This window comes from Monodon monoceros, unplaced genomic scaffold (genome assembly GCF_005190385.1).
Source record: "Monodon monoceros isolate NGI ecotype Baffin Bay Population unplaced genomic scaffold, NGI_Narwhal_1 Super_Scaffold_13, whole genome shotgun sequence".
In the NCBI taxonomy this organism is placed as follows: domain Eukaryota; kingdom Metazoa; phylum Chordata; class Mammalia; order Artiodactyla; family Monodontidae; genus Monodon; species Monodon monoceros.
In genome coordinates this window covers 29,307,744-29,377,169 of record NW_021703769.1, presented here as the reverse complement: position 1 = coordinate 29,377,169, position 69,426 = coordinate 29,307,744, and the positions used below count along the sequence as shown (strand labels likewise).

The 69,426-nt window shown below is 47.9% G+C and overlaps 4 protein-coding genes across 7 annotated transcripts in view; all 4 read left to right on the top strand.

The window, feature by feature from the left end:
* Positions 1-9,177, top strand: part of DDRGK1 (DDRGK domain containing 1) — an 11,046-nt gene extending 1,869 nt beyond the window's left edge. The window contains exons 3-9 of the mRNA XM_029222006.1: positions 1,092-1,204; positions 1,433-1,534; positions 4,659-4,781; positions 5,113-5,151; positions 7,758-7,814; positions 8,344-8,392; positions 8,723-9,177. Of these exons, the coding sequence (XP_029077839.1) occupies positions 1,092-1,204; positions 1,433-1,534; positions 4,659-4,781; positions 5,113-5,151; positions 7,758-7,814; positions 8,344-8,392; positions 8,723-8,889 (650 nt within the window). The 3' untranslated portion in view covers positions 8,890-9,177. The remainder of the gene's footprint in view (positions 1-1,091; positions 1,205-1,432; positions 1,535-4,658; positions 4,782-5,112; positions 5,152-7,757; positions 7,815-8,343; positions 8,393-8,722) is intronic.
* A 12,104-nt stretch (positions 9,178-21,281) lies between these two features.
* On the top strand, positions 21,282-31,991 carry LZTS3 (leucine zipper tumor suppressor family member 3). Its single transcript, XM_029221409.1, is given in 6 exon segments — positions 21,282-21,400; positions 26,712-26,931; positions 27,528-27,998; positions 28,336-28,413; positions 28,415-29,203; positions 29,544-31,991. Coding segments are annotated over 5 exon segments (2,172 nt in total). The 5' UTR covers positions 21,282-21,400; positions 26,712-26,796; the 3' UTR covers positions 30,243-31,991.
* Positions 31,992-33,912: 1,921 nt separating this feature from the next.
* On the top strand, positions 33,913-66,796 carry UBOX5 (U-box domain containing 5). 4 transcript variants are annotated; one of them, XM_029220769.1, is made up of 6 exons: positions 33,913-34,019; positions 35,544-35,651; positions 57,809-57,903; positions 59,120-60,308; positions 63,252-63,413; positions 66,069-66,796. In XM_029220769.1, exons 3-6 carry the CDS (start codon positions 57,850-57,852, stop codon positions 66,188-66,190), a joined length of 1,527 nt encoding a protein of 508 aa, XP_029076602.1. In that variant the 5' UTR covers positions 33,913-34,019; positions 35,544-35,651; positions 57,809-57,849; the 3' UTR covers positions 66,191-66,796. The 4 variants fall into 4 exon arrangements, with proteins under 4 accessions (XP_029076602.1, XP_029076599.1, XP_029076600.1 ...); XM_029220766.1 differs by having other exon boundaries at positions 66,064-66,796; XM_029220767.1 differs by lacking the exon at positions 35,544-35,651 and having other exon boundaries at positions 33,920-34,019; positions 66,064-66,796.
* On the top strand, positions 33,919-46,070 carry FASTKD5 (FAST kinase domains 5). The gene is made up of 3 exons (XM_029220765.1): positions 33,919-34,019; positions 35,544-35,651; positions 42,787-46,070. Exon 3 carries the CDS (start codon positions 42,824-42,826, stop codon positions 45,266-45,268), a length of 2,445 nt encoding a protein of 814 aa, XP_029076598.1. The 5' UTR covers positions 33,919-34,019; positions 35,544-35,651; positions 42,787-42,823; the 3' UTR covers positions 45,269-46,070.
* Positions 66,797-69,426: the final 2,630 nt, after the last annotated feature.

Genomic DNA, 69,426 nt, shown 5'->3' with positions numbered 1-69,426 from the left:
CATAGGATATAGTTAGGGGAGACTTAGGATCCAGCCTTTGCTCCCGGGGACTAGCAGCTCTGGACCCCGATCCCTATTCCATTGAGCCAACCCCCTCTTCCTTCATTTTGGCTCTCAGTGTCCAAACAGGAGGGCAGGAGTCTTTTATTTATTTATTTATTATTTTTGTCTGCACTGGGTCTTCGTTGCTGCGTGCGGGCTTTCTGTAGTTGTGGCGAGCGGGGGCTACTCTTCGTTGTGGTGCTCGGGCTCATTGCGGTGGCTTCTCTTGTTGCAGAACAAGGGCTCTAGGCACATGGGCTTCAGTAGTGGCGGCACGTGGACTCAGTAGTTGTGACTCATGGGCTCTAGAGTGCAGGCTCAGTAGTTGCGGCACACGGGCGTAGTTGCTCTGGATGTGTGGGATCTTCCCAGACTAGGGATCTAACCTGTGTTCCCTGCATTGGCAGACGGATTCTTAACCACTGCACCACCAGGGAAGTCCAAGGGCAGGAGTCTTTAGATTGACCTAGAGAGTTTTTCAGTCCACTCCTTTTTTTATTATTATTATTTTTTTGCGGTACGCGGGCCTCTCACTGTTGTGGCCTCTCCCGTTGCGGAGCACAGGCTCCGGACGCGCAGGCTCAGCGGCCATGGCTCACGGGCCCAGCCGCTCCGGGGCATGTGGGATCTTCCCGGACCGGGGCACGAACCCGTGTCCCCTGCATCGGCAGGCGGACTCTCAACCACTGCACCACCAGGGAAGCCCAGTCCACTCCTTCTATTCCAGCACTCTCCTTGTGTGGGTACACTCATTTCCTGAGGGCTTAACCCTTGGGTTAGAGTGCTTTCTTTATGGCTATGCAGATCTAAAGTTATCATCTGTTTTCTTGCCCCATGGTTCCCTCCCTTCTCCCCCACACCTAACACACGCCCCCCCCAGATGAATATCTGCGTGGCAGAGGCCTCTAGAGGGCAGAGCTGGGCTAGTGGTATTTGCAAGTGAGTGGAAGGAGACCCCCCATAAGGAGAGGTACAAGGGGTAGGGTGGATCCATCATCATCAGTCCTCCGTGGCCAGGACCTGAAGTGTCCTTCTCTGACCATACTCAGCCCAAGAGGAAGAAGACATCGAGAAGCCAGTGGAAACTCACCTGTTAGGGAAAATTGGAGCTAAGAAACTGCGGAAGCTGGAGGAGAAACAAGCACGAAAAGCCCAGCGTGAGGCAAGCAGGAGGGATGGGGTGCAGCTCTGAGAAGTGGGAAAGAGTCTTCTAAATGGCAGACCCTCCCCTCGAGGCTCTTTGCATGCTGGGCTGGTATTTGATGCTCGCCTGTCTCTGTCTCCTGCAACGTTGGTCTGTGGCCAGGCCTTGCCTGGCCTGGCCTGTTTGGGAGGTGGGCAAACTCTAGCTGGGGGTGGAGATGTGCCCCCCATGAAGGCCTTTCTCCAGGCAGAGGAGGCTGAGCGTGAGGAGAGGAAACGCCTTGAGTCGCAGCGTGAGGCAGAGTGGAAAAAGGAGGAGGAGCGGCTTCGCTTGGAGGAAGAACAGAAGGTGAGCCAGGCCCCCGATGCTGACTTCTGACAGCTGCCCAGGCAGCCTTGATACCCATGCCGCTTCCCAACACCTCCAGCCTAGAAGAGGGGCCTTGAGCCAGGTGCAGGCCCTGGTTTATTTGGTCCCTGAGCTCTAGGCACAGCCTCTGTAAAGCTGCTGCTGAAAAGTGAGCCTGAGACTGAAATTTGTGCATGTGATTTAATGGACACACCTAAAGCATTTGAAGAACATTGAGGCAGAGTGGCTAAAGCAGGGTAAGGAAGAAGGAAAGGGGTCAGAGAGGTAAGGTGGCAGAGGGGGGGTTCTGGATCCTAAGGATCTTGAGGCTGTTAAAGGGCATTGTAAGAGATGGTGGATTGTATCTGTACCAGGTTCTGTTTGGGGCCTGGCATAGAGAAGATGCTCAGGGAATGGAGGCCACTGCAGTAAGGGTGGTGAATCAACCTTTGTTTGCCAGGTGCTTCCTTCCTTCTGAGAATCAGATGCTGAAGAAAGGCAACATCACAAAGATGTGGGGTATATAGGGTGAGAGCCAGGGCTGCCCAGCTGGGAAGACCCCATAGCGTGGTGCCTTTGGCCTCTACTGGCCCTATTGTCCAGGGACACTGGATGGCAGGAAGCCTGGCTATGGGTGCTATAGCAGATGGGCTGGAACACAGCAGAGGGGAGGCATTAGTTGAGAGAGTTTTTTAGCTTTCTGAATATTGAACTTAATAATGCACCTTAAATATTCTGGGACTCTTCTCCCCTGCACCCCAGATTCCCTTATTATTAACATCATACCTTACTGTGGTATATTTCTCACAACTAATATTAATACATTATTATTAAGTGAATTTGGCACATTATTGGGATTTCATTAGCTTTTCCCAAATATCCTTTTTCTTTCCCAGGGTTCCATCCAGGATACCACATTACACTTAGTTGTCATATCTCCTTAGGTTCCTCTGGCTTGTGACAGTTTCTCAGACTTTCTTTGCTTTTGATGATCTTGACAGTTCTGTGACCTGTTGGGCAAGTATTTTGTAAAATGTCTCTCTATTTGCGTTTGGCTTATGTTATTGTCACGGTTAGACTGGGGGTTATAGATTTCTGGGAGGAAGACCGGAGGTGAAGTGTCATCCTCACCACAACATAGCAAGGGTACATGTTATCAACTTGACTTATCACTAGTATGTTAACCTTGATCACCTGGCTAAGGTTATATTTGCCAGATTTCTCCATTTCCCATGCTTCTTTGGAAACAAGTCACTGCACAGCCCACACTTAATGGGTAGGGAGCTATGCTCCACCTTCTTAAGAGGAGAGTATTTACATAAAGTATTTGGAATTCTTTTGTACAGATTTATCTTTTCTTCTTTATTTATTCAGTTGTTTTATTTTTTTAAAGCAATTTAAAATTTTTTTTTCTTTTTTTAATTAATTTATTTTTTGGCTGCATTGGGTCTTCATTGCAGTGCACAGGCTTCTCATTGCGGTGGCTTCTCTTGTTGTGGAGCACAGGCCCTAGAGCGCACAGGCTTCAGTAGTTGCGGCACATGGGCTCAGTAGTTGTGGCTTGTGGGCTGTAGAACACAGGCTCGGTAGTTGTGGCGCATGGGCTTAGTTGCTCCACGGCATGTGGCATCTTCCCGGACCAGGGCTCGAACCCATGTCCCCTGCATTGGCAGGCGGATTCTTAACCACTATGCCACCAGGGAAGTCCCCAATTGTTTATTTGTATCCACATGGACTTATGGATATTTATTTGAACTTTGTATTATAATCCAAATGCTATCAGTTTTTTTTTTCCCGCCACGCCACGTGGCTTGTGGGATCTTAGTGCCCCAACCAGGGATTGAACCTGGGCCCTCAGCAGTGAAAGTGCGAAGTCCTCACCACTGGGCCGCCAGGGAAGTCCCATCCAGTGCTATCTTATTTACTTTTTTGCTTAGATTGTTCCAGCTTTGGCCACTGGGAGCTCTTTTAGTTGGCTCCTGTGTACCTTTGACATACCCTTATTGTTTAGTTTTTTTTAAGTACTTTCTTACTTTTGACACTGCAGAGTGCTCCAGGCTCATCTTGTATATTCCGTGTCCCAGCTTTAGCTTCATGTTTAAAATAGATCGTTCTGAGAATTCTGGAAAATTGGTTGATTTGGGGCGAGACTGTTGCAGTACGTTGTGCTGGTGATAGAATGACATGGGTGGATCAAGTTTTCCAGAAGTTAAAGAAAGAAGTGGTAGATGGGGCCTCATTTCTGACCAGGGCATCTGGCCAGATGGTTGTGTGATTCACTGAGCCAGGGGCCCAGGAGGAGTACCAGATGTGTGGGGAGTAGATCACAGGGTCTTTCTGGGACATAATCAATTTGAGGTGCCTGTGAGACAGCCCAGTGGGTGCGCCACTTGGGCAGTCGTGCGTTTGCAAGGAGAGATTTGGGTGGGGATACAACTGTGGCAGCCACTGACAAGGACAGCATATTGATGCTGTGGGCATGGTGAGGTGGCCCAGAGAGTGAAGGAGAAAGAAGGGACAGGGCTGAGTGATGGAGGAGGCGGGAAGAATGTCCCAAGGAACAGGAGGAAATCCAGGAGAGGGTAGGGTCTGGATGCCAAGGGAGGGAAGAAAGGATGGTTGCCTCTGCCCCAGGCCACTGAGAAGACAGGGGTATGAGGCCTGATGGTTGTCCTTTGGCTTTTGTGGTTGGAGGACATGGGTGAGACCATAGCAGGACTTGTTTTGGTAGAGCTGAGTATGCAGAAGCCAGATTGGAGTGGGCTGGAGGGATGGCTGATTGGTGGGAAAGGGAAACTGGGTGTTTGTTCACGAAGTTTGGACGTGACAGGACAGGAAGTGGGAGGGGAGGTGACTGGAGGATATTATGGGGGGGTTCATGGCAGGATTTTCAGGAAAAGGGGAGCTGAGCAGCATTCATCGGGGAGGTGATGGAACTGATTGAGAAGAGGGATCCTGCTGTTCAGCTTAGGGGCCAGAGGGATCAAGGTCTTAAAGGAGCTCTGTCCCTGAGAAAGGGCTGGTCTGGATGCTCTGCTGCCCTGTGGGGGCAGCAGAGACCAGAACAGGATAGGGTGGGCACTCACCCCAAAATATCTGACTCTCGCCTCTTCTGTGTCCACAGGAGGAGGAGGAGAGGAAAGCCCGGGAGGAGCAGGCCCAGCGGGAGCATGAAGAGTATCTGAAACTGAAGGAGGCCTTCGTGGTGGAGGAAGAGGGTGTGGGCGAGACCATGACTGAGGAGCAGGTGGGCCCACTGCCCCTAGGAAACCCCTCCCTGTGCCCAAAAAGACGAGACACCCTGTCCCAGACACCCCGCTGCTCCTCACCTGCCTCCCCAGTCAGACAGTGAGTGGCGGGTGGGCATCAGGATCAGCAGGCTCTAGCGGCTGAGACCTTGTCTTTGGGAGAAGTGGCGCCTCGATCCCCACACCACAGGAGGCTCTACTGCTTACGCAGGTGGTTGGACAGGCACACAGGCAGGGCAGGCAGGTGGCACTCAGATGGGCAGGTGTGTAGGCATAGACCCTGTGGCCCCTGCCAGGGGGATACTCACCTTGATTTCTCTGCTCCTCTAGTCCCACAGCTTCCTGGCCGAGTTCATCAACTACATTAAGGTAAGAAGCCACAGAGCATAACCTGGGTGTCAGCTGCCTGCTTCTTGTGTGCATGTTGGATGCATCTTCAGGGCCTGGAGGGAGTAGGCCTGAGCGGGGGCTGCAGGCGTTTCACTCAAGCTCGTGCAGGAGTGGGCAGGTGGAAAAAGAGAGGCTGAGCTGCTGGGCTCCTGGCCAGGAGAGTCCCTTCTCCTCTGACCCCAAAGGTGGAGAAGGACCTGGTCTGTGTGGGAGGTGTGAGTCTATGATCGCTTCCTCACGCTTAGGGTTTGACAGTTTCCCTGCTCTTTAGACCCCATGCTCAGTGAGTCTCTGTGTTTTCAAGTTTCTTCATGCGTGTTTTCTGCCAGTTCTGTCATACTGAGGCTCTACTGAGGTGAAACAAGCATCCCCTGCCATGTGTTCCCAGCCAGTAACTTGGGTCTTCCGGGGGATATAGGATGATGTTTCCTTTGGAACCTGGGACAGGGCAGCAGGTGTGCCCCCTTCTGTCTACAGCTGTAGCGCAGGCCTCCCGGATACTGCTCCGGGTTGCGTTGCATAAGCACGTCCTGCTCTGCTTTGCTGCTAAGCAACTTCTCCTCTCCCACAAAGGATGCGATGAGGGGAGAGGTTTTCAAGTGCAGCTCAGGGGTGCAGAGGCGGCTGAGGGAAGGAATGCAGAGGGAGCAGAGGCGGTGGTGGGAGTGGTAACCAGGGGTGCCAAGGAGCCGGGGGCTTGCTAACCCTCCCCCACCTCTCCCAGAAGAGAGCAGGGCTTAGACACCTCCCAGCCGGCGAGGGGCTAGGCTCACAGCTGGGGGCCAGGGCTCCCGAGAGGGAGAAGGCTCCCTCAGACTGCCGCCATTCCCCTCTCATGGAGCCCATTCTCCACCCTGGCACACTTGATTGAGGGCTGCAACCCTGGGAAGGGTATCTCACACTTTCCTGCTGCTGTTTGGAGCTCACTGTCCCCACCTACCCAGTGGGCAGCAATGTAGTCTGAGTCTCTCCTCCAGGAAGCCCTCCTTCATCAGCTTCAGGTCCCCCTCTCCAAGGCAGAGGCCTGAGAAAAGGTACCCAGGGCAGTGCCAGCCCTCGCTCTCAGCACCTCTCTGGAGGGGCCATTTTCTGGGGGTTCTCCAAACTGTTTTGGAGTTTAGAAGTCTCTCCAGCCTGTGCTAGCTGATTCTCCCAGAGCTGCTGTCTGCAGGGAGAAGGAGAACTTCCAAAATTCAGCCTGCCCGCCTTCCTCTTGGCTCCAAGGGGATGGGCCCTTTCGTCTTAGGGTTTCAGAACTGGAGGGACATTTCTGTGAGCAGCAGTTATGTGCACAGGCATAGCTTGCTCTTGTTACTCCACTCTTCTTTCTGATTGAGGCTGGGTTGGTTGGTTTGTTTTTCCAAACACACTTTTGGCCCCAGCAGCCCCTCAGGCCAGGTTTTCAGGGACCACCTGGGGTGACTCCATATTCTCACTCTGAGCTGTCGCTTGGAGCCCAGCACCCACTCTCTGCTTTGTAGGTAAAGGCCGGCTGGCCAGGTCACCTTGTGCTTGCCCACACTCTGGCCCAACTGCCACTCACTTGCCTCCCTGCTTACATATTCGGTTTGGCATTTCAAACAGTCACATGCCATCTGCAGCTGGGGCGGTATCACCGTGTCACTCCTACCCCAGCTCATTTGCTATGGAAGACTCACAGAAACGCAAAAGACCGCCTTCTCTCAAGTCATATGCCGTCTGTTTGCGGGGGAGGCAGGGGCAGGTGCATGCGTAGGATCCAGCAGTGGACCCTCAGCTGCATCCCTGGGAACTAACCTTTCTCCTGAGGATGTGAGGGAGGCACGTGGCACATGGCTATGTGTGGAAAGCACTGAGCAGTGTTATCAATAGTTATGTTAAGGGGGGGCTCATACAGTGTGAAGAGGATGGGTAAAAAGAAGTATGGGCGTGTCAGGGTTGTGGTACTCTCCAGGCCAGGGGGGCATTGAGCAAAGGCGAGGCAAGAATGAGCTTCTACCGAGGCCCTGGCTTACTGGGGCCTTTTATCTGCTCTGTTCTTCTCCATGTTCTTACACTCCTCCTGGCGGGGCTGTGAGCTATGTCTTTTTCAACATTGCTTCCCCAGCACCTTCTCAGTACCTTGTCCTGGCAGGTTCTCAGCAAATACAAGTTCTAGAAAAAGTTTTTTTAAATAGCTTTTGGTGACTGTCACCCCTCCCCTTCATCTCTATGGTGCTTCCCCTTCCAACCTGCCCAAGATGTTAGAAAGATACGTCTGATTGCAGAGGAGAAGGTGGCAGCTGTGCTTGGTTCTCCACTTGTGAGTCTTTCTCAGGGTGGTCTTCAGTCCAGGAGCCTGGGGGGCAGGTGGTAGTTTTGGGCAGATCTCTGCCCACAAGCAAGGGAATGAGAGAGGTTATGAATGTGTGTGTCTCTCCATATGGGTAGTTGGGAGAGTGCGTGAGTAGTGTGTGAAGGGAGCAAGGCTCTCCCATAGGAATCTGCACAGTGTTTATCCAGCCACCCAGAGCAGATCGGATCAGAATGCCAACTTCAGAGGGTTCCAGTGCTGAGAAGGATTTGCCCAAGCTCAGCCTCACTCCCTTTCCTCCTTTTGTTTGTAGCAGTCCAAGGTCGTGCTCTTGGAAGACCTGGCTTCCCAGGTGGGCCTGCGGACTCAGGTAAGCCCTACAAGGTAGCCTGTTACATGGAGTGTGGCCGTGGGGTCTGTGTGGCTGTAAGAGAGGGCCTGCCCTAAAGATGGAAAGTCTTGATGCCCCTTCCACCCTGCCCGCAACCAAGAATGAGTAGAGTGTAGTAATCTCTTGGCACCCCAGGAATCCTGCCTTTCTAACTAGTTGGAAAACAGGCAGGGAGAAAAAAGAAAAATGTCTAAACCCCATCACTCTTAGCAGCCCAAATCCAGTTACCTTGACAGCTGTCTTACAACAGTCTATACCAGCCTTCTCGGCCAAATGTCACCAACGGTTCTCCCCTGGTTGGAAGAGAGACTCTCTCAGGGGTCCTGCAGGGTCCCAGGACCAGAGCCGTTTCTCTCTGGGTCCCTCCAAAGGAGAAACATGGAGTCACATTGCAGGGTGGCCATGAGAAGGAGAGGAGGAGATTTGGCTATGGTGGGAGGGAGGTTGCGAGTGCCTTTTCTGGGGATGGCAGCACCCATCTCTGCTCTGAGAACTGTTCTCCTCATAGGACACCATAAACCGCATCCAGGACCTGCTGACTGAGGGAACTCTTACAGGTGAGAGGATAAGAATCAGTCATTACGGGCCCTGGCCTTGGGGAGTATCTAGCCATGTGGGGCTGCAGGGACTTATTGCAGAGGTAGGATGACCACCCCGGGTTGGGGGAGCAGTGTACTGAGGAGGGGGATGCAGTTACAAGGAGGACGTGCTAAGGCCTGGGGATGGCTTTGAGTGATGAGGACAGGCAAGGAAGCCTGATTTGACTCACCTAGTCAAGATTGGATACAGCCAGGAAAGGCCAAGTAGACAGGCAGGAGGGGTGGGTGGGTGGGCATCCTCAGGTCAGGTGGGGAGGGCTCAGCCCCACAACCTGCATGTCCCCACAGGTGTGATTGACGACCGGGGCAAGTTCATCTACATAACCCCAGAGGAACTGGCTGCCATGGCTAACTTCATCCGACAGCGGGGCCGGGTATCCATCACCGAGCTTGCCCAGGCCAGCAACTCCCTCATCGCCTGGGGCCGGGAGCCCCCTGCCCAGGTCCCAGCCTGACCTAGCCCTTCCCTCTTGGACTCAGAGCTGGCATGGTCTAGCTGGCTATACATCTTTATCCCCCCCTTCCATCCTGGGGCAGTGATGGAGTGTGGCCAGGCAGTTATAGATTAAAGGTCTATGAGCACTGGTGAGCTTGGTGTGGCTTGGTGTGGCAGAAGGGGTGCTAGGTGAGCAGATGAAAATCTCAGCCTCAGAATATATCTTGGGAGTGGGGGTGGGGTCCTTTGGAGGCAGATACAAGTTCTGTTCTTATCAAGCATGCATTCATCCATTCATTCAATAAAAAGCGTTTACTCTGTTCCTTTGTGTCCTGCAAGCCCAGCCCCCAAGGCCTGGATGAGGTCTTACTCCTCCTCCCCTACTTTACCAGAGCCAAAGTGGGAATCCTCTTGGGCCACATCTCCCTGAACTGAGGAAGGAGTTCTCACCATGAGAGCCCTTAGGAAGAAGAGTTAATGAGAAGTGCCAAGGATAGAGTCCTAGGGAACATCAGCCTTAAGAGGGACGGAAGGGAGGTCAGGGAGGAGAGAGGCTGGGCCAGCTGCTTGTGGGACAGGGAGAAGAAAGGGGAAGACCTGTGTGAGCTGGATAGAATTGTGCAGTGGAGGGACATTGCTTCATATAGTACCTCACATGAATTCAGCTCTACATCCTTGACAAAAAGTTTGAATGGTGTGGGTGATTCCACCCACTGGTGGATGTGAGGACCATATGCTCGAGAGTGGGTTGAGATGGGATATGTGTGTCTCCTGTAGGGTCAGCACTCTGGTTCCTGTGAGCTGTTCATGGCATGAACTTCCTGCTGTGCTGAGGGTGAGGCATCTGTTCAAATGTGTATTTTTTATGCAAGATGGCCCCTAAACACAACCACCTACTTCCTCTAGTGCCTGGTGGAGGAGGGCAGCTTTCTGTTCTGGTCTAGGAGGAAACGGTCTGTGTAGATGGTCATGGGGAGACAGGACATCAGGCTCCCAGAACAGAGCCTTCCTGAGGGATTGTCAAGGGTGATTTTGACTCATTTGATGCCATAAGCATAGACTATAGAACCTAAATTCCAAATAAGGCATAACTCTGCTACTTCTATCAGCGATAGACACTTGAAGTCACCTGGAGCTGGGAAGGGCCACATGCATTGTTTGGAAGGCCATTTGGGAGCCCACAGCCTAGTAAGAAGGAAGAAGTAGACATAGATAACCACAGTAAGAGATAGAAAGATAAAATTCCAAAGAGAAAAGAAGAGCTTACAGTTAGAGCAGTGGTTCTCAGCCCTGGTTGCTCGTTAGAATCACCTGGGGAGTTCACCGCAGTCTCGTGCCAGGCTGCACCCTGGACCAGTTCAATCAGAATCTCTGGGGTTGGGGTCCAGGGAACATAAGTAAGAGATTACAATGTGTAGCCGAGGTTGAGAGCCAGCGAAGGAAGTGAGGGTGGGGTGGAAAGGCAGGCTGTAAAGTTGCAAGTAATTAAAATCCCCAGTGGAAGGAGCTTCTCTGGAAGAGCAAGACAGTAGCTCCAGGTCTCTTCCATCCTTTCCCTCAACCATCCTCAGCCACTGCCATCCACGTAGCAAGATGACTATGGCGGCCCAAGCCGCCACATTCTACCTTCAGGACACTGCCCACAGGCCTGGAGTAAGAAAAGGGCACAACCCTTCCTCATATCCCAGAAGGCTTCTAAGACTCTGGGATATGAGGACTTCCTGGCAGTCCAGGACTTAGAAGGCTTCTAAGTCCCAGGGGCTTAGTGTAGAGGGGGAAAACCTATAACCCTCTGTGCATTATTTAGTAATCAATCTACTAGTCTAATAAAAGTATCAAATGAATAGTTCTTCAGATAGTAAGCGATTAACATTTTTCTAAATATGTACAAACTGTTTTAACAACTAATAAATGAAAACTTTCAGGTTTAACCACTTAGACAAATTTTCAAGTGTTTAAGCATTAATTATTACTTAAATATTTCTAAGCATTTAAACTCCCCAAATTAGTACAGTTGACCCTTGAACAACACAGTGGGTTGGGAGCACTGGCCCTCTGCACAGGCAAATATCTGCGTATAAGTTATGGCTGGCTTTCTATACGGAAGTTCCTCCCTATCTGTGATTCTGCACCTGCGGATTCAACCAACCACAGATTGTGCTGTACTGTAGTATTTACTGCTGAAAAAAATCTGCGTGTAAGTGGATCCAAGCAGTTCAAACCCATGTTGCTCAAGGGTCAGCTGTATATGAAATTATTTTAAATACTTTTATACCTTAAAAAGTTGACCAGACACACATGGTATCATAGCGATTACATTACTGATCTGTACATGTAATGCTAAAACTGATTATAAACATTTAAATACCATGGATTTCCATTTGCTTATTCACTAACTCCATTTTTATTTTTATTTTTTCCTGAGGGTACAGTTTTTACTTATCCTGGAGCACCAGGGTGGTTATTTCAGGTGGCTGAGAATATAAATGACTGAAGGATGGTGATTCAGAACCAGGGACCTATCTGAGTCCTCAGCCTGTTGTGTGGCTCCTCTTTCACAGATTTCCCCCTTCCATCAGGAACTCTAGACTGATGGCTTCAACCAATCAGATAAGTTTTGATTTTTGTAACCCCTAAATTACACAGTACTTGCTGTGCTAGTTCTAGGTGCCTTATCCTCACAGCCCAGCCCAACAGGTCTATTTTGAAAGCACTTTGCTCCCAATAGAGTCCAGTGTGGTTCAGTTAGTTTCTATCACTACTTTTTTTTTTTTTTTGGCCGCACCGCACAGCATGCAGGATCTTAGTTCCCCGACCACGGATTGAACCCATGTACCCCTGCAGTGGAAGCACAGATTCTTAACCGCTGGACTGCCAGGAAGTCCTACAACTTTTCTTTTTAAGGCACCTTCAAGGTATATTGACAAGCAGAGGTTGGAGAGCCATATAATAAACTTGTCTTATCAAAATGGTTGTTTACAAAATTGGTCAAGAGTTGGAAAATTATTAAATACTAAGTATGAGTCAGGATGCTAAGCACCCCAGGGAATCACAGTAAACAAAACATGTCCCCATCCACAAGTGGGGGCAGGGCAATGCTATTAATATAGCAGGGATACCACCCATCATTCAGCCAACAGGTGCACGGCCTGTAATTACAAGGTGAGGCCTTTTGGGCTGAGGAGAAGCCAGGTGTGCAGAATGTAAAGGTTTGTGGTTCACTGAGGGGCATGGAGTGTTGGGTGGAGGAAAGGAAAAGGTGGGGGCAAAGGTGAGACAGGGTGGAAAGGGAGCTTGGGACTCAGCTGGGAAGGGTGGTAAATACTGAGCCCAGAGATTTGGGCTGTATTTAGTGAAGTGTCAGGGGGATGCTTAATTAGTGTTTTAAATCACTAACTCATTTCTTAAGCCTTCTTCGCAATCTCCATATCCCACAAATCTTTATTACTCTATCACCTCCTCCCTCCACGCCCCCGTTGTACTGTTGGAGGGCACTGCAGCAAGCCTTCACAAGTGCATGCCCCAGACACCTCCAGTCCTAAGCCCTGGCCCCAAGATTGGAGACAACTATTCTACCAATGCTGTGTTTTTCAAAATTTTTTGACAGTATCTCTTACTAAGAAATCCATTTTACATCATGTGTGTGTGCATATATAGAGATAATGAACAGGCTAAAGTTTCACAGTAATCCTTTGCTTATCATGGTTTGATGCATGTTGATATTTGTTTCTCTATTCTTTTTTTTTGGCTGCCCCGAGCAGCCTGCGGGGTCTCAGTTCCCCAACCAGGGACCGAACCCGGGCCATGGCAGTGAAAGCGCAGAATCCCAACCACTAGACCACCAGGGAACTCCCTGTTTCTCTAACCCACTCACAGATCTCGACCTACAGTTTGAAAAACAGGGTTCTAAGGAGCCTGTTCCTTTTGTATTGACAGGGCAGTATGAGTGAAGAGTTGTGTATCATACATAACTTTTAGTAGTCACAGAATTGTACCAAAAGCAATGTAGACTATAGTGGGGACATTGAAAAGAATTTTTTTGCTTGGTTTATTCTGACACCATATATAATTTTTGACTGGTTAATGCAGCATTTGATTACTCGTTACAGGTAAGTGTGTAAAGGAACCTCATAAGAGAACCTACCAAATACTGATACTGTAACACTAAACTTGTTTAAATATATCCCTTTATATAACCTGCTAGATTTACTCTGACCAATTTTAGTCACTTTAACTTTCTTATATGATTTTACAATTTGACTTAAATTTCTAACATGATACAAAAAACGCATCCATAATAATAATAATTACACCAAAACTAAAACCAGTAATGTTATGACTGTATCGTAACTGAGTAACTGAGATAAGTACTTCTGTTGTTTTATTTTCCTTTATTCCTCATCAATGAGGTAAGTCAAGTCACTTTTTTGTTGAGCTAAACCTCATAGTAGCTGTGTAGACACACGCTTGATGTCTAGTTTGACAGTTGTCTTGATGCCTTTTTAGTTTGTGTGTATTGGACACATGGGAAATGTGGGCCCCCAAGGCAGGTTATAAAAGTTTCATTTAACCACCAGTGTACCTATCTGTAATGATAATGTACAGAGTTTACAGAAAAGACTTTCTGCTGGACAAATTTACCCCAGATTTTATAAAAATTAAATCTGGTAACATTTTTGGAGTTTGCAAGTTTCCATAAGATTGATTAGAGGTTTGGGCATGACCATAATTTCCATGATGCAATAATAATTTAAAATATTATTTTGCTTGGGGCTTTAAGAAGGACCAACATGCTTCACAAATAGAGGTGAGTGCATAAAACTCACCTGAGATGGCAGATGGGGTGGTGACTTGTATTCCTTTTTACCTTGTTTCTAAATATCTTGCAGTGAGGTTTATATAATATAGGTACAGATAAGTCTGTTTGTATTATATAAACAAAGCATCAATTATGTAAAAACAGAAAAGAAAAATGTTACAGAAAAGAAAAATTCCTGGGGAACATAAAGCCATCTCTGTCTTAGGTAAAATGTGCCATTAGTAAAGAATAGTGGTAAAAAAGAGAATATAGTCTAATAATGTTTTTGTATTTTTCCTTTAAAATTTTTTTCATGGGCCGTGTGTGTGTGTGTGTGTGTGTGAACATCAGCAGTTTGTAAAACACCCCAGCATGCTTGGGTCATCAACATTTCACTTATAGTTTTATATTGGTCTAGATAACCCCCAAGACTTTTACTGGTCATTCCTAAGAATTTTTGTCCCAATTAGGGAGGTTTTTATTTCCTTTATTTATAAAACAAGCTGGAAGAAGCTTTAGTACAAACATCCAAACTTTAGCATGGATTTAAGTGCCTGCTCCTCAATTTGGCATCTGGAGATAACTGCCCAGTCATCCCAGAGAAGAAGCCCCTAATTCCCTTCTGGATAACTTGGTGGGTAGGACGCCCAAAGGATCACAACAGCCTGCTAATTTGATAGGTTTTCATTTGCATCTCTTCAATATCAGCTGAAGATGTTTACAACTGCTTATTAGCCATTTGTATTCTGTGAATGATATATTTCTATCTTTTACCCATTTATCTATAGACCCAGGGTTTTTGTGGTTTCATTCATCATTCAGCAAATGAATGTTGAGTGTCTGTTATGTGCTTGCATTAGTTTTCTAGTGATGCTGTAACAAATTACCACAAACTTAGTGTTGTAAAACAACACAAATTTATTATCTTGTAGTTATGTAGAAGTCCAACACAGGTCTTACTGGGCTAAAATCAAGGTGGGCTATGTTTCTTTCTGGAGGCTCTTCTCCATCTTCAAGAGACCACCCATATTTCCATGGCCCCCATCCTCCATCTGCAAAGCAAGCTACGTTGTATCTCTTTAACCATACTTCCATAATCACATCTCCCTCCCCGCCCCCCCGCAATCCACCACCGACTTCCTCTTCCATTTTTTAAAAAAAATATTTATTTATTTGGATGTGCTGTGTCTTAGTTATGGCATGCAGGATATTCACTGCCGTGTGCAGGATCCTTAGTTGGGGCATGTGGGATCTAGTTCCCTGACCAGGGTTCGAACCCAGGCTTCCTGCATTGAGAGTGTTGAGTCTTAGCCACTGGACCACCAGGAAAATCCCCCTCTTCCATTTGTAAGTACCCTTGTGATTACATGGAGCCCACTTGGATAATCTCCCAATTTTAAAGTTATTAGAAAACTTAATTCTATCTACATCTTAATTCTCCTTTGCCATGTAACCTAACATAGTCACGGGTCCTGGGAATTAGGACTTGGACATCTTTGGAAGACCATTATTCTGTTTACCAGAGTATTAAGATGGAAATATGGAATTTTAAAAAAGGATCCTGTCTACATAGGTGCTACAAGCTAGTGGGGAAGACAGGTGATTAATCAATCACACAATTTTCTTCTTTTGTCTCATTTGTCAGATTTTGGCATTAAGATTATTCTACCTTTATAAATTAGAGAGCTTTCCTTTATTTTTAATTTTATTGAAGTATAAAAAAGTTTATTTAATTTTATTAAAGTATAAAAAAGTTGATTTAAAAAAGTGTTAATTTCTGCTGTACAAAGTGACTCAGTTATACATACATATTTTCTTTTTCATATACTTTTCCATGATGGTTTATCACAGGATATTGAATATAGTTCCCTGTGCTGCACAGCAGGACCTTGTTTATTATTCCTATATATAATACTTTGCATCTGCTAATCACAAATTCCCAATCCTTCTCCTCCTCAACCCCCCTTCCCCTTGGCAACCACAAGTCTGTTCTCTATGTCTGTGAGTCTGTTTTTGTTTCGTAGATATGTCCATGTGTGTCGTATTTTAGATTCCATATAAAAATATCATATGGTATTTGTCTTTCTCTTTCTGATTTACTGAGCTTAGTATGATAATCTCTAGGTCCATAGAGCTTTTCCTATGATTTAGAATGACCTGTTTATAGATAGGTAGAACTCAGCCATAAAACAATCTAGGGCCAGTGCCATTTAAAAGGGTAGACCTTTGGGACTTCCCTGGTGGTCCAGTGGTTAAGACTCTACACTTCCACTGCAGAGGGCACAGGTTCGATCCCTGGTTGGGGAACCAGATCCCACATGCCACGTGGTGTGGCCAAAAAAAAAAAAAGATTTTTTTTTTTTTTTTTTTTTTTTTTTTTGTGGTACGCGGGCCTCTCACTGCTGTGGCCTTTCCCGCTGCGGAGCACAGGCTCCAGACGCGCGGGCCCAGTGGCCATGGCTCACGGGCCCAGCCGCTCCGCGGCATGTGGGATCCTCCCGGACCGGGGCAGGAACCCGCGTCCCCTGCATCAGCAGGTGGACTCCCACCCACTGCGCCACCAGGGAAGCCCCAAAAGGTAGATTTTTAACAATGCTAATTCTTTTTGTAGTTATTGATCTTATTAAAAACTATAATGTTTTTAACCATTTTTCTGTCTGGAAGCTTTAGTGCAATAAAACAAAACATTGAAAAAGAAAAGCTCATTTTGTTATAGATAAAATGATTGCATCCTAGGAACCTCTTTCATACTTCAGGCTTGCTTCCCTCCCCTCCAGGTCTGTAACTTGAGTGCACTTCTTCAGCAAGATCTTCTATCTTATTCAGAATTGGGATCCCCTGCAGTCTCAACTTCTCCTTAGTACTTACCACTTTCTAATTCACTATATATTTTACTTATTGTCTCCTCCCACTAGAATGCAAACTCCATCGGGGCAGGGATTTTTGAGCAAATATTTAATATCTAATAGTCTGTCTAAATTTTCAGAGCTTACTCACCTGTTTATTCTTGCAAGCAAACTTCTTTACCTTAAAAAATATTTTTTTACAAAAGTAACACATGCTTGTTTTAAAAAGTGCAAACATTATCAAAGTGCCTAGAGTCCTCTCTTCTGTCATACTCCCTGAAATCCCACCATCTCAAGGTAGCCACTGTTAATAGTTTGGTATGTATCTTTCCAGACTTTTCTATGCGTGTACATATATATTCTTTAAAAAATAATAGAAAAATTAGAGTATAGTGTGTATACATGTGATTCTGCCACTTGCTTTTCTGAACTTGCATTGCATTGGTTGCATTGTTATTCACTTGACCAATCTTCTCTTAGCAGACTGATGTATTTAGGTTTAAAAAAACTTTTTTTTTTTTACTATTACACCATTATGTCAATGACTGTCTTTGTACATCTGTCATATTATTTGTGATGGTATTTCTTCCAGAAATGGAATTGTTGGGTCCGAGGATATACACATTTCTCATTTTAATAAATTACCCAATTGTCCTCCCAAAAGGTTGAACCAATTTATACTCTCAAAAATATTTTGTGGGGCTTCCCTGGTGGCTCAGTGGTTAAGAATCTGCCTGCCAGTGCAGGGGGACACGGGTTCTATCCCTGGTCCTGGAAGATCCCACAATCCGCGGAGCAGCTAAGCCCGTGTGCCACAACTACCGAGCTCGTGCTTTAGAGCCCGTGCAGAAGCACTGCAATGAGAAGCCCATGCACCGCAACAAAGAGTAGCCCCCGCTCACGGCAACTAGAGAATGCCGGCGCACAGCAATGAAGCCCCAACGCAGCCAAAAAAAAAAAAAACACTTTGTGATTTTCTATTTCCCTACATCCTCACCAACGTGGGTTTTTAATTCTTGTTAGCCTGATATACTCTTTTCTTTGGCTGTGCCTCACGGCTTGCGGGATCTTAGTTCCCGGGCCCTTGGCGGTGAAAATGAGAAGTCCTAACCACTGGACTGCCAGGGAATTCCCTGTTAGTCTGATATACTCTTGTTTTAATTACTTACTCTTCACTCCATTGGTGAGGCAGAGATTCCCTCCTTAGGGTTATGGGGATGGCCAAACACAATACCTGACACTGAGCAGGTGAGATTGACAGCACATATACTCACAGCCCAGGGGAGGAGAACACCACAAGCCACCCAGGGCCACACAGGTGTTGCACTCAGGAATACAGTGAACAGCCAGGGACTGTGGGAGGCAGACTTTGTAGCAGCAAGAGGGTGAGTGCCCACTGGTTCCTGCAGGGGATCTGATTTGCTTGTTTGAATAAATCTGAGGGCCGGCAGAGAACTGAAACCCACTACAATACTCAGAGATAAGCAGAAACTGCACCTCATCCATTTGATAAGGAGGATTGTTTGACTAGGGCAACTTTCAGTTAGGCCATTTGAGGCCCTCTAGATTTTTGTCAAGAAAGCACAAAATATTGAATCTTAATTTCAACCATTCCTGGTTAATTATGAGGGTTCTTTGGGGTATTGATTTTTGAATGACTTTTTGGCCTCTATTATGATGATTGTTTTTCTCATTTAACACACTCATGGATTATTAAGTTCATATACAATAATATTTAATTTTATTTCCTTGATTTGTATTTAGGATTTTTTTCCCCCTCTGAACTGATAAGTATGACTGGTTTGTAGTTCTCCTTTCTGATCCTCCTTTATTGCGAATTGTGGCTTCATAAAATGAAATATTTACCATTTTTGGTTTTCTGCGCTCTGATACAGACTTATAGGGTGAGGATTATCTGTTCACTGAAAGTTTGAGAGAATTCTTCCATTAAACCATCTGGGCCTAGAGCCTGTTTTGGACATCTTTCTTGGATAATATTTTCAACATCTTTCTTATTTTTATAATTTTATTTCCCAGAAAATTGTCCACATTATCAAGGTTTTCATATGCATTAGAACAGAGCCAGATATGGTTATTCTCTTATTTTCTTGGTGCTCTTAAGATGCAAAACCACATTCTCCATGACATAAGAACAGAGAACTATAAAAAGAGATTAAGTTGAGATCAAGACAGAGGTGGGTAGAAAATGGCTAAAATGAAAGGAAAATAAACAGAATGAGATATTTTATTAGAGAAAACAGCGTATCTTTGACTCTGAAGAAAATTAAATCAGTGATGTTGAAAAAACAAAAACAAAAAACTTGAGATAGTGTCTCCAGGATTCAGAGAAAAGGGACAAAGAGATTTCATTGACAATGGCAATCCAACGTGATAATTTTAGGGGAGAAAAATATCCAAAATAATCTGTTCATAGAATGGACAAGAAAGAACATAGAAGAAAACTTTTCTCAGTTGAAAAGAAGACCTTTTTTGTTTCTGTAAAAGTAACAGAAAAATGCCTATACTGAGAATTATACTGGCAAAATGTTTGAATTTTGAGGGTAAGGAAAAATCCCAACAAGCACCAGGTGAGTTGCTTGCCTAAGAGACCAGCCCAGGGACTCCCCTGGTGGTCCAGCAGTTAGGGCTCCATGCTCCCAATGCAGGGGACTGAGGGCTCCATCCCTGGTCAGGGAACTAGATCCTGCATGCCGCAACTAAAAGAAGCCCGCATGCCACAACTAAAAAAAGATCTGGCATGCCCCAAAGATCCTGCTTGCTGCAACTAAGACCCACCACAGCCAAATAAATACATAAATATTAAAAATAATAATAATAAAAGAGACCAGCCCAGCTTTGTTACCTTTTTTTTTTGAGCTATAATTGACATATAACATTATATTAGTTTCAGGTGTACTTGCTACCATTTTAAGAGCCAAAAGAATGGGATAAGGACAAGAGAGTCTTGATGGGGATAGTTTGAGATTCAAGAATTCTATAAATAGTCAAGCCACCATGTGTGTAAAGACAGTAGAAAGGCATTCTCACCTAGGGCAAAAGACTTAGAAAAAGGTAACATCCCAGAGTTCTCCTTGAAATCACCAGTCAAGTGGGAGATGAGTCTGAATGAGGAACAGAAAAATTAGTGCATAAAAAACTGGCAGTGACATTGTTACTAATTAAACGAAGGGTTTGCAAAAGCCAAAAACGATTGAAAAAGAGGATTTTTTGACTTTAAAAAAAAATTGTAAAAACAAAAGCTGGGTCTAGGGCTTCCCTGGTGGCGCAGTGGTTGAGAGTCTGCCTGCTGATGCAGGGGACACGGGTTCGTGCCCTGGTCCAGGAAGATCCCACATGCCGCGGAGCGGCTGCGCCCGTGAGCCATGGCCGCTGAGCCTGTGCGTCCGGAGCCTGTGCTCCGCAACGGGAGAGGACACAACAGTGAGAGTCCCGCGTACCGCAAAAAAAAAAAAAAAAGTTGGGTCTATCATCCTAGATTAAGTGGACAGATAAAAGTAAGTGTGAGGGCAGCAGGCCAAGAGATGGAAATTTCTCATTACACAAGGAGGAACATAAAAATAAATGATTTGTCATTGACTTTAATAATTTGTGAAATATAAACTGCATTTTTATTTGATAAAGGCAACAACCAGGAGAATTAAAAACAGGCTTTCTGCATTGCAAATCACTATAGCAAATAAAAGCAAATATGGAAAAATTCAGAAAACAGGAAATAGCCAGAAATAAAAACCATAAAATAAGATGACAGATGACCAAACAAGTCATCTGTTAACAGTAGAGCTACAATGGGTTAAATGCCAGCCGGAGTGGAGACGCTGCAGTTTTTAGGACAGACACTTTGTGCCTCCAGGCTCTTGCTAATTCTGAACCCTAGGCCTGGCTTGCTTGTCTACCCTGTTCAAGGCTAAGGCCTCACTTCCAGACAGACTTCTTCCTCCCGGCAGTCCTCCCGGGCCACCAGGGGCGGAATGAGCACTCTTCTCACAGACCTGGCAAGCGCGTGCGAAGCTGGTGCTCCAGATCTGAGACGAACCACCTTACTCCCTCTCACTCCGAAGGGCCGGGCATCCTGCCAGTTTCGGCCCACAGGGTGAAGCAGTCAAACCCTGCTCGATTGTAATGTTATGTCTTTTTCCTTGTCACCCGCCTTTTCCCCCACGACGGTGATCCTCCGCGACAATCAAGTTTCAAACCGGTTCCGATTGCTGACGGACACAGTCACGACCCGCGAAGCCTCCCCTATGCCCGCGAAGGGTCTTCCAAGCGCGTTGTCGGATCCACTCCAGACGTCTCGCCCCGCCCCCACCTTGCAGACTTGCAAGGTCTCCAAGGCGTTCGCTGGGAAGTCGCGTCCCGAAGAACGGGAGCGCGAGAGGAATAGGGCTCGGGGCTTAGCTTCTAGAGCCCCTTCCCCAAGTCAGAGGGGCTCCTCCCTGTCGCCAAAGATGTGGGGTTCAAGGAGGGCGCGGTCCTACTGGATTTGTTGAAGAGCAGAGACTGGGGGCTGAGCCCAAGGGTCTTGAGGGTTAACAGGGAATGAGCAGGGGGCTCGGGGCAGACTCGCGGCGCCCTGGGGTGGGTGAAAGAGAGGGGTCCCACGCGCGGGCCTGGACGCAGCGACGAAAGGGTTAAGGCATTGGGCCCCGCCCCAGCCCCGGGATTGGCGGGTCCCGGGGGCGTGGCTGGAGGGCGTGCCCGCGTTTGCCGCAGCCGCGAGTGGGCGGGGCCCAGGCGGGGAGCGGGAGGGGCGCCGAGCGCAGCCGGGCCCGCGCCTCGCGCCCAGCCGGGCGGGCTTCTGGCTGCGCCAGCTAGCCGGACCGGCGGCGCCCGCGCCGAAGACCCCGCATCGGACCCTGAGATAGCGAGTAAGTGAGGCAGGCGCACTGCGGCGCCCCTCCTGGCTCCGACCTGTCTGTCGCCTTGCCCGCTGCACCGCGAGGCTCGTTCGGTAGGACCCGGAGCCGGGGAGGGGGCGCGTCCCACTGCTGGGATCCTTGGGGGTGAGGGGAGTGAAGATGAGACCGATGATGTCATGGATGCTTCGCAGGGCCTGGGGGAAGGTGGCGGCCGGAGGGGGTGCGGCCCGGATTATGTCACCTCTTCCCTCTGCGCCCCGCCCCCCGGGCCACACGCCTTGGTGGGGAGCACCGAGAGGTGCGGGAGGGATTTCCCCCACCGCAGAGACCACCCCACCCCCGGGCACCTCCTCGGGATGGCCTGTGGCTGGGGTCTCTGTCGTGGGCAGCGCCCGAGCACCCGCCAGCCCCCACCCCCACCCCCGTGCGGGAGGCTCGTGTGTGCGCGTGTGTGTGCTCGGGGTGTGTGTGGGGGGGCGCTGTCAGCCCCCTCACTCCTGAAACATGGGATTTATCAGAGCCAGGATCTAGGGGATGGGGCCCTTCCCCCTTTGTCGCCAAGGGAAGATGGATCTTCCCTCACACATCCCAACCAAGAAGTTCTGGAGACCTCTGCACCCCCAAAAGCCCTACAGTGCCCCTGATACCTTTTATCCCTCAGTCCTTCTTCTCGGAAGCCCTTCCTGATTTTCCTGTCCGATTCACTGCCTCTTTGCATTGCTCATAACTAGCATTCCCACACACATTCTCTCTGTATCTCCTCAGTGCCAGGGGCCAGAGATCCAAGACTCTGCCGTCCATTCCCCCTGGGGGTACTCACAGGCCAGTCTCAGAATGAAATATCCCTGGAGTGGCCTGAGCCAAGTGCTCCAAGGCCACCCTACCCCCTCTCCCAGGGTAGATCAGGGATGCTGTCCTGGGAGGCAGCATTTGGATTGGTCCTTGAAGGATGCAGGATGGGCACAGAGAGCTGAGAAGAGATTTTGTGTGTAGAGTGGAGAGGGGCTCAGGTCAAGGGAAATAGGATGAGCAACAGGAGAGGCCTTGGGGGCCCTGCTTCAAGCTCTGCTCTGGTTCTGAGGGCTGAGAGGAATGCCAGGCATTTACCCGTAATACATTCACTTCTTAAGATTCCTGTAGGGTAGGTGTGAGAACCCACGGTGGAATAACCTGCATGCAGTTCCACCCCTAATCAGTTGAGCTGGGATTTACACTTGGAGCTGATACCTCCATAACTCTGTCTATTGCACTTGGTGCAGTAGAATTTGGGCAGAGCACAGACAAGATCGGCTTTGCCCTTTAGAAAGGGTCCCTTGGCAGCTGCACAGGGGAGGGAGTGCTGAGAAAGAAAGCCCAGTGAGGAGCCCCCTGCAAAGATGCTGGCAGGAGGGGCTGCTGAGATCTTTAGGGGGTGAATGGGCTGAGCTTGGGGCCTCTGAGACCCAAGAGAAAGGTGGGGTATTCCTAGTTTTGGGAGGGACACAGCTATGGTGGGGTGGGTGGTCACTGTAGGATGGAAGGACCTGCCCATGTAACCCCCAGGTATTGTCTCTTTGGCCCGTTCATGACCACTAATACTGTGTGTAATGTCCTAGGCACTGAGAGCTGATAGGACAGAGATAGAGGCAGAATCGGGCAACAGGCTGTCATCCCAGGTTGTTGAGCTGAGGCCATGAGGCTGTCTTTGCCGACCACACTCAGCTACCTGGGCTAGTTCAGGACCCAGACCCACAAATGAAGCTCAAACCCTTCCCCTGGGCTCAGTTTCCACCTATCAGGGAAACATACGCCCCTGTTTATCCTACCAGTCCCTGCTGGGGTTTTGTGGAAAGAAGCTGCAGCAGCCCAAGCTTGGGAGAGAGAAGGGGCAGGGAACGCTTGTATGGGGCTGACCATAACAGGTTAGAGTTATGGCAAGAAGCTGTTTGGAGAGCGAGACTCCAGGGAGAGCTGCAGTGGGTTGGTAGTCAAAGATTCCCCAGGTAAACCACAGGGATAGGAGGCTCAGGAAACAGTTCTGGGACCTCATTTCCATCCATCCAGGACTCTGGGCATCCAGGCCTTCCTGGGGACTACACACAATCCAGGGAAACAGTGGGTCAGGGTGGAATATGATCAGCCCCAACCTATGGTCAGATTCTCCTTTACTGAATCTCAGAGAAGGTAGTATTGCATGTTTGTACTGCACCTTACAGTTTGCAAAGAACCTTCCTGTCACTCTCATGATCAACATGATCACTTCTGAGGTTTGCTCCTGTCCACACCCAGGCTTCTGGTGGCGCCCCCTTGCCTAGATCTCTAATCTCACTATTGATGCCTTCCTTCAGGATATCACCACACTCAGGTTTCTACCATGTTAAATTCTAAAATTAGAAGAGAGCCCTTGGATCCCAAACCACCTTAAATTACTGCCTTCTCTGGCCTCCTCTTAAAAGAGAGGGGAGGCTTCCCTTGTGGCACAGTGGTTGAGAGTCCGCCTGCCGATGCAGGGGACACGGGTTCGTGCCCCGGTCTGGGAAGATCCCACATGCCACGGAGCGGCTGGGCCCGTGAGCCATGGCTGCTGGGCCTGCGTGTCTGGAGCCTGTGCTCCGCAACGGGAGAGGCCACAACAGTGAGAGGCCCACATACCGCAAAACAAAAAAAAAAAAAAAGAGAAGGGAACTCTTCCATCTTTCCCTTCAGACCCCCCTCCTACTCCTGTAGTCTGGCTCTGCCTTGCACCACTTTTCTGAAATCATTCTCTCATAGACACGTGATGTTTCCACTTGCCAAATTCAGGACACCCCCGCCAATCCCAATTTTACCTGGTCCCTTTAAAAAAAATTTTTTAATATAAATTTATTTATTTTTGGCTGCGTGGGGTCTTCGTTGCTGGGCGTGGGCTTTCTCTAGTTGCAGTGAGTGGGGGCTACTCTTCGTTGCAGTGCGTGGGCTTCTCATTGCAGTGGCTTCTCTTGTTGCAGAGACGGGCTCTGGGCGTGTGGGCTTCAGTAGTTGTGGCTCACGGGTTCTAGAGCGCAGGCTCAGTAGTTGTGGTGCACTGGCTTAGTTGCTCCGCGGCATGTGGGATCCTCCCGGACCAGGGCTCGAACCCGTGTCCCCTGCATTGGTAGGCAGATTCTCAACCACTGCGCCACCAGGGAAGCCCTCGCCCCTTTTTTAACACCAGGAGCTGCCCCCACATTCTTGCAGCCCACTCCATCTTGGTCTTCAGGGCCTGCCTTCTCCTGGCCTTCTTCCCACTCCCACACCACCTCCCAGTCTTCTGGGGCTCTACCACTCGAGCTCCATGCTGGGCGCCACCCACACCACCCTTGAATGCTCATGATTCCAGTCTCTCTTTCCATCCGGTATGTGACAGATATCTTTCTCTGGTCTTCCTCAAATCACCCATTTCCCCCAAACATTCTCCTCCTGTCAAGTTAAGGGTGTCACACCCATCCTGGTGCCCCAGTCCAGATTCCTCCCTTGCCCCCACCCCCTGAACACCATCTGTATGAAATTCTGTCCGTTCTTCCTCCCTGCCCAGATCTTCCCACTGGTTCTAAGCCTCAGGCCTCACAGCCTCCACCTTCTCAGTCCCTAGCTGCTCCCTACACTGCATCCAGAGATGGCAAGAGAAGGGGGTCATGCTTAGAATGGGAGGGGGATATCTGGGCTGGAGTATACTGGGAGTGGAGACAGCATGGCCAGGGTGAGTCAAGAGGCACGTAGGGCTTCCCTGGTGGCGCAGTGGTTAAGAATCTGCCTGCCAATGCAGGGGACACGGGTTTGAGCCCTAGTCCAGGAAGATCCCGCATGCCGCCAAGCAAGTAAGCCCGTGCACCACAGCTGCTGAGCCTGCGCTCTAGAGCCCTTGAGCCACAACTACTGGGCCCGCGTGCCTAGAGCCCGTGCTCTGCAACAATAGAAGCCACCGCAATAAGAAGCCCACGCATCGCAAAAAAGAGTAGCCCCCATTCACCGCAACTAGAGAAAACCTGCGTGCAGCAACGAAGACCAAATGCAGCCAAAAATATATTAAAAAAAAAGAGGGAGGCACCTAGGGCACCAGATGAAAGGAGGCACTCACTCTCAGGGTCCTGCACTTGCTGATCCTGCACCTAAATTGCGCCCTAGGTGCCTCTCTTGACTCACCCTAAGTCTCAGCCTTGTGGGACATGTGGAACAGATTAGCTTAAGGGAGCAATGTAGTAAAGTCCTGTTCTCCACACCTGGGGGGTCGGGGGGAGAGGCTGATAGAATGGAATTTTACAAAGTCAGTGTGGACTGGTTTGTGGTAAGTTTTCCAACCACCTAGGGCTGTAATTCCAGGTGTGACGGCCAGAAGACTGAAGGGCAAGAGTTTTGTTAAGGCTCCCCTGGTCTGGGGCCTGATAGCACAAACACAGCATTAAAAATGGGCATATGGGTAGAAGACAGTTTGAAGTGCACTCAAGGGGCCGAGGGCTGCTACCAGTACCCCTTCACCTTGGCAGAGAAGGAAGGCTCCCTGCCTGGTTTCTGGTGGGAACAGGGGTTAAAGGCCTGAAGGGCGCCCCCTGCCATTTCTGGCACACGTATTTGAGCGTCTACACTCACAGCAGGCACTGCCTGCTCCCACTGCCTGGCTGGATATGAGGATCTCTGGGGCAGGTCTTCCCAGGTGCGGACTTGAGACAAAGGAACCAGGAAGCGGGGCCTTCCTGAGCGCAGGTAACCCGAGGCCCTGCTCCCCCTGCTTCTGTGGGCCGGCCCTGGGGGAGGAGGGACGCACATCCACTGAAGGGCTCAGAGAAATTCACGGTGAACTAAGCAGGGTCAAGGTCCACAAGGAGCGGGGGAGGGGAGTAATCCAGGAAGTCTTCCCGAAGGCAGTGAATTCTTGGAGGGGTTCTGCAGGCGCGGAATCCTCCTGGGCGCCGCTGGGCACGGAGGCCCCGCTCCTGCCCCCGCCCACTTGTAGGAACAGCAGGCCAGGAGGAAGGCATGGCAGGCGCCCGTGCTGGCGGCGCTGCGTCCTCTGCCCCGGCCTCTGCCAGCCCGGGGGCCTCTGCTGAGGTACTGACCATGGGTAGGGGGCCCTCTCGTGCCAGGCCCCCATGCGGCAGAGTTGGAAAGACCTCCGGGAGGGCCCCCCTGCTAGGCGCTGCAGCTGGGGTCCCCGGCAGTCCGCGAGGGGCGGGGCATGCCCTTGGTGGCCCAGATATGCGCCGCCGCGGCAGCTCCCGCCCACCAGACCCCCGATACCCTTGTCCCCTCCCCGCGCCCGCCTCCCTGGGGTGCCTGGCATGCGGCAGCTCTGCGAGGTAGGTCCTCCATTCCTCCCATTTCGCAGAGGAGAAAACTGCAGTCCAGGATGGCTCAGTCGGCCCGTCCAAAGTCGCGCAGCTGGTCCTGGCCGAGCTGCGAGAGTGAGGCACATGGCCCCTGCAGACCGGGCCTCGGAGGGTCCAAGGCTTGAGGACCCGTCGGCCCCCCACCCCCTTGGAGAGGCAAGGAGAGGATCCTGCGCTGGTAGTGAGCCTCCACTTCTGCCCTTGACTGCAACACCCTGGGTTAGGGGGCCGGGAAGGACTCCTGTCCACAGTTTTTGGATAGGGGTGGGTTTCTCTCCCTCCCTTAAGTTCTGAGGTTCCCTACTGAATTCAGGTACTGCTGTCCCCTTCCAACCCCATCTCCCCAGCCCATGAGGTTGGGATATAGGGGTCCAGACCCAGAGTAAAGTACACCTGAGTTCTCCCCAGCCCATGAGGTTGGGATATAGGGGTCCAGACCCAGAGTAAAGTACACCTGAGTTCTGGGGGTTGCAGTGAAGAGTTGAGGGGGTCACTGTGTCTGGGAGGCTCATGAAGGAGGTGGGTTTGAGGTGGGAGTTAAAGAATGGAATACTGAGCAGAGCAAAGCTAGGAGGGTAGGTGCATAGTCCCTGGGGATTGGGCTTTGTCAGGTGTGCAACGGGTAGCCCCTATTACCAAGCTATCATTATTTACCCAGCCCCATTCCTTTACCTTGGGTGTTTGGGAACTCTTGTACCCACTATAAGGAAGGAGACACTGAGGGGCAGGATGCAGGTGGTGCCGGGTCGGGCTTGCATGGGATGGTGGGAGTGGAGGTGGAGCTGACCTATCTGCTTTCCCACCTGTGCCCACAGTGCCCCCCTGGCTTAGTCATGGCGAAGCTGGAGACACTGCCTGTGCGTGCTGATCCAGGGCGGGATCCCCTCCTGGCCTTTGCCCCTCGGCCCTCTGAGCTCGGACCCCCAGACCCTCGTCTGGCCATGGGCAGTGTGGGCAGTGGGGTGGCCCACACTCAGGAGTTCGCCATGAAGAGTGTGGGCACCCGCACGGGGGGTGGGGGCAGCCAAGGCAGTTTCCCTGGCCCCCGTGGCAGTGGGGCCAGCAGGGAGAGGCCAGGCCGCTACCCCTCGGAGGACAAGGCTCTCGCCAATTCACTCTACCTCAATGGCGAGCTACGGGGCAATGACCACACAGATGTCTGCGGCAATGTGGTGGGCAGCAGTGGTGGCAGCAGCAGCAGCGGCGGCAGTGACAAGGCCCCACCACAGTATCGTGAGCCCAGCCACCCACCCAAGCTCCTGGCCACCTCTGGCAAGCTAGACCAGGTCAGTCCCCGGGGCCTTTTCCTGGGGCAGGAGGCAGTCCATAGAGGAGGGTGAAGTGGGCCTTCTTGGACGTTTTTGGGTTATAGGGGCTGAGATAGAAGCTGGGCTGGGGAGCCTTGGGGGCCAACTCCAGCTGGTAGGTCAAGGGTAAAGACCTGGCTGTGAGGGGGGCAGGTGGTGAATATAAGGTGGGACTCCAGCCAGGAGGGACTCCCAGGATGGGGATCCAATGGGGGTGGGAGGTGGGGCTGAACAAGTCTAGATCAGAGGGAAGAGACTGGGGGCAAGGTTAAGGTCCCATCCTGATGTCGACTCCCCCTTCCTTGCTTTTGTGCAGTGCTCAGAGCCGCTAGTTCGGCCTTCGGCCTTCAAGCCTGTTGTACCCAAAAATTTCCACTCCATGCAGAACTTGTGCCCCCCCCCAGACCAACGGGACCCCTGAGGGACGACAGGGCCCTGGTGGCCTCAAGGGTGGACTGGACAAGTCTCGGACCATGACCCCAGCGGGTGGGGGAGGGGGCGGCCTCTCAGACTCAGGCCGGAACTCACTCACAAGCCTGCCCACCTACAGCTCCAGCTATAGCCAGCACCTGGCGCCCCTCAGTGCCTCCACCAGCCACATCAACCGCATTGGCACTGCCAGCTATGGTAGTGGCAGTGGTGGCAGCAGCAGCGGTGGTGGGTCAGGCTACCAGGACCTGGCAACCTCTGACAGTGTGCGGGCCTCCAGCAAGGGTGGGTCATCCTCATCCATGGGGCGGCCAGGCCACCTGGGATCAGGGGACGGCGGAGGTGGAGGCCTGCCATTTGCGGCCTGCTCACCACCCTCGCCCAGTGCTCTGATCCAGGAGCTAGAGGAACGGCTGTGGGAGAAGGAACAGGAGGTGGCAGCTCTGCGGCGTAGCCTGGAGCAGAGCGAGGCGGCAGTGGCCCAGGTGCTGGAGGAGCGTCAGAAGGCCTGGGAGCGTGAGCTAGCCGAGCTGCGGCAGGGCTGCAGTGGGAAGCTGCAGCAGGTGGCCCGTCGCGCCCAGCGCGCCCAGCAAGGCCTACAGCTGCAGGTGCTGCGGCTGCAGCAGGACAAGAAGCAGCTGCAGGAGGAGGCAGCCCGGCTGATGAGGCAACGGGAAGAGCTTGAGGACAAGGTTGCCGCCTGCCAGAAGGAACAGGCTGACTTCCTGCCCCGGATGGAGGAAACTAAGTGGGAGGTGCAGACTGGGGGGTTGGGCATCTCCCTGTGTCCCCTTCCTTCTGTCTCTCTGGAGAAACCCAGAGCAGCAGCCCACAACTATCACAAGGGGTGTGAAGGTTGTGCAGGGATCAATTAGGAGTGTCTGTGAGGACCAGAGCTGTCCCAGGCTGTGTGAGATTAGCCATGTCTGTCCCAAGTCTGAGGAGGGAAGCCTGCATGTCATTTCTGCCATGATGAGGAGCTGACCCTGAGCCCTGGGGCAGCTTGATGCCCTGGGGCTGGATATGGGGGCTGGGGTGTGGGTGAGCAGAGCTCTGCCTTCACCCTGACTTCTCTTCTCACCTGTCCCTGCCCAGGTATGCCAGAAGGCTGGGGAGATTTCCCTACTGAAGCAGCAGCTGAAGGACTCGCAGGCGGATGTGTCCCAGAAGCTGAGTGAGATTGTTGGGCTACGCTCGCAGCTGCGGGAGGGCCGGGCCTCACTGCGGGAGAAGGAGGAGCAGCTGCTCAGCCTGAGGGACTCCTTCAGCAGCAAACAGGCCAGCCTGGAGCTGGGTGAGGGCGAGCTGCCCTCTGCCTGCCTCAAGCCAGCGCTGACCCCAGTGGACCCGGCCGAGCCGCAGGACGTGCTGGCCACCTGCGAGAGCGACGAGGCCAAGATGCGTCGTCAGGCTGGGGTGGCTGCTGCCGCCTCCCTGGTTTCCTTGGATGGGGAGGTGGATGCTGGGGGGGAGAGTGGGACTCGGGCCCTGCGGCGGGAGGTGGGGCGCCTGCAGGCTGAGCTGGCAGCTGAGCGGCGAGCCCGGGAGCGCCAGGGTGCCAGCTTCGCAGAGGAGCGCCGAGTGTGGTTGGAGGAGAAGGAGAAGGTTATCGAGTACCAGAAGCAGCTGCAGCTGAGTTATGTAGAGATGTACCAGCGCAACCAGCAGCTGGAGCGGCGGCTGCGAGAGCGGGGGGCTGCGGGAGGTGCCAGCACGCCTACACCCCAACATGGGGAGGAGAAGAAAGCCTGGACCCCCTCCCGCCTCGAGCGTATCGAGTCCACAGAAATCTGATCCCCTACCTGGGCATGTGGCCTTTTGACAAATACCCAGTCAAAGGCCAGAGTCCCCAGTGTCCCCCCCTCCACCATCTCTTTTCCCCATGTCCCCTGTATCCCCAGACCAAAGAGGTTCTCAAAGCAGCTGTGACCAGGCCCCTCCCCTCCCCTCCCCTCACTGGGTGTCTCCCAGCTCTACCACTGCCCCTCTGGGCAGCCCACTCGACCCTCCTCCCAAGGAGGAAACAGGGGAAGGGCAGAGTGAGTGGGGATGAGGAGCCCAGGCAGCAGGGGAACTCATGCTCCTTTTCTTGGCACTCCCTTGTTGGAGAGGTGGCAGGCCTTGCAGTGCCATGAGGTGCCCAGCTCCTTGGTGGGTCTGGGCTGCTACTGTCGGCCACCCTGTGTCCAGAGATGCTCTCTGTACCCATCTCCTTGGCCATGTAACCTGAGGGGGCTTGCGTGCGTTCTGCCAAAGCTGACACCTTGGACTCCTGGCCTCTCTCCTTCCAGTACTTTTCTCCCTCCCTGGGCAGATTGGCAGGACAAACGGGAGCAGGTGGCCTACCTGTGGTTGAGAGGGCTACTTGCCCAGCCCCTCCCTGCCAAGGTCTCTTGGACTCAGGCCTCAGAGCCTGGCCTGGTCCTGGGTGTGTGTCCATATGTGTGTGTTGGAGGAGAGAAGGGCTGGGGCTGGAGGCTCAGTGCCCAGGGAAGATCTGCCACCCTATTCTTGAGAAGGGTCACCTGGAGGCTTCTTAGCTTTACCCACACCCTTCCGACCAGGATCCCACAGGACAACAGCCCCATCTGCTTGGCTGACACCACACCCAGGGCCACTGTCCAGCTCTAACTACAGCTATTAAGTGCCACCTGCCTCTCAGGCACTCCCCTCACCTAGTTTCTGAGGTCACATGAGTGTCTGTGATGTCTTCTTGTGTTTTCCCTGACTTGATTCCCTCAGCCACCTTCTGCTTTCGTGCTCAGCCTATTGCTTTCATACTCAGAACATCATTGTCCTAGGCCATCTCTTCCCCCAAACCTCACCTTTTCTTCCAGTAGAAAACTGCTTGATCTTTGGTGCACTGCCCACTTCCAAGTTCCACTGGGCCCAAGCTTGAGCCTGAGGCCCCTGTTTTGGGGGGTGGGGGTGGCTATGATTGCTCTTGAAGAGCAAGACTGAACTGAGAGGATCACTGACCCCTGGGTCCCAGAGGCCTGAAGTAGCCAAGTGTTTGCCCAGGGTAGGCCTGGCATGGCCATCAGTGGGGACTGGGGAAGCCAATGTCACTTCCTCCTCTGGGGGCCGTCTCAGAGTCCATCTCCCCAAAATAAGAAGGGAAAGGCAAATTTCTAACACACCAGCAATAAAAATCAGAGGAGGCTTGGCCCTCAGCCCTTGTATTTCTCTCTTTTTACTCTCTCCTTCCCACCCACAGACTGGGTTTGTGGGGCAGGGTGGAGGGAGCTGGCAACTACTGTGAGCAATCCCCCAACCCCTGACCAGCCTCCTCCCATGACTGGTGACTGTTTAACGAGCTGTGCATCCCCCACAAAAACAGGAGTGCCCCTGTGGCCTCTGTCCTTCTGCACAGCCCTTTCCAGTGCCCCTCACCAGATCTCTGAGCTGGGTGGGGAGCTGTCCTGGCAATCACTGCCCATTCCACTCACCCTTCACTGCACCTGCCCCAGAAATTGGGCCTGGGCCAGAGGGGCAGGGGGAAGAGGAGGCATTAGTAGGTAAAAAAAAAAAAAAAGAAAAAAATATGAACAGACTTAGCTTTGGGATTTCCAACCACAAAAGAAATTATATATAAATATATATAAATATATATCTCTACCACATGTGATGGAAAGACTTCGTTTTCTTTTCCCAAAGAAATAAAATGGAGAAAGCCTCTTGAGTGGCACTCTTTTGGCATGCTTGTGTCTTTGCAGGTGTGGGAGGTGAGGCTGGGTGAGGGGGGTGTGGAGGGCAAAGCTGGAGTAAACATTTCCCAGAGGAGGCATGAGACTGGAGGTGCTCACTGGGCCGTGCCAGGAGGTTGGCCCAAAGCCCAAGCTCCTCCCTGTTGCCCAGGAGGAGTAGTGGTTCCACGTTTCTGCCCAAAGGGGCTTTCTCTTCAGCTCAGACTGTTGCCAAAAGGGTTTCAAACTAGTTCCAGCTCAGAATCTGGATAACAGACTGCTGGTCAGAAGGCAGGTGATGCAGGACAACTAGATGCAGCCTGCAGCATCCTGAGCCACCTTACAGTGAGTAGCCAAAGTCTGAGGGCAGAACACATGAAGGCTGAGAACCGGTTTGTAATTAGTGGTGAGGCCCCAAAGGCAGAAGCGACCCAAGCGTGCTTCAAGTAGGAAGCTGTCCTTTATAATTCCTTTGGTCATCCTCACAAAGACCCTCAATCAAGAATGCACTCTGCTACAAGTAACACAGGACCTCAAAGAGTGGTTCTTTTTTCCTCACCTGACAAAAAGTCTGGACATAAGCATCCTCTAAGTGTCATAGGTGTTGGTTCATCAAGGACCTAGACTTTTCATCCTCCTCCTCTCCCATCTTTTGCATGTTCCCTCCATGCCACAAGGCGGCAGCCACCGCTGCGTGAAGTGACTGAGGCAGCAGCACTCTATCATGAAAGTAAAAGCTTTCCAAGAAGCTTCACAGCACCATTCCCTTTAAATTTTGTGGGCTGGAACTGAGTCACATGCTCTTCTCACTTCAGGGGAGCCTGGGAAATTGAGTATTGGCAAAGAGGAACGGGATTGTCGTGGCTGGAGCAACGTGCAAGGAGCCATTACAGTTCATTTCATCGCCTAGGCTCTCTCTCTGGGTTCTGCTGGCAAGGACAGAGTCATAATCAGCAACTCACAGTGTTTGCCCTGGTCCAGCCCCGGTGAGAGAACCCTCTCTGAGCAGTGGTGTCAGTGGTCTAGGGCCCAAAATGCTCACCCCCAGGCAAATAGTGCCCTCCACAGAGCTCAGGAGTTGGGATGCCAGGCTTGCCTCTCCTTGCAGTGAAGTGTCCTCCCTGTCAAGACGGTGCCCTGGAGGGAGCACCATTTCTCAGGTCCCCTTCACAGCCCTTAGGATGGGTGGATCAGCAGCCAAGGCACGGACAAGGTGTGACCACCCTGATCACACTGGTCGTCTCCAGTGCCCCCAGGGACGGCCGTCTGGGGCCAAGTCCTCCTGGAAGTCTCGAGAGTCTCTTCCCTGCCTGGTTGCCCATACCCACTCAGGTGGGAGCCCCCCTACTTGGGGAGGTGGAGGATCACCCTGGCACATCTGCCAAAGCCCTGGCCTTTTCAGCCCAGCTCCTCACATCCATTTCTCCTAACAGGCTCGTCTATCCATCACTAACCCTCCTCCTGAGAACGCTTTCTAGATATATCTCTATTATAAATGCATGATTACCTCATTGTGCAGATAAGAAACTTGGCTTAGAGAATTAACGTGACTTCCCCAAGGCCATAAACCCTGTGTAGCGGTCTGAGATTCCAACCTGTATCTAGGCTATTCAGTGACTTTCAGAGCCGTCCATCCACAGCGCGGTTTTCCCTTCGTAGGTCCTGTCTCTGCAGCAACATCTTCCTGTGGAAAACGTCTTTGGAAAACGCTGACAGAGTCTTTTGAGCCTCGGCCGCACCCGTAACTCGCACAGCATACGGAAGTAACGGGCAGTTGGCCGGAAGTGGGGCTGTGCGGCCCGGGGGTAGCTGGAGGAGTCGCCGAGCCGCGGCCGCTCGCGGGAGTGGCGACTGGTGTTGCGGCGCCCGCGCTCCACAGGCTCAGGTGAGTGACGGCGGCCAGAGAGGAGGCCGCGGCGGCGCTCCCTGCCGAGCTGGGCTGCGCTTCCCGGCGCGGGCTGCGGGCACCTGTCCAAGGCCCGGCTCTAGGGAGAACCTCGGCGACCCGGAGTTCTGTGGCCTTTGGCAGGCTGCTTACCTGAACCTTGAGTTTTCCTCTGTGAGACGGAGATGATAACAGTACTTGCTTCACAGGTCTTTTGTGAGAGCGTAGTGAGATATTCTGCCGCTTCTCTTATCACACTTCAATCTGCATGCGATTCACTGGAATCTGGAGGTTCGGATTCTGTAAGCCTGGGGTGGGGCCTGAGATTCAGCGTTTCTCACCAGTTTCCAGGTGAGGCTGATGCCGCTGCTCCGCAGGCCGCACTTTGAGCAGCAAGGCCTTGCGGCATTTTGCTCAGTACCTGGGAGAGGTTGAGTCTTCAGTAACTATCACTACGATATATACCCTTTCCCCATTTTTTAACAGATAGTTTCTGGTTGCACAAGTCTAAGGGTGTTATTGGTGTCCCCCTCCCTTTTTTCTCTCCAGGGATAAGAAAAATAATTGCCATTTCTCTTTCCGTACAAATCATGACACAGCTCTTCTTGCCTGACTCAGGGAGCTTTGGGGCCTCTCCATACCAGTTACGTGCATGGGCCTCCTCGGGTGATGCTTCATTGCCCGCTCACTACAGACCCTTGGACGGTGCTTCATCCTGTGGAGCTGGAGCCAAGTGCTTTAGCACCAACATGGCTAATGTTTTGTGCTTTAGTCATTTGTTGCTGCTGGAATCTGAATTTATGTTTTCTGCACTTTGCTCACACTTTGTGAATAGTAAGAACAGTCACCTAGATTCTGTGACTCACTGCTCTGAATGGCCTTGGGCAAGCTCTGGGATGAATTTGCTTCTGCCTGGTAGACCAGAATAAAACCTAAAGACTCTGTGCTGCATAAGACAGCTGAGAAAGTGAGGTTTTTGGCAGTTATGCACATCTAATTTGTCAGTATGATTTTCTTCCCCATTCATTGGTTTATTTTTCCTGGTCCCCAACAAAGCCTTGTCATTCATCATGCAAATAAGTCAACTTTGATACCAAAGAATTCTGATGCTTCCCCTTCACTTGTCTGAGATACTATACTGTGCAGCCTTGCACATCTAGGAAAACAGATAAAGCCAAATGTTCGGTTGTGCTAACAGTGATAGGTACTTGGACTGTTTATTTGGAAATTTTTTCACATGGTTGTGGGTGCAGGTAGTTTACATGTTGGGATTTTTGTCAATCCTCTCGTAGACTGCAGTGCCTAGAGGAAGTTCGTTTTTTGCTATTTTAATTCTCAGGGCTACTCAACATATTATTTGCTAAAACGAAAATGGAGTTTGAAGTATCCATTTATTTGTGGTAATTTTATCAGGATATAAGTGGGTTAAATTTTTCTAGCAAAAGAATCAAATCAGAATTAAGGGATGAGATCCGGTAACTGGTAAATTGAATATGCTGAGGGTGTCATATACTTAATCTACAGTTAGCATGGCTGCCTTCCTCCGCCTGGCTCCCCTCCTCTAACTTCTGGACTGTAGTTTAAAACGAAGCTATTCGGCCTTGCTCAGACCTGTACCTGGAAGGTGGAAAGGTAAGATTTCTCGCTCTTGTGAAATCACATCATTCAGGGTGGTTTGGGCAGTGCCTTTCAGAACAGCCATGGTTGGTCCAGTGGTCTCTGAGGCTCCACTCTGGTTCTTTAGGACCCCTAAAGAGGAGATGGGAAGGAGAGTATCCTTGGGGCACTTAACTAGGAAAGGGGTTTTGTGAAATGATGTCACATAAATTTGAACCTTTAGAGGAGACATCGGGAGTTATTGATTGGGCATCTCATAGTGTTCTCTTTCCAGCTTTCTTATGGATTGTCTGGGAGCCCTTACGTAAGGAGGAACTAACTCTCAGCTATATTTTTCTCTATCTGGGCAAAATATTCTGGCCTCCTCTCTTTTGTAGTGCCTTTTCCCCCCCACTCTTCTGCTTTATTGGTTCTGTATCTTCCTTGTGTTTCTTCCCTTTCCTTCTCCACAGTACTTAATACCCAGCTTCTGAAGTGGTTATATTTCAGATCTGTAGACATAGATATGGTGTCTATACAGTTGTGCTAAAAGTTACATGGTGAAAAAGTGAGTAGCTGCTGTTTGCCATTTGCAATTTCACTCTGCATGGCTCTAAGATTATTTATTTTGTCATCGTTCTGTTACTGGGCATCCACAGAGAAGTTCTGCAGACAATAGGAAGTGCTTGTACTAGAAATAAGTTTTCAGCATTTTCCTTGAGTATGTAGGTTTCTTTCTTTTTTTTAAAAAAAAAAGTATTTATTTATTTATTTATTTAATATTTTTTGGCTGTGTTGGGTCCTCGTTGCTGCACGCAGGCTCCCTCCAGTTGCAGAGAGCGAGGGCCGCTCCTCGTTGCAGTGCACGGGCCTCTCATGCAGTGGCTTCTCCTGTTGCAGAGCATGGGCTCCAGGCACGTGGGCCTCAACAGTTGTGGCACACAGGCCCAGTAGTTGTGGCTCGAGAGCTCCAGAGTGCAGGCTCAGCAGTTGTGGCGCACGGGCTCAGCCGCTCCGCGGCATGTGGGATCCTCCAGGACCAGGGCTTGAACCCACGTCCCCTGCATTGGCAGGCAGACTCCCAACCGCTGCACTACCAGGGAAGTCCCAAGGTTGCTTTCTCTATTCACTGATTGTCTTTTTTTTTTAAATATTCATTTTTATTTATTTATTTTGGCTGCACTGGGTCTTAGTTGCAGCACGTGGGATCTTCGTTGCGGCATGTGGGATCTAGTTCCCTGACCAGGGATGGAACGTGGGCCCCCTACATTGGCAGCGCGGAGTCTTACCCACTGGACCACCAGAGAAGTCCCTGATTATCTTCTTGAAGAACACTTTAATTTCCTGTTAGAACATGCATTTTGTAAATTTAAGTTTTTAAATTAAAAATACATGGCTTGGGGCTTCCCTGGTGGCGCAGCGGTTAAGAATCCACCTGCTGATGCAGGGGACATGGGTTCGAGCCCTGGTCTGGGAAGATCCCACATGCTGCGGAGCAACTAAGCCCGTGTGCCACAACTATTGAGCCTGTGCTCTAGAGCCCGTGAGCCAGAACTACTGAGCCCATGCGCCACAACCACTGAAGCCCACGCGCCTAGAGCCCGTGCTGTGCAACAAGAGAAGCCACCGCAATGAGAGGCCCGCACACCACAACGAAGAGTAGACCTCACTCGCCACAACTAAAAGAAAGTCCATGTGCAGCAACGAGGATCCAATGCAGCCAAAAATAAATAAATAAATAAATTTATTAAGAAAGAAAAATACATGGCTTATGTAGTTGAATTCCCTGGTGGCCCAGTGGTTAGGACTCTGCACTTTCACTGCTGAGGGCACAGGTTCAGTCCCTGGTCCAGGAACTAAGATTCCACAAGCCATGCAGCACTGCCAAAAAAAAAAAAAAGGCAAATAGTTTGACAGATCTTATAACACTAAAATTAATTTCCTTTCTTTTCTCCCTCCATTTTTGTTACCCAGAGTCACTTTTCAACTATTTGCCTGTTTCTTTTGGCATTCATTGGTGTATTTCTAAATAACATTTGTGTTTCTATTTCTTGATTTCTAGGATATATCTATGTCTATAAAATCTTTTGACTTCTTTGTTATGGACTTTGATGCTCTAGGTCTCTTGTATCACTACTCAGTTTTCTTCTACCCCACTTCCCCTCCCTTTAATGTCCCAACATAGGTTGCTCATAATTTTTGGTGAGGCAGATATTCAAGGTTTATATAAGTAAGATTATGTAAATATTGTTTACAGCTGAGTAAGGAGAGTAATATAACACTTTCTGTCTTGTACAACTTTTTTGTGTTGTTTGGAATTAATCATTTTTGTTGCTGTTATTGGCTTGGTTTTCCATCTACCTATTACTTGTTCATCCTCAGATTACCCATCAGAAATGTAAATCTTCTCTCCTATGTAATATCCATCTCCTCCAGCATAAACTAGTTGCTCATTGTGTCTGCTCACAGCTGTAGTCCTGGGATCTTCATCATTATCCTGGGGTTTCCCTTTACTTCCTTTCTATGTTGAACTTATGTATAAACTTCAATTATAGTTCTCTTTACCTTAATACTGGGGCATCTTGTTTTTGTTTTTGTTTTTTTTCTGCGGTACGCGGGCCTCTCACTGTTGTGGTCTCTCCCGTTACGGAGCACAGGCTCCGGATGCGCAGGCTCAGTGGTCATGGCTCACGGGCCCAGCCGCTCCGTGGCATGTGGGATCTTCCCGGACCGGGGCACGAACCCGTGTCCCCTGCATCGGCAGGCGGACTCCCAACCACTGTGCCACCAGGAAAGCCCGATACTGGGGCATCTTGTAAACTCATTCCTTCATGTAGATTTTGGTCTTTGAGATTTTCTTTTTGTTCTTTTTATGAGTAGTATATACTAGTGATAGCTGGAATCTTACACTATTAGAGGTATGAGGGGCTTTTGGGCTCACCCAGTTCTAGTCCTCTAGCTTTCTGGCACCTGGAAACCGTATAGATTGTTTGGGGTCCCCCCCCACACCCCTGCCTGGAATCTGACTCCCCTTCTTGTCTTTCCAATACACTAGCAATGTGGGTTTTGGAATCAGATAATCTTTGATGTGATGTCAAACCGCATTCTGTCCCTTGGCTGTGTAATCTTCAGCAGATTTCTTAATCTTGTGAAGACTCTTTTTACTTATCAACAATATGGAGATAATAAAACTTACCTTACAGAAAAGTTGTAAGGATTGGAACTGATGCAGATAAAGCAGCTCATTCAAGGCTTGCCACAGTGGAGACCCTGAGACAATTGTGGCTCTTGTTATTTCCATCTTGGGACGTAGCCTGTATTTTTTTTTTTTTTGGCTGTGCCGCGCAGCATGTGGAATCTTAGTTCCCAGACCAGGGATCGAACCCACGCCCCCCTGCGTTGGACGCGTGAAGTCTTATCACTGGACCAGCAGGGAAGTCCCTTAGCCTGTATCAAAAAGAGCCACATCAATTCGAAACACTGGATCTACACCAGTCAAATGATGTTCCACGTGGTTCTTTTGTTCATTTCAGGACCACATACAGTAATCTCATTAAGTACTCTTAGGTAGTATTAATTGCAGTAACTTAAATTATTTAATGTGCTTTTAAAATTATATTATTTATAAAAGTATTTGTTAAATTAATCCATGTACTCTTCTATTTAACAGTTTTAACCCCAATAAAAAGGAAAAAAAAGTGAATTTATCAAAGGTGTAGCAGAAAGTCCCCCAACAAAGAAGCTACATAGTTACTTTCCTTTTATAAAAGTTCATTTGGGAAAACCCGAATGAACTTTTTGGCCAACCCAGTATATTTTAAGTGATGGCACTTGTTGTGTTCTGTTTGTTCCACTGACTGTTTGTATGTACTTTTTCATGTGTTGATGCCTGACACACACTTATTCTGTAAATCACCCTCCTCGTTCTGGAGAGACATAATGGGTTTTCAGTTTTTTGCTATTGTTAAAAAAAATTTTTTTTTTTTTTTTTTTTTTTTTGCGGTACGCGGGCCTCTCACCGTTGTGGCCTCTACCGCCGCGGAGCACAGGCTCCAGACGCGCAGGCCCAGCGGCCATGGCTCCCGGGCCCAGCTGCTCCACGGCATGTGGGACCCTCCCGGATCGGGGCACGAACCCGTGTCCCCTGCATCGGCAGGCGGACTCTCAACCACTGCGCCACCAGGGAATCCCCTTAAAAAAATTTTTTTTTTTCTTTTTTTTTTTTTAAGTTATTTCTTCAGATCTAGTTCCCAAGATGAGAAGAAGGACTTTGAACAATTGCTTTAGTTGCACGTTGTGTTGAATTAAATTTAGATTCCAGGTTCCGAAACAGGTAGTCTTTCTTTTTTTTTCTTTTAATATTTATTTATTTGGCTGCGTCAGGTCTCAGTTGCAGCACGCAGGACCTTTGTTGTGGCATGTGGGCATTGCGGTGTGCAGGCTTCTCTCTAGTTGTGGCACGCAGGCTCCAGAGCGCGCGGCCTCAGTAGTTGCGGCATGCGGGCTTAGTTGCCCTGCGGCATGTGGGATCTTAGTTCCCCGACCAGGGATCGAACCCACATTCCCTCCATTGGAAGGCGGATTCTTAACCACTGGACCACCAGGGAAGTCCTCTGAAACAGGTATTCTTAAAAGCCCTGTCAGCTGAAGAGTTCCATTAATTGCTCTCTCCTTTGTTCCCACCGTGCCTGGGCTGCAATATTAATTGAGATTCCTAGTGACTATTTTGAGGCATAAATCTTTAATTATCATCTAAGTGTTCAAGAAAAATTTATTTCAGTACTGTTTTTCTGATGTTTTCTAATTTTTAAAAAGTGGGCCATATGCATTCATAGGAGTAAGCTAATGGTCTATAGCAAACTTTTTCTGTAAAGGGCCAGATAGTAAATATTTTATGCTTTGCAGGCCATATATTCTCTGCCAAAATTACTCAACTCTGCTCTTGTAGTGAGAAAGCAGCCATAGACAATATTTAACAAATGGCCTGGCTATGTTCCGATAAAACTTTACTTAGAAAAACAGATGGAAGGGGACTTCCCTGGTGGCGCAGTGGTTAAGAATCTGCCCGCCAGTGCAGGGGACACAGGTTCGAGCCCTGGTCCGGGAAGATCCCACATGCCGCGGAACAGCTAAGCCCGTGCGCCACAACTACTGAAGCCTGCATGCCTAGAGCCCGTGCTCCGCAACGAGAAGCCACCGCAATGAGAAGCCCACGCACTGCAACGAAGAGTAGCCCCCGCTCGCCACAACTAGAGAAAGCCCACGCGCAGCAACGAAGACCCAACGCAGCCAAAAATAAAAATAAATTTTAAAAAATTAAAAAAAAAAACAAAACAGATGGAGGGCTGGATTTGGGCTCTGAGCCATAGTTTGCTAACACCTGATCTATAGCATCTGGACCCACAGATTGAAACATAGTGGGCAGAATGGTCCCCAGGCCACAGTAAGAAACCAAGCGTATAAAGATTTGGCATGAGAGAATTCCGTTCTGGTTCACAAAGAAATTAGAGCATACATTTCTGCCATCCAGAGAAGCCTGTGTAGCTGGGCTACCTGAAAAATGCTACTGGCCTGCCCTGCAGTCCTCTATTTCTTATGCTGTGGGCTCTGGAAGGAAGGGACTGACGGGGGTTGCTTGGGCATTTCAGAAAGTCATTCTGGCACCCTCAGAACCCTCATGGGATTTTCTGCAGCAAGAGCCCTGTCTGGTCCATATCTTGGCAGCTTAGGGCTCCCTGGGTTTTCTTTGTCGGGCCTTGGTATTTCTCAAGTGGAGGGAAAGACAATAAACATTGAAAGCAAGAGTACAGCAGAGTCATTTTCATAGCCTCTCATGGTTTCTACTGTAGGAGAAAAATGGGACTTGGGCTGCTCACAGGCAGGATAATCAACACCTGACTCACTGGAAGCATTGCTAATCTGCCTCCTCCAGAGGAAAGCTGTGCTGTCCCCTTGTCAGCAGGGCAGTTGCATGAATTGGTGCTCCCTGAGCCCATCTTTGAGATGCTCTTTGTGTCCCACCCATGAATTGACAGTGAGTAGGGCCTGGGCCTTCTGCCCTCCCCCACCAAAGTGGGTGAGTTTTTTATTTTTTATTGGAGTATTGTTGCTTTACAATGCTGTGTTTCTGTGGTACAGCAAAGTGAATCAGTTATACATATACATATATCCCCTCTTTTTTAGTTTTCCTTCCCATTTAGGTCACCACAGAGCACTGAGTAGAGTTCCCTGTGCTGTACAGTAGGTTCTCATTAGTTATCTATTTTATACATAGTAGTGTATATATGTCAATCTCAATCTCCCAATTCATCCCACTCCCCACCCTTGGTATCCATACATTTGTTCTCTACGTCTGTGTCTCTATTTCTTCTTTGCAGATAAGTTCATCTGTACCATTTTTTCTAGATTCCACATATAAGCTATATTATATGATATTTGTTTTTCTCCTTCTGACTTAATTCACTCTGTATGACAGTCTCTAGGTCTATCCATGTCTGCAAATGGCACAATTTCATTCCTTGTGAGTGAGTTTTTGAGTTTACTTCCCAAGTACGTGACTACTCTGTGATAGTGATTTAGACTGGAGAGGTCTGGAAGGAGGATAGGCATCTTCTAAGAGGTACAGGAGCAGCATTAGAACAACCAAATTCTGTAATCAAAAGGAGGAACAGGGAAGGTTATTGTGGGTATAATTAACTAAACTTTACCCCAAATCCCACTTTTTACTTTAGCTGTTAGTATGGCAGCTTTTACCAACTTTCTTATTCTCCAAGTGTGCTCTTTATGTGTTGATATCAAAGAGGTGGAATACGTTGCTCACTTTTGTTCCCAGCTTTCTTTTTGGAAATCTGCCTGCCTCCTTCCTGTTGGATGTTAGTGGAACAGCTGTTTCTAAGCATAAAGGAAGTCTGTCCAGAGGACAAAGGAAGTTCAGACTGAGGAGCAGTCCAAAGAACTGCCCAATAGTACCCTGGGTTTGGGGCTTTCCTGTGCCTTTACTCAAGGTACATGGGGTTTATCCTTGATGTATGCTGTCTTGTGGTTTGGGCGTTCACCAGCATTGAACTTACTTGAGTGGACAGTGGTGTAGTTTTAATCCATTTATATAGTGTGTAAATTTTGGTATTATGATAGGTGGAAGCCACTTACTCTTCATCTGCCCTTCTTTCAGTATCTGGCACCAATTCTGGCCCAGTCATTTGTGATCCATGGCTCTTGTGATATGCCGAAGATTTCCAGGCAGTTTCTGTGGAATGCCTTCTCATCCAGCTCTAATCAAGAACCATGTAAACAAGAAATTGCTTGGTCAAACCAGTGAGGACTGTGTTCTGACTGCCAAAATGATCAGTTCTGACACCAGAATGGCAGCCACTCTCAAGCTGTTAAAACCTTTAAGATATCGAGCTTTTTGCAATCCTTTTACCTACATTGCAACCCAAAGTGTGGCATGTTGGAATATGAGAAGCTGCACATGGTGCAAAGGACAGGACTCTCCAGAAAACAGCCTCTGCCATCCTGCCAAAAAAGTTAACATTTGTAGCACCTCTGCTTCTGGGAGAATTCTGACAATTAGCAGTACCCTCCCCGGTTTGGAATTCAGCAGGGCTTCTGCCTCTAAGGCCAGCACGTTGAAGCCGGGCTCACCCAGGGCCATGAGAGTTGATGAAGAGGATGTGGAAACTTTTGATTCCTTTGAAGACCCTCGAGTTTTCCTACAGCTAAGACCAGAATACCAGCTTCACAGCTATAACAGGTCTGAGACTTGTCAGCCCCTGTCTGTTTCAGAAGGTGAACTAATTTTGCACAAAGTCACAGTTTATCAAGATAATCTCCAGCCTCAAATTATTGCTGACTATTTTTGTAAGCTGAGCTCTTTGCCTGCAGAGCAGCATCCTGTTTTGCTGTCCAGTGCCAGCTTTGCTGTGCTCTGCCAGCTGAGTGTGAAAAACATAAATCTCTTTGATGCCCCAGATCTGATCAGTATTTTGAAAGCCTTTGTCAGTTTAGGAATTCCTCATTCCCATTCAATGCTAGATGTGTTTGAAACCAAATTTTGCCATAAGGTATGGGAGGTGAGTCTGGATCAACTTCTCTTGGTGGCTGACCTCTGGCGGTACTTGGGCCGCAGAGTACCTCGGTTTTTAAAAATCTTTTTTAGTTATCTTAATTTGCACTGGAAAGAGCTATCCTTGTCCCAGCTGATTCACTTAATTTATATTATAGGTGAAAGTCGTCAGGCACCCCAGGACCTAATGAAAAAATTGGAATCATTAATCCTCAAGTATATAGATTTGATTAATTTAGAGGAGGTTGGTACAATCTGTTTGGGGTTTTTTAAATCTAGTAGTAGTCTCTCTGAATTTGTCATGCGGAAAATTGGAGACCTGGCTTGTGCTGACATGCAGCATCTGAGTAGTTATGCCTTAGTGAATATTCTTAAAATGTTCCGTTTCACTCATGTGGATCACGTAAATTTCATGAAGCAGTTTGGACAGATTGCTCCTCAGCGAATTCCTTCCCTGGGAGTTCAAGGTGTCATGCACCTGACTCTTGCCTGCTCAGCCTTACGCATCCTGGATGAAGGAGTAATGAATGCTGTAGCTGCTTCTTTGCCTCCTAGGGTAGCATACTGTCGAAGTAAAGATGTTGCCAAGATTCTGTGGTCATTTGGAACTCTGAATTATAAGCCACCCAATGCAGAAGAGTTTTATTCTAGCCTGATAAATGAGATTCACAGAAAGATGCCTGAGTTCAACCGATACCCAGAACACCTGCTCACCTGCCTGCTGGGCCTGGCATTTTCTGAGTACTTTCCAGTAGAGCTCATAGATTTCGCTTTGAGTCCAGGGTTTGTCAGGTTAGCTCAAGAGAGAAGTAAGTTTGAGGTCACCAAGGAGCTTTATACTCTTGATGGTACAGTTGGCATTGAGTGTCCAGATTACAGAGGCAATCGTCTTAGTTCTCACCTTCAGCAAAAGGCATTGGAAATGCTGTGGAATTTAGCAAGGAAGGATATGAACTCAAAGCCTGAATTCCTAGAAGCTCTCTTTTTACTTGAGACCATGTTGGGTGGGCCCCAGTATGTCAAACACCATATGATTTTGCCTCATACCCGATCTTCTGATTTAGAGGTTCAGCTTGATGGTAACATGAAGCCATTACCATTTAACAGAGAAGCCACACCAACTGAAGATGTAGCCAAATTAAGGCTTAAGCATGTGGGAATCAGCCTTACAGATGATTTGATGAATCAGCTACTAAAAGGGAAATCAGGAGGGCATTTGCAGGGGGAAACTGAGTCAGACAGTGGGCAGCAGCCCATGAAATTAGAGGAGGAGGCGGCCATACCTATGGGGGGCTCCCTTTGCAATACGGCAGACAGATTGGAGGCCATGGAGATGGCTGGCCTGTGCCCCCCGGCCTGCAGGCAGGCCCCACAAGTGAAGCTGGCTATTCAGTTGACAAACAAGAACCAGTATTGCTATGGTTCCAGGGATCTGCTTGGACTACATAATATGAAGAGGCGGCAGCTGAATCAGCTTGGATACCATGTGGTGGAGTTATCTCACTGGGAATGGCTCCCACTACTGAAACGATCTCGCTTAGAAAAGCTGGCCTTTCTCCATGAGAAAGTGTTCACCTCTGCTCTCTGAAGGGCCTTCAGGGTCATTTCTAGTCATAAATGCTGTAGATGTGCACTGTGCCGGGTGTTGTGAAACAGTTATAAAATCCAGAATGTAGATTTGGTAATAAAATCATCTGTTGAGGAGTCTTGGTTGTGTTCTTGTCTGTGGCAGATAGAAGCTAGCATACGTTAGTTACTGTGAATTAATTGTAACCTGGTTCAGTTGTATAAGTTTCTGTTAATTTGTGCAGGTAAATAATAAACATCTTAAAATGTCTTATGGTCAAGTAACTCCTATCTCATTTTCCTTTCAGTTTACCGGCCTCATCTCATGGTTATTTTGAATTTTTAGGACAGAAGTGTAGTCAGGCATTGTCTAAAGCTCATTTTAAATAAGTGATTTTCTTATACTTTGTTTTAAGTAAGAATCTTTTACAGCTTCACTTACATTTCACCATTTTTCCCCCATTCATGTTTTCTTCACACCCTCTAAAATTAAAGTCCTTTTCATTTTCATTTAGATTTGGTTGGTTGTCGTTAGTTGCTCGTTCTTCCTGTTTCAAAGAGCCATTTCAGAATTACCTTAATATCTTCCTCTTAGCTCCCTTGTCTGCATTTCTACTTCTCTTATATAATTCCTCCTCGCCCCACTCCCAAGGATATTTTCTCCTTAAAATTGGACCTAGAAGAGTAGAATTACATGAGTGCCTGTTGGGCCAGTGGTTCCCAAATCTGATGACCAGGCAGAATGTTTTTCATGGCAAGTAGCTCTGACAAGAAGGAAATGTATTACTCCCATAATAGGTAGTCTAGGGGGCTTCAGGTTTGTATTAGAGCCACAAGCATAAGAAGATTATATATATGTAAGAAACTTGATACAGGTAACTTTTATAAACACTTGGGGTCTATGAGAATTTGTTTTAAAATGGACTCCTCCCACCATTATTTAGGTTTCCTCTCAAAAGTCATTTCCCCATCCATGCTAACTAAAATTACCCCATTGGCCTTTGATCATGCTCTATCACCTTCAGCTTCATTATCCTCATTGCATTCAGCAGTATCAGAAATTATTCTTTATTTACTTACTGGTTTCCCTGTTGGAAGGTCGCTCCTTGAGTTAACTTTGTCTAGAATTTATCTGCAGTGCCTAGAATGGGTCCTGGAACATAATCATGTTTAGTGAGTGTGGTCGGGGAATTTAGAGTGGTTAGGCATTGCTGGAGAGTTGGGGGTAGAAGGAAGGTAGAGGGTGGGGCTAGAGAGAGAGAATATCTGGGTCACAAGCCTTATGGCCTTGCTAAAGAGCCTAGGTTTACAGGGGCTAGAGTGCCTCTAAAGGGTCTAAGTCGGGGAGTAATTGGAGAGATTCATGTTTTAGAAACGTTAGGTAAAAAGCAGGATAGAACTAGATTGAGTGGTGGGGGTGTGTGAGATCAATCAGGGAGAATATTTCACAAATGTGTGCAAGAGCTCATGTGAGAGACAATGAAGGCCCAAATTATGGGAATGGAAAGTTTAAATTTCAGAGATGTTTGGAAGGGGAAAAAGATCAATACTTGCTAATTGATCAGTTTGGGGAATGATGATTTTAGTGCCTAGATTGATAGGGAGTCAGCAACTAAAATTGAGACTAAAGCAGGAGATGTGTTTGGGTACAGAGTTAATGCTGAGTCTGCCCGGATCATGCTGAGATGGGCCTCTAGGCAGAAGGGTCCAGGCTGGGGTCTCAAGTGGGCATGAGGTCAGATGGCAGAACCATGAGTGAAATTTCCTAGGACAGGTGGAAAGTAGGTTATTGCAGGTAGGGAGGGGAAAAGATGACCAAGAGTAGAATACCAGAATTTATAGGGAGGGCAAAGCAAAGGGATCCAGTGATAAAGGCAGGAAAAGAACAGTTAGATAATCAGACTTAGGAAAAAATAGGGGCATAGAAGTAAGTCTGGGCTCCCCAAGACCACTTTCACTAGAATGATTCACAAAACTAAGAAAAACTTAGAGTTATGGTTTATTATAGTGAAAGGATACAGATTAAAATCAGCAAAAGAAAAAGGCACATAGTGTAGAGTCTAGGAGAGGCCAGTCACAAGCTTTCAGTTGTCCTTGTCCAGTGGAGACATACAGTCTGCTCTTAATTCATCCCAACAATGATGTTTGCCAATATGTACAGATATTGCCAGTCAGGGAAGCTCACCTGAGTCTTGGTGTGCAGGGTTGTTATTTGGGGTCAGTCATGTAGACATGGAGTGAGTGCCCACATGGCTGACCTTAGTTACTCAGTCCCCAACCCCTCCAGAGGTCCAGCTTATACAGCATGACACAAGGCTCCCACCATAAATTACTTTGTTAATGTAAACTATCTGGTGTGGCCCGAGGTCCTAGATGTATATAAAACAGTCTTATCAGGCACAGTGTTCCAAAGGCTTAGAGATTATATCCCAGGACTTGGTGAAGTTTCTTTGGAACGTGCAAGACTTGAATACCCCAAACCTGCTGAGTTAACCTTTCACTGCACAGAAGCCAAGGGTAAAGAGTATTTCAAGAAGGAAAGGGTTTGTATAGTCAGTTGCTAGGGAGAGAGCAATTAAGGCAAGAACTGAAAAATCTTCAGTCAGTTTAGCAACTTGTATATCACTGATGACCTTAACAATAGCAATTTGAATTGAATTGTCAGGGCAAAAGCCAGACTGCACACCTGTTGAATGAGTGGAGTTAAGGAATGGATTGCAAATATTGAGGCAATTCCTTGGGAACCTTTGAAGGGATGGGGAAATTTGAGCAGGGTTTAGAATCGGACTAGGATTGCCAGATAAAATATAGTATGGTCAGTTAAATTTGAATTTCAGATAAGTAGTGAATAATGTTTTGTAAAATACATGTAAAATTGGCTATTTTAAACAAAGTGTACAATTCAGTGATATTTAGTACATTGATAGTGTTGTGTAACCAGTCATCACTATCTACTTGCAGAAGTTTCTTCACCCCCAAAGGAAACTCCATACACATTAAGCAGTCACCCCACATTTCCCCCTTCCTCAGACCCTGTCCACTAATCTGCTTTGTCTCTATGGATTTGCATATATGGATATTTCATATAAATGAAATTGTACAATATGCAGCTTTCTGTGTCTGACTTCTACTTAGCATAATATTTTCAAGGTTCATCCATGTTATAGCATTTACTAGTACTTCATTCTTTTTTATGGCCAAAAAATACTCCATTTCATATATATACAATATCTTATTTATCCACTCATCAGTTGATGGACATCGGGTTGTTTTCACATTTTAGCTATTATGAATAGTGCTGCTGTGGACACTCATATACAAATTTTTGTTTGAACACCTGTTTTCAGTACTTTTGGGTATATACCTAGGAGTGAAATTGCTGGGTCATGTATTAATTCTATGTTTAACTTATTGAGGAGCCACCATACTTCCGCAGTGGCTATACCATTTTACATTCCTACCAGAAAGTACTAGGTTTCCAATTTCTCCACATCTTTTTTTTTGTTTGTTTTGTTTTTGTTTTTTTGTTTTTGCGGTACGCGGGCCTCTCACTGTTGTGGCCTCTCCCGTTGCGGAGCACAGGCTCCAGACGCACAGGCTCAGCGGCCATGGCTCATGGGCCCAGCCGCTCCGCGGCCTGTGGGATCTTGCCGGACCGGGACACGAACCCGCGTCCCTTGCATCGGCAGGCGGACTCTCAACCACTGCACCACCAGGGAAGCCCTCTCTACATCTTTGCTATTTTAAAAAAAATAGCCATCCTAGTGGATGTGAAGTGATATCTCATTGTGGTTTTGATTTGCATTTCCCTAGTGACTGATGATGTTTAGTAGCTTTTCAATCTTAATATCAAGTATTCCAACCCATGAACACAGGATGTCTTTCCATTTACTTAGCTCTTTAATTTCTTTCCTTTTTTTAAAAAAAAAAAAAAATTATTTATTTATTTATTTAGGTTGCGTTGGGTCTTCGTTGCTGTGCACGGGCTTTCTCTCTAGTTGTGGCGAGTGGGGTTCTACTCTTCATTGCGGTGCGCGGGCTTCTCATTGCGGTGGCTTCTCTTGTTGCAGAGCACGGGCTCTAGGCTCGCGGGCTTCAGTAGCTGTGGCACGCGGGCTCTAGAGTGCAGGCTCAGTAGTTGTGACGCATGGGCTTAGTTGCTCCACAGCATGTGGGATCTTCCCGGACCAGGGCTCGAACGCGTGTCCCCTGCATTGGCAGGTGGATTCTTAACCACTGCGCCACCAGGGAAGTCCAGTCTTTAATTTCTTTCAACAACATTTTGTAGTTTTCAGTGTGTAAGTTTTGCACCTTCTCAGTTAAATTTATTCCTAAGTATTTTATTCTTTTTGATGCTATTGTAGATGGAATTTTCTTAATTTCCTTTATGAATTGCTCATTGCTAGTGTATAGAAATACAACTGATTTACACCTTTGCTCAATTCTTTTATTAGCTCTTGTAAGTTTTGTGTATGTATATATGTATATTCTTTAGGATTTTCTATATATGGGATCATGTCATCTATGTATAGAGATAGTTTTACTTCTTCCTTTCCACTTTGGATACTTTTTAATTTCATTTTCTTCCCTAATTGCACTGGCTATAACTTCTAGACAAAGTTGAATCGTAGTGGTGAAAGCAGGCATCCTCGTCTTGTTCTGGATCTTAGGGGGAATGCTTTTAGTCTTTTACCACTGAGTATGATATTAGCTGTGGATTTTTTGTAAATGTCCTTTATTGTGTTGAGGAAGTTCCTTTCTATTCGTAGTTTGCTGAATGTGCAATAAATAATTTTTTAATGTATGTCCCAAGTAGTACATGGAACATTCTTATACTAAACAAACAACCAAAAAAAATCCATTGTTTATCCAAATTTCAGATTTAAGTGGGCATTTAAAATTTTTATTTGCTAAATTGACAACCCTAAGAAAGACAAGGCTGGGTTCTTTTGAGGTGGCTGATGGGGCCAGAAGAGACTTGAATTGTTGTTTACATGTTGAGGAAAGGGTCCAATAGTCAAAGATAAGTTGAAGATTCAAGAGAGAGGCAAGAACAGATGGAATAAGGCCCTGGAGGAGAAGGACAGAGTTAGGGTCAGGTTTGTATGTGAGGAGCTTGGTTGCCTTACCTGGGTTCTCATATAATTTTTCTGACACTGCTATTAAGGTACCGAGTAAATGGTATTAGAACCCTTCCCCATCTGTGCCTTGTTTTGATCGTGTGAGTTTCTTAAGAGTAAAAACTGTGTCCACTTGTGCCTAGCAGAGTATCTTGCACATATTAAGCTCTTGAAGGGTGAATTGGCTCCAGATGTATAACATTGCAAGCTTCTTTTGGGCCTACACCTGGGTTCTGGTCTTCCTGCTTCCCTCTCATCTGTGGGTGACTATGTGGGATAGGCTGGGACAGCTGTCTTTCATTTTAACCAGCTATAAAAAAATGCACACAAGTCAGATTTTTTACTTGGATGGACCAGTAACTCAATTTAGAAATTATAAGAAGTATTGTACTTCTTTAAAAGCTGAAATGCCCAATTTATGAAATTGCTCAGTGCCTTGGTATTCCACCCACTCTTTGATGCTAAATGCTTTTCTCTTATTTGACAGGTAATCTTTTTTTTTTATTCTGTAACCTGTTTGACCCTAGTCTTTAAAATATGTGCACCTGCCAGAATTACTTTCCATTACATTTTCATGAGACTCAAAAATCAGCTTGTATAACTCAGCTATGGCAACTTCTTTGTAAGCCAAAGGAAGATGGATGCACATGTGTCCAGAAAGTGTCATGGTCACCTTATTCTCTTCTAAGTTATCCCTTCACACTTCCCCACCTCTAGGTTCTGAGTCATCAGCAACAAAAAGGTTTGCTTGGCTGCTTTAAGCTCCAAGGAAGCACAGACAGAAACTTTCCAGATAGGATGTCCCAGTTTGCTTGGGACTTTCTTGGTTTTAGCACTGAAAGTTCCACATTCTGAAAAAAACCCTCAGTCCTGGGTATACCATATTGTTGGTCACCCTACCTCTGGGTCCCTTCTTAGTCCTTCCCTTGCATTTTCCCTTCCTCAGCCTGGTACAGGGAGGCAGAGGAGAAAGGTCTGTCTCCGTGTGGACATCCAGTCCCGTAGGGGCTGTCAGCTGCAAGAAATACTCCAGAGCATGTATCTGGAGCCTCATTCTTCTTCCTCTTTTTAAAATAAATTTATTTATTTATTTATATTTGGCTGCGCCCAGGTTTTCTCTAGTTTTGGCGAGTGGGGGCTACTCTTCGTTGCAGTGCACAGGTTTCTCATTGAGGTGGCTTCTCTTGTTGTGGAGCATGGGCTCTAGGTGCACAGGCTTCAGTAGTTGTGGCATACGGGCTCTAGAGAGCAGGCTCAGTAGTTGTGTCGCATGGGCTTAGTTGCTCCGCAGTATCTGGGATTTTCCTGGACTAGGGCTTGAACCCATGTCCCCAGCATTAGCAGGTGGATTCTTAACCACTGCGCCACCAGGGAAGTCCCTCAAGTTTGTTTCTTATAGTGTGGGTAGTGGAATTAAACTGGAGTCTTCAGTTGAGGAGCTTAGATCTGGGTGAGGAACTTTAAGACTTCTGTGGTAGTAGAGTATTTGGATTTATAAAGGACAGCACAAGGGATCCTTGTGATGGAACTGTTCTGTATCTTGACTTTGGCACACACAAAGTGATTACATAAATCTGTGCATAGAATAAAATTGCACAGAACTTAATAAACAGGCACACACAAATGAGTACGTGTAAAACTGGTGAAATCTGAGTAGGATCAGTAGATCCTATCATTGTCAGATTCCTGGTAGTAATGTTGCACTATAACTATGCCTTTCCAGCCCTGCTTCCTCCAGCTAAGTGGCATATTCAGCATTTCCTGGATTGGCCTCACGTTGTCCTGTTTCTGTGCCTTGAGTCTTACTGGTCCTTCTCCCTAGTGCCCTTCCTATTTTGTTCCTGTTCTTGTCTCTTGGCTCCTATAGTCAAGCACATACTGTACGATTTACCACTAGTATGTGGTATCTGTCCTTCAAAGTTGTCCGTGAGGTCAGACATGTGTCTTAGTTGTCTCTAGTTCAAACGCTACTCCTGTGAATTCTTCCCTGACTTCTGGGTATACCTTTGGCCAATGTTTTCAGTCTTTTTCATCAAAAGCCACAGTACATTTTATATTGAACCTAGTATATATTTGTTATATGTATTTGTATAAAACTGAAACAAAAGTCTCCTGAAATAATGCACTATGTGCACTTTGGTATTTTGTACTTTTTTAGTTCATATTTCTTTTCTTCAACCTATAACTTGATTTTAAAACAACAAATTGAAAAACATTGATTAGACCATCCTTCCCTACTCTTAATGTCATCTGTGAAAAGCTCTGTTACAAACCTTTGTATTCCATAATCACTGTTGGAAGGAAGTTTGTAATGCTTCAAGACTTGAGGACAGGACCGTGTTATTTAACTTTTTTTCCCCACAAAAAGACTTATAGAGAATATTTACTGCAGCTTTTTTTCATAGTAAAAAAATTAAAAATATAAATAATAGGTCAATGGAGAAATAAACTGTGTTTTAGTCATACAGTGGAATACTATGAAGAAGTTAAAATGAACAAACTAGATATACACATTTCAACATGAAAAAACTTAAAATAATAATGCTTAATAGAAAAGCATGTTGCAAGATAATACATGGTAAATTATCATTAAGGTACATTAATGAGACATGAACATGGCAGAATGTTAGCATTTGCTAAATCTAGGTGGTGGGTAGAAGAATGTCTACTATGTTATATTCTTTACCTTTTAATCTAAAATATTTTGTAATAAAAAAATCTTTGTAATGAAAATTGATATCTGCTTATAAATATTTATTATCTTACTATCTTATAAGGCCATATTGTCAGGCTTCAAGCTGCTTCACTGAACTGCAGGGCACTTTAGCCATGGTCTGTGGTCCCCAGCTTATACTCAGACACGGTCTCTCTTGTACTTAGATGCCAAATTTGGATAAGGAGTCTATAATTTGTAAGTATTCCCTGGAGAGTGTTTGCAGTGAATTCAGGTAGCTTGGCTATTTCCTAGGCAGAGCTAAGGAGGCCGTCTTCCTGGATGAGACTGTTTGCATTTTCATATGGTGAGCCATTCTTTTTTTTCTGTGTTAAGCATTAAGGCAGGAAATACTTGCCTTAAAAGATCAGGAGTGTTGGAACAAGAGAGAGGAAAAGATCATGCACAGACCTCAGTGGCAACCGGAGTCGTATAGAATCCTACAGTGTTTGGACATCACTATTTCCTAAAGAAACAGATACCATGATTTGTAAGATTTTCTTTAAAGGATCTGCTACTCTAATCCTGTAATGGCACAGTCACTTGTTTCAGTTTGCTCTCCAGTCCTAATTTGTTTTCAGTCACTTTTTCCCCAGTCATTATTATTATTATTATTATTTTATTATTGTTATTAGACTATTTAAGAGTAGTTTTAGGCTTACAGGAAAATTGATCAAATAATACAGAGAGTACCCATATACGTCCTCTCCCTTGCATACAGTTTCCCTATTATTAACATCTTGCATTAATGTGGTATATCTATTATAATTGGTAAGCCAATATTGATATATTATTTTTATCTGACATCCATAGTTTACATTAAGGTTTATTCTTTGTGTTGTACAGTTCTGTGGATTTTCACAAATGTATAATGCCATGTATTACAGTATCATACAGAATAGTTTCACCACCTGACCATTTCATTTTTATCTCCACTCCAGTTCCTAGCATAGGGCTTGTAAATGTTACATGAATGTGCAGTGTTATGTCATCTAAAATTAAATATGACCAATCAAATTCAGTAGAGTTTGAAAAACATTTAAAGAACAATCTTCCACAACCAACTAGAGCCTATCTTAGGAATAAAAAGATGGCTTAAAATTGGAAATTTTGGGACTTCCCTGGTGGCACAGTGGTTAAGAATCTGCCTGCCAATGTAGGGGACACAGGTTCGATCCCTGGTCCGGGAAGATCCCACATGGCGCGGAGCAACTAAGCCCATGCGCCACAACTACTGAGCCTGCACTCTAGAGCCCATGAGCCACAACTACTGAGCCCCCGTGCCACAACTACTGAAACCCACACGCCTAGAGCCCGAGCTCCAAAACAAGAGAAGCCACCGCAATGAGAAGCCCGCGCACTGCAACGAAGAGTAGCCCCTGCTCGTCTCAACTAGAGAAAGCCTGCGCACAGCAACGAATACCCAACACAGCCAAAAATAAATAAATAAATTTATTTATTTTTAAAAATTGGAAAATGTGTTATATCTCATTAATCTGTCAAATAAGAAAAATAATAAAACTCAATATATAGAGACAATCAGAATTCAAAGCATATCCCTGATTTTCAAAAACCTATGAAAATCAGAGTGCTTTATTAACATAGAATATTTCAGTCTAACAATCAGCATTATGTTCAAAGATGAAACACTAGAGCTGTTTTCTAATGGGAACAAAACAAGCATGGCAACTCTAATATTATTTTATATAATTCTGGCAGTTCTAGCTAGTATAGTAAGATGAGAGACAGAAATAAGAGTTACCATTTTAAGAAAGAGGCTCTCATTGTTATTGAGATTGTAGAACCTCCTGCCCCCCCAAGTCCCTGAAACTTTGTTAAAATCAATGAGCTCAATAGGATAACTGAGGGACTTCCCTGGTGGTCCAATGGTTAAGACTCCTCACTTCCACTGCAGGGGACCCAGGTTCGATCCCTGGTTGGGGAACTGAGATCCCTTGAGCTGCGTGGCACAGCCAAAAAAAAAAAAAGTAATCAAAAGCTTTTACCAACATGTAGAATCAACATGAATGCAGACTTCTACAAATGTGGACTGTCAGGGGCTTCCCTGGTGGCGCAGTGGTTGAGAGTCCTCCTGCCGATGCAGGGGACGCGGGTTCGTGCCCCGGTCCGGGAAGATCCCACATGCCGCGGAGCAGCTGGGCCCGTGAGCCATGGCCGCTGAGCCTGCGCGTCCAGAGCCTGTGCTCCGCAACGGGAGAGGCCACAACAGTGAGAGGCCCGCGTACCGCAAAAAAAAAAAAAAAAAAATGTGGACTGTCAGATATATTAGCATTTCTGAATACCACAGTGATGTGGTTTTCAGAAGTGAACACTTCTTGGTAAAGACCTGAAGTAAAGTATGGTCTTCCTGTGGTTGACATGGAAGTTCCCTTCCTAGAAAATTCAGCATGTGTTAAAACCATGTTAAAAAATATTCTGTGTTTATATGTAAAACTGACATAGGGGCTAGGCTGAGATAATAAACATTCACAGGTCTCATGGCAGATCTTCACTGTGCAGAAACTACTCACTAAAATGTTGCAGGATGCCCAACATGCCTGGCCTCTGCAAGTGGCACTTACTGAGCACGACAATACCAAGACCCCAGAGGGTGGCCCTGTCGCTATTGGGAGTTTTTCATGGCCTTGTCTGTTAGATGGAAAAGCATAGATGGCTGGCTGGCCTCATTCAAGGAGTTCAGATCCATTGGAGAGGCTTACCACTGGGAGGGATGTTTCTAGTGCCTTCCCTACTTCTCTACAGAGAAAGATGAAGGCTGTTGGACATTAGTCTTTTTCTTTCAGTTTTATTGAGCTATAACTGACATATAACATTGTATAAGTTTAAGGTGTACAACATAGTGATTTAATATATGTATATATTGTGAAATGATTACCATAATAAGCTTAGTTAACATCTATCACCTCACATAGTTACTTTTTTTTTTTTTTTTGTCTTGTGATGAGAACTTTTAAGGTCTGTTCTCTTAGGAGCTTTCAAATGTACAATACAGTGTTAACTGTAGTCACCATGTTGTACATTACATCCCCAGAACTTATTTATCTTAACTAGAAGTTTGTACCTATTAACCACCTTCATCCATTTCCCTCACCCTGCTTATTGGTCATCAAAATGACTACAGTTGACCCTTGAACAGCACCGGTTTGAACTATGCAGATCCACTCACATGTGGATTTTTTTTCACTAAATACATACAACAGTACCACACAATTTGAGTTTGGTTGAATTCACTTATGTGGAAACAATACAGAGGGCAGACTGTAAAGATAAACGTGGATTTTCAACACCTGTGTGGAGGGTCAGTGCCCTTAAACCCTGTGTTGTTCAAGGGTCAGATGTGTTTGTTTTATTTATTTTTGGCTGCATTGGGTCTTCATTGCTGCCCGCAGGCTCTCTCTAGTTGCAGTGAGCAGGGTCTACTCTTCATTGCAGCACGTGGGCTTCTTATTGCAGTGGCGTCTCTTGTTGCAGAGCACAGGCTGTAGGCATGCAGGCTTAGTTGTTCCACGGCATGTGGGATCTTCCCGGACCAGGGATCGAACCCATGTCCCCTGCATTGGCAGGCAGATTCTTAACCACTGTGCTACCAGGGAAGTCCCAAGGGTCAGCTGTATTTGGATTAGATGTTCTTTTATATATTTTGTTTGTTTGTTTATTTATTTAATTTTGGCTGTGTTGTGTCTTCATTGCTGCGTGCGGGCTTTCTCTAGTTGCAGTGAGTGGGGGCTACTCTTCCTTGGCGGTGTGTGGACTTCTCATCTCGGTGGCTTCTCTTGTTGCAGAGCACAGGCTCTAGGTGCGCGGGCTTCAGTAGTTGTAGCACGTGGGCTCAGTAGTTGTGGCTCGCAGGCTCTAGAGCGCAGGCTCAGTAGTTGTGGCACACGGGCTTAGTTGCTCCACGGCATGTGGCATCTTCCCCGATCAGGGCTCAAACCCATGTCCCCTGCATTGGCAGGCAGACTCTTAACCACTGCGCCAGCAGGGAAGCTCCTAGATGTTCTTTTAAGGTGCTTTTCAACTCTAAGATTTTCTACTTCTCAATAACCACATTTTTGATTCTTCTAATTGTTTTCGTGTTAATAAGAAAACATAATTGCATTAACAAGTGTTAAATGACAATGATGCATAGCACCACTATGATTATTTTCTGTGACCCTTTTCATTCTAAACCTTCTGGCTAAGTAGTCCTCTTTTTTCTTTGAGCTCATCTACTTTTGACCCTCTCTTTCCTGTGGGGATCCCCCTGCAGAGCTGATAGGCCCTTGCCTCCACTGGGGCTTTAGAACAGCTGTCATCCAGAGAACCAAACTACACAGTCTGCAAAAGAAATCTGCTTTGTAATTTTTCAGTGACTAATTTCCCAGTATCCCATATAGTATACAAAAAGAGTGAGTATAGACCATGAGAGTGTGTGTATGTTAAAGTTTTATTGTTATCCTGTTTGATTCTCATCTCTTTTTTTTTTTAACATCTTTATTGGAGTATAATTGCTTTACAATGGTATGTTAGTTTCTGCTTTATAACAAAGTGAATCAGCTATACATATGTCCCCATATCTCTTACCTCTTGCGTCTCCCTCCCTCCCACCCTCCCTATCCCACCCCTCTAGGTGGTCACAAAGCACCAAGCTGATCTTATGAATCAACTCCTAAAAGTTTAGATTTGAATTTTAACTTGTCTAATACCAAGTTTTATTTTTTCATTTAAGGCTATTTCTGATGCTTGGAAGCTATCCTTTCAGCCGTAAGGATGGTAATAAATCTTTGTCTCCCACAGTTCAGACCAAGAATTTACTGCAACAAGGTAAACAAAACAAGTATATACACATAAATAAATATATGACATCTATTTTACATGTTTTTCCCCATTTCCTGCCTTGTGTATGTAGACTTAATTCAGGCTTAATGTGCTTTCACCCTCATTGTTTTAGAGTCTACCAGATGATATTTAGGTAAGCATGGGTCAGACTGCACCTCTAGAGTCAGACAGCACCATTACAAGCTGAGTTGTGACTCATTTTGTGGAGGGTTCTCTTCCCTTTGACAGTAAATTTTAATTTCACTCAAGGTCAAAGTGAAGGTAGGAATTCTCTCTCTCCCATGCTGTTGTTCTTGCTAACTTCTCATGCTAGAAATAATGGCTTATATTTGTTATATGGATTCCTTGTTCTTTATTATTTGAATTAAGCTGCCTCCCCTTTTGTACAAAGCTGGATATCTTCCACAGTCCAGAGCAGGGAGTAAGGAAACTCCAAGGGGAGAATTGAACTTCTTCCCCAATTTGGAATTTCTGCACACAGCACATTATTTCAGGTTCCCAGATTGTTAAGCTGACTCCTTCAGACAAGGATATCTTAAAATTTCCATTGGTTATAACAGGTATTGGAAACATTAAAAGGGAGAAAGGAAAAAGCTACTCACAATCCCACCCCTAGCACATTCACTGTTTTAAATTTCCCATAGTCTTTTGTGGTCCTTGTCTCTGTGCAAACTTTTCTTTCCAACTTTCATCATTCATAGATTTACAAGAAGTTCCTTTGTTATGCCTTCCTAGGGAAACTCTTATAATTGATCAAGTCCAAATACAAAATTGAGAATTTCAGTGAACATCTTTATTTTTCCCTAAATCTGTACATTTTCATCCTCTGAATTTAAAAGCAAAAAAAACCCCAAAACCCAAAAACAATCTAAAAAACACTTGTAAATCTGCCCCCTTTTCACAGACATGTTATTTTGAAGGGATTTTTTGTTGGTTAGGCAGAGTTTTATTGCTCATTTTTTAAGGATGGGCAGTATTTGGGGACACAGTGGCCCTCAGCCTTTGACCTGATCTTGGATGCCTGCCAAAAAAAAAAGAAAAGAAAACCTCAGGAAAATTTGATGTAATAGAGGAAATTTCAAATGAGGAACTTCAGATTTTCTTTAAAGAGTTTTCTTAGAAGTGACAAGTTGTTGAAAACTAGTTGTCTTCATTTGGATCTCGTCAAATCAATGTGTCTCATTTTTGTCATTAAATCTAGATATCAGCTGATGGTTATGAAGTAGAAAATCTCATCTCTGAAGACCTCACAAAGAGAAGTCATGGTTTTAGGACAGAGTATTTCATTAAGCCACCAGTCTATGTGACAGTTTCCTTTCCCTTCAATGTGGAAATCTGTAAGATTAACATAGACCTCACAGCTGGGGGAAGCCAGAATGTCACTGGCCTGGAAATGTATACATCTGCCTTGTCCAGCAGAGTGTCTTGGAATACCCCCGAGTGCCAGACCCCAGGCCCAGATGAGCCATCCATTCCGGAGAAAGAAGCGTTCACTTTGGTGGGCAAAGTCTTGTTGAAAAACCAGAGCCAAGTGGTGTTTAGCCACAGGGGCTTCAAAGCCAGGCCACCTTTTGGCCCGATGGAAGCCACACTTCCCTCCCCTGCTGTTGTGGCCCAGGAGCTCTGGAATAAAGGGGCTCTTTCTCTTAGTCATGTGGCCCATCTCAAGATTTGTATCACCCATGTGACAGGCAGTGGTATCCCTTGTATCAAGCGGTTGGAAGTATGGGGTCAGCCAGCCAAAACCTGCTCTCAGGAGGTGATAGACAGTATTTTGCTGGTTGCCTCAGAGAGCCTCCCTCAGGAGTTGTCTCTACAGGCCCCAGCCTTGCCCATGGAGAGTGACTGTGATCCTGGGGGCCAGTCTGAGGGCCAGCAGGCCCCCTCCAGCCTACTGGAGCTGGCTGAGGTAATTCGGGATGTACCTGAAGAGTTCCTGGATCCCATCACCCTGGAGATCATGCCTTACCCCATGCTGCTGCCCTCAGGCAAGGTCATTGACCAGAGCACGCTGGAGAAGTGTAACCGTAGTGAAGCCACATGGGGCCGAGTGCCCAGTGACCCTTTCACAGGAGTAGCCTTTACTCCGCACTCCCAGCCCCTGCCTCACCCCTACTTGAAGGCCCGGATCGACCATTTCCTGCTCCAGCACTCCATCCCTGGCTGCCACCTGCTTGGGAGAGCACAGACTGCATTGGCAGTGACCCCTTCTTCCATTGCTCTGCCCTCTCAGAAAAGGAAGATGGAGCAGGGTGAACATGCCCCAGACAGTAGCCTTGGCTTAAATGCTTCCTGTTTTTCTACCACAAGCCTTCTGGTCTCACCCACTACCTCAGAGCACACTGCTAAGAAAATGAAAGCTGCCAGTGAGCTCATGGATTGTTCAACAGGTAATCCCTCGTTTTATGTCCAAGCCCGTCGTCATCTCTACTCCTCCCGGGTGACACTTGGCACTTGCCCTTTGTTTTATGCTTTGCTGGCTTAAATTACACCAAAACTTACTGGCTTAAAGAACCACACATTTATTATCTTACAGCTTCTCTGGTCAGGAATCTAGGCATTGCTTAGCTGGATTGTCTGCTTTAGGGTCTTCCAAGGCTGCTATCAAAGTGTTGGCAGGGCTGCGGCCATCTCAAGCCTTGACTGGGGAAGGATTAACTTCAAAGGTCACTCGTGATTGTTGCAGGATTCAGTTCCTTGCTGAATTGTTGCACTGGGGGCTTCACTTCCCTTTTGTCTGGTGGCTGGATTCTGCCCTCAATTCCTTGCCATATGGGCCTCTCGGGCAGCACACAACATGGTAGCTGTGTACACCAGCATGTGCAAACAAGTGGAAGTCAGTCTTGTAGAACCTAATCACAGAGTGACATCCCATCACTTTTATTGTATTCTGTAAGAAGCAAGTTACTAACTTCAGGTGGGGTTCATTGGGGGCCATTTCAGACACTCTCCCACACCATCGATTCCTATTTTATTCAATGTATTTACCCAAGATTGGTGGTTGGATTTTGTCTAATGCCTTTTCAATATCAGTAGAGATGATATTATGATTTTTCATCCTTAGATCTTTTAATACAGTAAAGTACATTAATAGGCTTCTTAATATTGAACCACTGTTATAGTCCTGCAAGAAACTCCATTTGGTCATGCTGCTTTTAGTGTACTGCTTAATTCTGTTTGCTAGTGTTTTTATTTAGGATTTTTGCCTTCATTAATGAGATTGGACTGCAGTTGTGTGTGTGTGTGTGTGTACAAGTACACATCATCTTCTGTCAGGTTTTGGTATCAATGATTTGCTCCATAAGAAGAATTAGGAAATTTTCCTTTTCTAAACTCTGGAACAATTTAGTAGTATTAGAATAATTTACTCTTCCTTCCTTCCTTCCTTCCTTCCTTCTTTATTTCCTTCCTCCCTCCCTCTTTCCATCCCTCCCTTCCTCCCTCCCTCCCTCCCTCCCTCCCTCCCTTCCTTCCTTCCTTCCTATCTATCTGTCTGTCTATCTATCTATTTATCTGTCTGTGCCGGGTCTTAGTTGCGGCATGCAGGATCTTTGTTGCTGAGTGCGAGATCTTCGTTGCGTCATGCGGGATCTTCTTTTTTTTTAGTTGCTGTGTGCGGGATCTTTTTTTCTTTTTAGTTGCGGCATGTGGGATCTAGTTCCCTGACCAGGGATCGGACCCGGGCCCCCTGCATTGGGAGCGTGGAGTCTTAACAACTGCACCACCAGGGAAGTCCCTCATTTACTCTTTACATGTTTGGTAGAATTCCCCTGTGATTGTCAGTGCTTGGTGCTTTTGGAGATAGCTCTTTGACAACTTTTTCTTTTTGCTTATGAAAACTAGTTTGTTTAGATTCTGTCATTCTTTTTTTTTAACATCTTTATTGGAGTATAATTGCTTTACAATGTTGTGTTAGTTTCCGCTGTATAACAAAGTGAATCAGCTATGTGTATACGTATATCCCCATATCCCCTCCCTCTTGAGCCTCCCTCCCACCCTCCCTATCCCACCCCTCTAGGTCGTCAAAGAGCAGCGAGTTGATCTCCCTGTGCTATGCGGCAGCTTCCCACTAGCCATCCATTTTACATTTGGTAGTGTACATATGTCAGTCCTACTCTCTCACTTCGTCCCAGCTTCCTCTTCCCTCCCGTGTCCTCAAGTCTGTTCTCTACGTCTGCATCTTTATTCCTGTCCTGCTACTAGGTTCATGAGTACCCTTTTTTTTAGATTCCATATATATGCGTTAGCATACGGTATTTGTTTTTCTCTTTCTGACTTACTTCACTCTGTATGACAGACTCTAGGTCCATCCACCTGTATCATTCTTTAAAGTTCCTCTCTTAGTCTAAAAGGCTTATGCAAACAGCACACTTAAAGGTTACGTATGTATCTTCTCTGGCTTTGAGTGCAAATTTTAGTTAACAAGACCCCCAGAAACTCCTGGAAGCATCTGAGGTGCAGTGGGGCAAGATGAGGAGAAAGGTACTTAGACCTTGATGTTTGTGGAGGTCTCCAGTGGTGTTGGCCTTGACAGATTTGTTGGTGACACAGGACCACGCTGACCAGTGCTCCTTCAAGGCCTCAAGCTGATATCCTATGTCCTACATACTGTAGACCAAACATTCCACTCCCCGCTTTGAGGTACTTTTATGGTGCTACTTTGGGGAAGCCCTGCTATCAGGCAGATCTCTATGTCCTTTCTTCAGCAGTGGTCCCCATCTCCTGTTACCTTCACCCTCAGCCCATATCCAGAGAAGGCCCTATAGATAGTGGAGTGGGCAGAGTGAGGTCTTCATTATTCCACTCTGCTTTGCTTTACCTAGGAAGCAAGAGGACACGAACACCAAGGGAGTGCAGGCCAGTGGCTCTGCAGAGTTGAGGGGGCCCTAGCAGGGAGGAGATGGGGAAAGAGCAGACTAAGGCTGTTGGGGAGGGAATGGGGGCAGGGAGCAGGGGTACAAAACTGGGTGTTTACTTGCCCCAGTCATTTCCTTGGCAGGCAGGGAGGCCTTCAGAAAGTAGGGTACAGTTCTACAGGTGAGCCAGGAGGTGGCCCAGGCCTGCCCAGCAATTTGTACAGGAGGAGAAAAGCTAGCGCAGAGCCCAGGAATCCTGAAAGCAGTGTGGGATGGGTAAGAACTGCCAGGGGCCCCAGGGCTTTAACTCCTGGTATCCTGTCATCACAGTCTATTAGTAGACATTAGGGAGGACCTTCTTTATGTTTGTGTCTGTTTGAAGTTAGAAGTACCATTTGTGGTTCTCAGAGGACTTTGTGTTTTGGTCTTCGCTTTTGCCAAACCTCTGGATATTGTGGTCTGTGCGTCTCTCAACAGGTCCAGTATCCCATGAGCAAAAGCTGTCGCAAAGCTTGGAAATTGCCTTGACGTCAACCCTTGGCTCCATGCCCTCCTTCACAGCTCGGCTGACCAGGGGACAGCTCCAGCACCTCAGCACAAGAGGGAGCAGTACTTCCTGGAGGCCAGGCTCCAGCTCGGGTAAGAGGGGCCCTGTCTGTCTCCTCAGAGCCCTTGAACAGGATGCCGGGCCATGCCTCTGGGGCTCTGTGAACCTCTATGCCCAAGCTCCTTAGCTCCAACACCCAGGCCTTTACTTTTCCAGGGTGAGTTCAAGGGCTGCCTATGAAGTTTAACTCTTCACAAGAAAGTCTTTCTTTAGTCATTTCTTAGTAATTCTGTGGTGTTGGGGATTGGTGTTTTTTGGTAAGATCTAATGTTAATTACTCTGTCCTGAGGACTTTTGTTTGTTTTTCCCTTTTTGCTTATTTTTCTTATGTAGTCTGTCTCTCATCTGACATCTGGGGTACTTTATGTAAATGTGGAGGGTGGTTTCAAGTTGAGTATGTCATCTTCATCCCTTCCTATTAACATTTTCACCAGTATCTTAGAACAGTGATAGCTTACTGAGCTAAGTTTTGCCTAAAATGAACCTGGGACCACAATGGATGATAGAATCGGTTAGGATACAAAGTGAGAGAATCTGGAGCATTTTTTACAAGATGAAATCTGGTGGGGCTAATGATAAGGTATACACTTGCTTCCTCCTGCCTGTCCAAAGTTAGTCTGTTCTCTTATTGCCTGGATCCCAGGCCATCTTACCTTTTCTGCCCTTGTCCCCTCCTCCCTGTCTCTCTGATTATGTTTCCATCCTAATCACTCCCAGAACCTGTCTTGTCCAGGTGACCAGCAATTTCCATGACCCCAAATTCGATGGACACTTACCCTCTCAGCAGTGTCTATTGTGGCTAACCAGCCTCTCCTTTCTGAAACACCTGTCTTGGCCTTCCGGATGCTATGCTCTTTTTCTCCCCATTTTCAAGAGTCTCTCTTCAATTTCCATTGCTGATTCTTCCTTCTCTTCCAGACTCTTGTCTTAGACCCTCTTGTCTATACTCTGTGTCACTCAAGTGAGAGCCCACTTGGCCTGTGACTGCCCATATTCACCTGTAGCTCCTTCCTCTCCTTGGAACTCAGACCCTGACCTCCCTTACAGCTTCTTGGTGCCTCTGTGTGGGAAACTCATGGATATCTTAAGTGAATTTCTAACTCAGAACCGCAGGCGCCTCCAAAGGTTTTTCCCCATAGGCCCCCATCATCCAGTCACTGGTAAAGAGCAAGCATCTTCTACCCTGTGGTCAAGCCTATAACATGGAGGTCATCCTTCGTTTCCGTCAACATTCCTGACATTCTATTCATCATCAAGTTTTATTTACACTGCTCCAAAATAGATCTCAGGGATGTCCTCTCTGCTCCATTACTCTTGCTGCTACCCTGGCCCCAGCTCCTGCACTGCTCCCCCAGATTCCTGTAGCAGCCTCTGCTGCTCCTCCACAGTCACCCTTGCCTGCCCATCCTCCTCATAGGAGCCAGAGGAATCTTTTTTTTTTTTTTTTTTTTTTGCGGTACGCGGGTCTCTCACTGCTGTGGCCTCTCCCATTGCGGAGCACAGGCTCCGGACGCGCGGGCTCAGCGGCCATGGCTCACGGGCCCAGCTGCTCTGCGGCATGTGGGATCCTCCCGGACCGGGGCACAAACCCGTGTCCCCTGCAGTGGCAGGCGGACTCTCAACCACTGCGCCACCAGGAAAGCCCAGAGAGGGATCTTTTTATGTAAGCCAGATCATGATACTCCACTTCTTAGAATCCTTCCAGGGTATCCCGCTGAACTTGGAATAAAATATAAATTGCTGCCTGTGAGGTCCTGCGTGTTCCAGCCCTGCCCCACCCTCCTCTGCCACTCTCTCACACATCACACCTTTGTTTTTTCTGTTTCTTTAATGGACCAGCCACTCTTTGTACTTGCTGTCCCTTTCACTCATGCATGGCTGGCTCCCTTTCATTCATATGGCTCTTCACCCAAAAGGTCATCCTTGCCCTCTCCAGATGGGTGTGGACTGGGGGAGAAAGAGCAGCCTCCCTAGGCCAGGGCCACGAGAGAAGGGCAGCAGGTATAGCTTGGGGAGGAGGGGTGGCAAGACCTGCCCGCTGTGGCCCTCATTCAGGAGACTCTGTGGGAAGCATGAAGGAGAGAGCCTGCAGCACAAGAAAGGGATTGATGGGTCAGGAGGGGAACTGCTGGGCTACAGGGCTAAAGAGACTCAGGTGCCAGGCTCAGCAGGCAGGTCTGCTACAGACAGACCTCAACCCTGCCCCTCTGGTGACCTCCGTCCCCCCTTGACCTGCCCAACCTGGGTACCTCAGACCATTTTTTGCTTTTTCTTCTTGTCACATCTTACCTTTCTTGCAGTTTATCAAGGTTGTCAGGGTGAGCTTGTGCCTTGCTCTGACCTTGGCAGCCTATCCAGGGGAAAGTCCATCTTGCTGGGAAAGCAGCAGGAAGGGCCCAGTGCTGCCCAGCAGCCCTCAGAAGCCAGCTTTTCCTGAGCATTCATTGGAGCACCGAGATTTGATTATGGAGAGGATGCTCCCCCGATTCTCAGGCTCTCTGGCATCCTCTCCTCCCAGATCAGTCAGAGGCAGCCTAGGGAGGGAGGAAGCCAGGCTGCTGAAGGGATGCAGGGTAGGGAAGCTTCTTGTCCTACTCCAGGCACATGCCCACCTCCAGGATGGAGCCTGGACTGGGGGCAGCTTTTCCTAACCCTGGCCTATTTTCTTCCCTGATTCACCAGAGCAGCCTGGGAGCATCCTGGGCCCCGAGTGCACATCCTGCAAAAGAGTGTTCTCTCCCTACTTCAAAAAGGAGCCCGTGTACCAGCTTCCCTGTGGCCATCTCCTGTGCCGGCCCTGCCTGGGTGAGAAGCAACGCTCCCTGCCCATGACATGCATAGCCTGCCAGCGGCCATTTGCCAGCCAGGACGTTCTGCGGGTTCACTTCTGAGTGACTGACCTCAACCTGAGAAGACCCATCGCTGGGAGGAGCTGAGGAGGAGCGAGTGGGGGGTCAAAGCTCCTGAGGTCTGGCCAGGTCCCAGGCACAGGGGGGCCCTGCTTTCTCGTGGGCTTTCCCTTTGTCTCCTCCCACAGCATAGCACATGGGCCTGCGGAGTGAGGGGTCAGGGAAGGGGCTCTCCACGCCTGCTCAAGTGGCAATAGGATAACAAAGCCATAGTTTGAGCTGGGAGGGATGGAGGAGATGTCCCTGCCCTCCTGTGCCTCCCTGCCAGCACCCCCCTGCCAGAGCCCAGGGCCTGCTAGAGCCAGCCCCACCCTCTGAGGCCCCCCAGGTCGTCTGCACACACCCCTCAGCCTACAAGGCGGATGTGAATGTGGCTCGGGATCTCAGAGAGAGCCTCCACCTTCAGTGTCACCCAAAAGTGGAGCATGGCAAGGATCTGTGGAGTAAATGACTCAGCCCCTCTGACTGGCAAACCACTCCGAGCCTTAATAAAGCAATGGTTGACATCCGCTGTGGGCTTCCTCTTGTCTGTGTCATCAGACTCCTCTACCCTACCCGCACCCACACAAAGTGGGACTGTCACAGGGCAGCCGTGAGCAGTCACTGCAACCCTGTCAGATTGTAATTTGGGTCAATGGCCTGCAGGGACAAGAAGTTGCATTTGCAGGTGCATCTGATGCATGAGGGTTTGCAGGTGGGTGTGCACGCCAGTTGGGAGGGTTGAGCAGCCCCCTAGGCTGGTGACAGCTTGCTTAGCTGCGTGTTGGCAGAGCTGCACTGCCTTCCGAGGGGAGAAGGTACCTTTTCTGCATGGGGCCTATTTCAGCAAAGATACTTGTGCATTTTTTTTTCCCATTCAAAATTTTGGAGTCCCAGAGGGAAAATATGTATTCCTACAACTGTTTACTGTATGGAGTAGATCCTAGTCATGGAAGAATATCCGTGAAAAAATACACTCTGCTATTCCCTGTTCCCTCTGAGCATGTTTGGGAAGGAGGAGCACAGTGATGCTTCTTATTTTATTCTTGAGATTTCATCACAGCCACCGGTGGACAGGCTGTGGGGGTCCCTCAAGCCACTCAGGATACTGAGCCATCTGCTCTCCACTACTCCCACAGGCCTGCTGCCTCCGCGACCCTCCAGGGGAGGAGGCCAGCGTTCTCTCTGGCTTCCACGCTTTGCTCACAGGGCAGAGAGAACTATAGTTCTTACACTAATGGGGGAAGGAGGGAGCTTATTAAAAATTCCATTCTTGGACTCCAGATCTAAGAATTTAGACATCTGGGGTTGGGGTTAGAGAATGTGTTTTTAAGAGTTCCTAGAAGGTGTGTATGGCCACAAAGGTGGCTGTGGAGAGGCAATCCCACCCTCCCCTCTGCCTCCTGGTGACACTTCCCTTGACCCCTCCTCACATGAGCCTCCAAGGTCTGCATTGGTGGGCTTTCCTCTTGGCTGGTGAGACTCCCATGTGTCCTTTGGCTTTAAATGTCTGGGTCAGTCCAGATTATTGCCTTATCTTCCTTGTGTGCTTGTGTTCTAGGAAAAGCCCCACCATTGCAGCAAAAGCAGTGCTGCAGAGGGGAGGGCAGTTCCTACCCTCAGCCTGTCATGGCCTCAAGATAACAGCCTATTTCCCCAAGAGCAAGTTCACTGCTGGGAGGCCTTCCCTCTGGGGTTTGTCTTGTCTCTCCCAACCTGGGAGCCTGAGGAAGCCGCCAGCGTGGGGTCAGCATAAAGCACAGAGTGCCCAGATGAGGGCAGAGGTTCCTCCCCTCCTGCAGGGGGCCTGGTGATCTGCATTTTGAACAGGCTGCTGCTCCCCAGGTAGCTCTGGGAGGAAACCAGGCATGGGAGCCCCTGTGATGGACAGGTGGAGCCATATCCACATCCTGGGAGATGCATCCATTTTTATCTTAAAGAGTCCCCTAAAATGAAGTGGTCTTTTCACCACCCTTGCCAGAACACACAAAGCACTGCTGGGCTCCGTTTCTCTCCCCTAGAAAATGAGAATAACTTTTCTCTTGCTGCCAACTAGACTCAAAGGATGTCTCACCAGAGCCCAGGGCAGGCGCAAAGCAGCTAACCAATAAACTCAAGGAGCTGGACTCTATTGACTCTGAGAAGACTCAGGACTTCAAAGCCTTGTGACCCCACTGCCCCCTTGCCTGACCACAGGGTCTTTGGGGGTACATGTCCCCTTTCCTGTAGCATTTACTCAACCCAAAGTCCATTTGGGGGCATGCAGCCCTGGGCCCTTTGAGAGCGGGAAGCTGGGCCCCAGTGGCTGGTTTCCAAATCTTCATCCCCAAGGTGCAGAGTGAGGCCTTGCCCCATAACCTGGCCGTCCCCTTGTGGGGCCAAGGCCCCAGGCCTTGGCTATTCCACCCTCACTCATGCTCGCCCTGCCTTCGCTCTCCAGCCCCAGGGGCAGGCAGAAAGGAGGGCCACTCAGAAGTAGTCCTGAAGGTAGAAGAAGTAGGGAAACCAAATCACCAAGAGGAGCAGCTGCTCTGTGCCCCAGAGTACTCCATCTCCAGGCGGCTGCATCTGGGTCCTGGAGCTGAAAGGCTCCCCCATCCCCTCGTCAGCCCTGCTTCCTCCCATGGGTCTCCAGCCTGAGGCCGCTCAGTTGCTGGGTGCTTTTCCATTCCCCAAGAAATGGTCCTCTGCTGCCTGGGTTGCTGTAAGGAGGTCTGCAGACAAAGAGACCTGCCCCTGGAGGGACCCCCCCTGCCAGGCTGCCGGGCTGCCAGGCTGCTGCTCACCTGCGGTCTGCAGTATTGTGATGCTGGGCTGGCTGCCTGTGTGCTGGCCACGGGGGCAGGGGCGGGGCTGCTGGTGTGCTGGGCCCTCCCGCGGAGCTGCCCTCTCCCCTCTCCAGCGCACACCGGCCTGCTTGGCCTCTCAGTCCGCTTACACAGGCAGGATCTTTCCTTCCAGTTCTAGGTTGGAAGGGGCGTGGCTGGATTGGGAATTGGCCAATAGAGTGGCTTTTTAAAGTAAATAAAAATAACTCAGGGGCTTCACTGGTGGCGCAGTGGTTGAGAGTCTGCCTGCCGATGCAGGGGACACGGGTTCGTGCCCCGGTCCAGGAGGATCCCACGTGCCGCGGAGCGGCTGGGCCTGTGAGCCATGG

Excerpts from the sequence above, each read along its gene's own strand:
- FASTKD5 (XM_029220765.1), top strand. The coding sequence starts at position 42,824 with ATGGCTCTTGTGATATGCCGAAGATTTCCAGGCAGTTTCTGTGGAATG.
- UBOX5 (XM_029220766.1), top strand. The coding sequence starts at position 57,850 with ATGGTAATAAATCTTTGTCTCCCACAGTTCAGACCAAGAATTTACTGC. Across the intron at positions 60,309-63,251 it reads GCTCATGGATTGTTCAACAG|GTCCAGTATCCCATGAGCAA; the intron begins GTAATCCCTCGT and ends GTCTCTCAACAG. Across the intron at positions 63,414-66,063 it reads GAGGCCAGGCTCCAGCTCGG|AGCAGCCTGGGAGCATCCTG; the intron begins GTAAGAGGGGCC and ends CTGATTCACCAG.